Below are 72,089 nucleotides of genomic sequence, written 5' to 3' on the forward strand. Positions count from 1 at the left end.
TTCTTCGAAACTAAAAGTCGCAGAGCAGCGGTAGGGGCCTCAAATGATTGGATTTCTTACGGGTCGTTCTTTTATGGGTCTTAAGCTAGCAGTGTAAGATGTCGACATTAAAAATAAGTGACAAAAATCTGAATAATTAAACCCATTATCTTTCGAAGCAACTTTAACAACTTGAAAAATGTAATTCAAACTCTATTTTTCTTTCAATAAAAGGAGCAAATACCAAATTTAAAAATAATAAAAGGTTTGATGCAATATCGGTTTTCTTTAAAAAAAAAAAGATTTCAAGAAATTCAACGAATTTTAACTTTCTCCAATTATAATAATTGGATCAAGTAAAGGTCAGATACCCCGGTAGCAGACGACAAAGATAAGCGCACATTTCCATTGACACCGGTTGTTCGACCTTGACATTGCCGTTGGTTGGTTGTAAACACATCAAATAGCAGACATGTTTGAATGTTCGCGAGCAAGATTTTCAAGTATTTGAAAAATTATTTTTATGCAATGAATTTTTGTTTCTCAAAACACTAAAAAAAAAAACGCAACATTGACTGAAATAGAAAAGATTAATGTAGATGTTCAATTTTTACAGGACAATATTTTATGAATGTGAGGATTAACTTTAAAAAAAATCAAGGTGTTTTATAAAAAACAAAAAGATTTTAAACTTTTGACTTTACAAGTAAATTTGCACAAAACTATTTTTTTTTGTTGTTTTAAATTAGATTATTTTATTTATTGATCTTTTATCTTCAATTTGTGATATATAAACCTTAGGTGAGAAATTTATTATTTACTTTTTAATAGACATTTAAAAATGGGGGGGGGCGAATTTAAAAAAACGTTTGTCTAGAATATTATATTCGGTTTATTGGGAAGAGCATAAAATTTCACGTTAAACATGAAAATATCTTAAAAATTGAACGAATAGAAAAATTTTGATAGATTTTTAATTTGAGAAAATTGAAAAACAAATTAACTCGTAAAATTCAATTCATTTCATTACGTAGAAAAAATGGCTGCATGAGCGCGCGCCTGCACTTTGTAAACACTGTTTGTTTTTTTAAATAAAAAATAATATTTCTATTATTTTGCAAAAAAATTATTAGTTTAATTTGGAAGTATATTTAAAAAAAAAGATGGAAAAAAATGAAAAAAAGATGAAAAAAATTTTTAAAAAGATGAAAAAAAATGAAAAAATGATAAAAAAAACTGAAAGATGAAAAAATGATGAAAAAAGATGAAAAAAATGAAAAAAGATGAATAAAATGAAAAAAAGATGAAAGAAAAAATGAAAAAATAAATGAAAAAAAATGAAAAAAAAAGATGAAAAAAAGATGAAAAAAAATGAAAAAAAAATGAAAAAAAAAGATGAAAAAAAAATGAAAAATAAAAAATTTTAAAAAATGAAAAAAAAAAGATGTAAAATAAAAAAATTACGGAGAGGTTATCATTTCCATATGTGCACAAAATAAATTTTATTTTTTAAAACAAATTAACTTTTTTATTATTATTAAATTATTAGGTGGAAGCACAAAATAGTTACTAAACACCCTCCCTTCCCCATATTAAGAATGGCTTTCAAAATAGTAATGTTATTTTTTCAGCACGGTACTAAAAAATTATGATTTAGAATTTCATCCTTTGCAGTATGAACACTTTGAAATGTTGCAAAGTCGATTAAAATCATCAGGTGTTTTTAACAAAAGAATATCTAATAAAATAGAAAAATGACCTTTTCAAAGGAAAAATAAAAAATTGGCAATTTTTGATAATTATTAATTTCAAAATTCACGCCATAAAACTAGGCCCTAAACTGGCATCTAAGCTTCAGCCTCTGTCCCATCGACGAAACGTTGCATCCCTCTGTCTGTTCTACAAGTATTTTAATGGTGAATGCTCTGACGAACTGCAAGCACTTGTGCCCCCACGACGTGAACACCCTCGACAAACCGACAGGCTGCAAAATCCCATCCCTACACTGTAGAGATCCCTAGATGTAAAAGATCTTTCTACTCCAGTAGTTTCTTCCCCAGAACCGCTAGACTTTGGAATTCCATTCCAGGTCCCTGCTTCCCCAACTCTACTGACGTGCAGAAGTTCAAGTGCAACGTGAACCGACATATTGCTGCCTAAATCTCTACATAGTACCCCAGTAGTTATTGCTCCTGATAGTAGCCCCCTACACCAAAGTGGCAATGTGCCTTGTTTGGGGTAAAAATGTAATTAAAAAAAAAAGAAACAAACCAAAAAATAATTTAGCGTTAAAAAAAAATTTTAAAATAATATTCTACCCTAATTCGCCATATAATTCACATGACAAATAACACCCTACCTGAGAATTCTTCTTTCAAACTCATTGACTTAACATTCACAGGCAATATGAACTGGAACAAATACATTGACGACATTGCAAAGGCTGCTGCAAAGAATGCAGATTCCCTCTATTGAGATAGAATACTATTCACACCTGAGAGTATCCTGTACCTCTGCAAGGCCACCATTCGTCCATGCATGGAGTATTGTTGCCACATCCGAATTGCTGCATCTGCCACTCGCCTCACTCTCCTGGATAGGATAAAAAAAAAGTATCCAATCTAAGCTCAACCCATTTCCCATTGTTGTAATGTTGCATCTCTGCACCTGTTTTACAAGTATTTTAATGGAATGTGCTTTGATAAACTTATTGCACTTGTTTTCCCTCAACGTACATATCCATGATAAACAAAATAACACCCCTTCACTGTTGAGGTAAATATGTGAAATTCACTTTTAACGGTTCTGAAGACAAAAAAAAATTTAATTTACAATAATTTCATTCTACCTTAACTCGTCAAATAATAAGACGCCTCTCCAACCACCGATATCCATTACAAATAATTTCACCCTACCTTTGTTTCTTCATTTCATTCCGAAAATAATAAATCAAATAATTACATTTTGCAGGTGAAATTCACTTTTAACGGTCCCAAAGGCAAGAAATGAACTTTTAATGTCGCGTAACACACATGTGGTGCGCAGTTTTTTTAAGTTTAAATGGTAATATAACATCTTTCGGATTAACAAAAGTTTTTAAAAATTAGCACTTGTATTGCAATTTCACCCCCATCAAAAAATTGAACATTGTTGCTACATGAGGGCAGGAGCTGTTCGGTGCACCCTATCTTGTCTTGATAAAGTTCAAAACTGACTTCGAAATCTTGTTGGCGATACACTTTCTTTTCCATGCAACCTTTTTTCCACAGAAGAGATATTTCCAGCCCATCTTTGTTCTATCATTATTTTTATGGTAAGTGCTCGTCTGAGCTCCAATCTATGGTCGCCCCTTGCAAAACTTTCACAAAAAACACTTGACTAGCTACAACGACCATCAACAAATTTCCGTACTCCCTATCTGTTCTTTAATCTAAACAAAAATTCCATGAACAAAGTTTCTTTCCTAGAACTGCACGCATGTTGAACACTGTTCCACTGACCTGCTTCCCGGCCGATTACAATATGGTAGCCTTCAAGTCCAATGTAAACAAGTTTTTTGTTGATCCGTCTTCTTAAATAATTCAAATTCTATCCAATCTAAACCATTAACGATTACTAAACGACCACCTTACATCCATTAATCCTTATCCTCGAGTAGCATTCGGTAGCATAAGTGGTGACTCCTTTGTAAAAAGTTAAATTAAATTAAACGGTTCACTTTACAATTAAAATTTTAAGGGGGTAAAAATTGGACGTTGGGTTTATTTTCGGTAAATTTGTGACCCTCACTTCACTTATTTTATTCTTTTGTCCTCGCATTCCATAAACAATATCTCTGACAAATTGCCGTTTTCTGGATTGGAATCTAGACAACTAACTCTTGTTGTTTTCTAGGTTTTTACTTTGAAGTTATATCAACTGGCTTCATTCATTAGAGTGATATACACACACACACACACACACACACACACACACACACACACACACACACATATATATATATATATATATATATATATATATATATATATATGCGCTAAGTTGACTGCATCTAGAATACTCTTGAATACTCTTAGCGCATAAATTAGTAAATTAGTGAAAATGGAAATTTAGACAATTGTAAGTATAAATATCAAGTATAAAGTAAGTATGAAAATTATGGCTACCTTAAAGAATACAATACACATATATAAAAGATTTAGAAATCAAATAGCCGGCATACCTCCCTCAACTATTTAAAATAAAACAAAACGAAAAAGGTTAAAAATAAACAGGATAGATTAATTACCCGCTTAGGATTAACTGACACATGGATTATCTCCCCTTAACTGAAATAAGATAAAGTAATTATCTCCCTTGCACCAGCTAAAATTAACAGAAGGCAGACCAGAAAGCATACAAAAACAGAACAGTACATATTACTAAAATGCATTAAAAAAAAATTTAAAAATTCATATTAGAATAAAATAAAATGTACAGAGACAGAAATAAGCTATAGTTAAATAAAAATGAATATCATTATAAAAAAAAGTCAATGCGGGCCTGAAATTTTTCCTCAGACAGAAACAACATGGCTGACGAGAGCCTAACATCATTTACGTTTTACTATTAATTGGTCCTCTTTATGTAGGGCTTGAAACCGACGGTACCAATGTTTTTCTGAACGTCTGTACATTTTTTAAAATTTTTTATTTTTCATTTTTTTTCATCTTTTTTTTTCATTTTTTTTTCATTTTTTTTCATCTTTTTTTCATCTTTTTTTTTCATTTTTTTTCATTTATTTTTTCATTTTTTCTTTCATCTTTTTTTCATTTTATTCATCTTTTTTCATTTTTTTCATCTTTTTTCATCATTTTTTCATCTTTCAGTTTTTTTTATCATTTTTTCATTTTTTTTCATCTTTTTAAAAATTTTTTTCATCTTTTTTTCATTTTTTTCCATCTTTTTTTTTAAATATACTTCCAAATTAAACTAATAATTTTTTTGCAAAATAATAGAAATATTATTTTTTATTTAAAAAAACAAACAGTGTTTACAAAGTGCAGGCGCGCGCTCATGCAGCCATTTTTTCTACGTAATGAAATGAATTGAATTTTACGAGTTAATTTGTTTTTCAATTTTCTCAAATTAAAAATCTATCAAAATTTTTCTAATAAGTAATATTAAGCTCTTATATCGAAAAAGTTTTTTTTGTAATCGAGCACTTTGTTGGAATTCTTTCCCCCCGAAACAGTAAACATATATATATATATATATATATATATATATATATATATATATATATATATATATATATATAGTATTAATGAAATCAAAAGGATGTAGTGTTTACCTGATATACGCAATGGTAAACTTCAAACTAATATAAATAACAATATTTATATATATAAAATTTAATCTCAACCGAATAAAAAAAGCTCAATACACAATAGAGAGTAGAGCTTATTATAAGAGAAAGAAAATTAAAAACTCTAAGTTGAACTTTACAATCAAAATTTTTTGTTCGACTGAATACTCAAAAAACAATTTACAAGGTCCTTATTCTGTGTGGGGGTGGGATTTAGCTGCCTGTCGGGTTTGTCTAGGGTGTCTACGTCGTGGGGCACAAGTGTCTGCAGTTCGTTAGAGCATTCACCATTAAAATACTTATAGAACAGGCAGAGGGATGCAACGTTTCGTCGATGGGACAGAGACTGAAGCTTAGATGCCAGTTCAGGGCCTATCAGATTGGCGACTCTCTTTTGAACCTTGTCTAGGAGCGAGAGACTAGCAGCAGATGTACCAGCCCAAATGTGACAACAATACTCCATACATGGGCGAATGGTGGCCTTATAGAGGTACATATACTTTCAGGTTTCAATAGTTTCTAGCATGGTAGAGAGAGCCTACTTTTTCCACAGCGACCCTGGCAATGTTTTCAATATAATTATTCCAACTCATGTTTCTCAGACAGGGAGTCACTGGCCATTGCTATTGGTGGCAGAGAAGGTTTCTTGTAATTATTGAAGGAAACCAGTTTAGTCTTGGCAGCATTGAATGTGACGATCCATTTATGTCCCCATTCCACTACAGATGGGAGGTCATCCTCTAGTGTTTTTGCCATTTCTTTAGTTATGTGTTCATTTGTTTTCCTGTCGTGTCTGTTATAGAGTGTGGTGTCATCGGCATATATACCCATCTCAGAGGCAGTTTTGTCATTAATATATATTAGAAACAATAGAGGTCCAAGGATAGACCCCTGAGGCACTCCCGCATTTCTCTTATCTAAGAAGGATTTAATTATGTTAAGTATTCTACCAGTGATACCGTATGATTTAATTTTCCTGAGGAGACCCTCATGCCATACATTGTCAAAAACCTTAGATATATCTAGAGCTACCGCTCTTCCCTCTCCCGCTTTGTCCAGTGAATGGTATATACGTTCAGAGATTACAGTGAGGATGTCTGCTGTGGAACGGGCTTGTCTAAATCCATATTGCTTGTCAGTCAGAAGTTTAGCATCTGTAAGGTGACGGACTAGAGCATGGTTAATTATGGTCTCAAATATTTTGGCGAAAAGTGGGAGGAGGCTAATGGGGCGATAATTTGATGGGTCAGTTCTTTCACCAGAATTCTTGAATACTGGTTTCTGCAAATGAAATGACAAATGACGTCACCACAAAAAGTAGAATCTCCCTTTATTTTTATTTATTTTTTTTTTCTTTACTCACGTTCACCCCTGACAAGACATATCTCCACTTGCACGTAAGAGGATACTATTTGGGAAAGATGAAAAAGATGTTGGTTTACGCTATAATAAAAATTTCCTGCATAAAAGCCAGGGAAGCACATAGCACGAAAGGGAATTCAGTTTTGTTTTTTATTATTTTATGTCAAACAAACACGGACATTTTTTTTTCAGTGATAAAACTAATTTTAATGTGTATAATGCAAACATTTGATTCTTTAAATTGATCTTAAATTCTCCGATTTCAAGGGAGGTAATTCTGCACAGTTTTAGCTGGAGTTATCTCCCTTACAAGGTCAGACGGTATTGTATAAAATAAAATAAAAATGTTTTGTTTTTATTTTGATTTTATTATTTCAAATACTTGAAACAAATCTTTAAATAATCAACATTTCACTGTTGTAAAGATGGACGCAGCAGTTTTTTTTAATTATTCATGTACACACACACATACACACACACACACATACACACACACACACACATATATATATATATATATATATATATATATATATATATATATATATATATATATATATATAGTAAGTTATAAAATATATATGGCGATTAAGCTACACTGAATATTCCGCATTAGTCTGAATGGATGAAACGCGGAATATTCAGTGTAGCTTAATCGCTATGTATATTTTTTTAATTAGTAACTAGCTCTACCTACGTATTGAGCACTTTTGAAGTAAATACTTCAAGTTTACACATAAATTTATACTTTCGTATATTAATTTATGTGAGTAAATGAAGTAGTTATATATATATTCTGAGTGAGTATAAGTTTTTTTTGTTTTTTTTCACTGTTCTTCCAACTGAAACCAAAATTCCCTTCTTCCCTCATTCGTTTCTTAGTTTTTAATTTATCATTCTGACGTTTCCTCTTAGAGGGTCAGACGATAAGGCCTTAAGGAAATTTTAATAATTTCACCTGCCCATTTCTTGTTTTTTTGGTATTTGAATTAGATTATGTTTCCTCTGAAATTTCTCCTTCCATTTTGCTGTACCAAAAATTTACTTACATATTTTCGAGGTCGGTACAGCTCACAATTTATCAAAACGTTAAACAAAGTTATACGTATTGAAAATAAGTTAATCGTTTTGAAGTGTATGATGGAATTTCTTAAATCTTGCCGCCTAAATCATGTTGCTCCCGGTTATATCTGTCATCGTATTTCTAAAATTAAATGTAGAAATACATTGGCAGTTCAACGTGTTTTCCTACAAGATGAAATCCTATTTAATTCCGATACATATAATTCGTTACGTAGTAAACACCTTTTACTTTGGGCCATGGTTTGGAAAGAACTATCTTTCTTTGATAAACTCTAATTAATTACTAAGAAGTTTGGGATTATAACAAATTTGGATAAACATATATTTAATTACTCTTCTCATGTTTTGTCCAATACAGAAGAATTTGTTTTATCTGCTGGCTTACAATTTTGCATTCCTCCCCCTTTTGTTGATAAAATTTCAATATTTAGTGAAATTGAATTATTATATACTCAATTAAAACACCATTCGCCTATCTCTACTGATGAATTAACTAGTGTTAAAATTCAGTTGGGCGAATTAGGTCGGAGGTTTTCTGCCATAAATACTAAATTTAGTGATTTTGTTTGGCAGAAAAATCATTTTGAAGCGGCAAAATTAATTAGGTCTAATCCCAACATTTATCTTTCTCGCCCGGATAAAGGATCGGGTGTTGTTATACTTAACAAAATGGATTATATCTCCAAAATGTTACAAATCTTGGACGATAAAAGTAAATTTCTCCGTTTGGGTGATTTAAGCCATGATGATACTTTTCGTATGGAAATAAAAATCCAGAAAAGATTTCTTCAACTTCATAAAAGCGGATTTATTTCTAAGGAGATTTATGATAGAATCCGACCCATCGGCTCTCAAAGGCCTAGAATGTACGGTTTACCCAAGGTCCATAAACCCAACATTCCTTTGCGACCCATTTTATCTATGTTGGGTTCTGCACAACATGAACTTGGGAAATGGCTGGTTGATCTTCTTAAACCTGTGCTTTCTTTTTATTCGGTCCATTGTATCAGTTCATCATTTTTCCTCAGTATCCTCCCTTTGCTTATTTCTATTGGAGATATGGAAGATACATATAGATCTTGTTCTACAGTGATCCCATTTTCCTGTTGATTAACATTCAGTCCAACATATTTGAATGTTCCACTTTCATGAGATCCCACCTTAAATTTTTCTTTCAATGTTGCAATCACATCCCTTTCAAACTCTGTGTTTCCACAGAAAACAAAATCATCCACGTGCATAGCAAGAATTCCAGTCAAATTTCCTTTAATATCATGCCACAAAAACAATGCATTATCATAAGCACTTGCTACTCCTTTTAATTCAATCAAGGCCTGAGTAACTCTCTTGTACCATGCCCGTGGAGCATCATTCAATCCATAGATGCATCTTTTTAATTTCCACACTTGAGATTTAGGACAAACATCAGATGGTGGCCTCAGGTACACATCTCTCTCTAAAATACCACCTTGCAAAAAGGCTGAGGTAAAATCTATGGTCTGCAGCATCCAATTCTTTATTGATGCGGTTAGCATGACCATTCGCATAGCTTCACGGCTACATGTTGGGGGGTCCGTTTTCAGATTACTATTTTCTTCATAGCCTCGTGCTACAAGGCGAGCTTTCATTGTTTTCTGATTATCCTTGAATTTTTCAGTAATCACCCATCTTGTGGATATTGTTTTTTGACCTGTGTATGGCACACATTCAAATACTTCATAGGTGTTCATGTTTTTTATTTCTTTATGCTTGGCATCCATTACAGCTTTCGACTGCTCTTGTTCAGCGGTGAGCAGGACTACATTTTCCTGTTCAGTATATTGGGGCACTTCTCTCCAATGATCAATATGATTCCAGTTGATACAAACTTGATCCTCGTTTTCATCCTCAGGTTCTATATTGATCCAATGACTATATTTGCCAGTTGATTTAGGCTGTACTGACATAACCTTTTCTTTCTTCCACTCCTCACTTCCATTTATTTTATAAGTTATGGTCTTATTTCGGCCAGGTTTTTCAGTCTTATCTTTTAAACTGGTAGAACTATCAACAACTTCTTCTCTGTCTATATCTTCATTTTCTACCACTTGATTCTGCAACTCCTCCTCCTCAACTGAAAGGTATTCATTCTTCCCTTCTGTAGTGTTTCCCAGCATTTCAGCTTTTTTTGTTCTTTTTTCGTTGTTTTTATTCACTTTCATCAATTGGCACGGATGCATCCTATAAAATGCTCCGCCATGTCTGATTAAGACAAACTGGCCTTCTCTGCCTAACACTTTTGCTGGACCACGCCATCCTTTAAAACCCTGCCTCCGATAATAGATTTGGTCTCCGGTAGCATAATCTTCATCAGCATAAGTTCTGACATTAGACCTGAGAGCTCTCCTAATTCTCTCACTGGACTCAGCTTCCAAAAAGTTTCTCCTTGCACTATGGAGAGCATTTAAATTTTTTCTCACCATGTCACTTGTAGTAGAGGACTCCATAGCAGGTAACTGGTCTGTCAGAATTGAGGGTGTATTTACATTGAAACCGGTCCAGAGTAATTGAGGAGGGCATTTTTTGCACAAATAGCCCATGCCAAGGCAATTTCAGGTTCACACTTCTCATCGTCAATTGTTTTTTTCATTGCCTCAGCAACTATCAAATTATGACGTTCTACAGTACCGTTGCTGAATGGACTTTCTGCGGCAGTAGTACAGGTCTCTATGTTGAGTTTTTCATTCGTCTGTCTATAGTGTTCGTTGTTGAATTCACCCCCATTATCACTCAGATAACGAACAGGAGATCCGAAATAGGTAATCCACATCATAAAGATGTTTTTGATGGTCTCCTCCTTCTTCTTTGTTTTGATCAATGTTGCCGCTGAATACCTGGTAGCGGCATCAATGAGATGTAGTATCCACACCTCATTGTGGATGAACTCTTTCAAATCCATGCAAACTGTGTGATTAAATCTATTGCCAAGAGGCAATCCCACAACCGGTCGCAGTGGAGCTTTTTTAAATCTAAGGCAAATTTGACAGTTTTCACAAACCTCCTCAATCGCCTTTATAAATTCCTTGTCATTGAATTTGCCACTTTTTTTAACCAAGGAAACAAGTTTTTTCCTTCGAGGCATGAGCAAACTGTCGATGAAGTTTTTCTGCTTTTTTTTCTGTGAAAGAACACTGACCAAAATTCTGAACATGTAATACAATGTTCTTAGTACCACTATGATCCAACAACTTATTTGTTAAGGGGAGACAATAGTGCCCTGAAGTTGTGGTCTTTAGTTCAATACATTTATCAAAAATCCAGCACATATCTTTCCGGAAATCTAGCACTATTCCTGCTGTCTTCATTGATTTGTGACTTAATAGAAGAGGCAAGTCGTTTTTCACAATATCTGCTTCGATATAAACTCTTATACCTCCGAGTGTAACCGGAAATTTAGCAACTTTAATTGCTGTGATAGCCACTCCATCACCAAAACAAAAACTCCGGTCTGAGTTCGTATACTTTACTAGTTGCAGGTCACTTTCATTTAAAGTATCTAAATAAACATCAAGCCACACTTCGCCAGCCAGTGTGCGAGTACAAGCAGAATCCAAGACTGCCATTCCAAATGTTTCCTTTACAAGATTTGAGATTTTTTCATTTGTACTGTTCAAATAAATATTTTCTTGAATGAACAACGTAATGTGTATTTGTTCTGTCGCTTCCGTAAACCTGGGCGTATTTCTAGGACACTCTCTAATTAGATGGTTCGGAGACTGACATTTGTAACACAACAACACGTTTCCACTTCGGTCACATGGATTAGATTGTCCTCGACGAAAACGCCTTTTGTTGTTACCCGGTTTAGAATAATTATAGTTGACGATTTCGGGCTCTGATTTCACTGCCGGTACATTTTCATCACGATAAATGTCACCAAATACTTTCTTTATCGATTCCTTCACGTTGTCCGCGCTAATTTTTCGTTCTCTTCCGATATGTTAACCGCGTTCAAAACAAGAAAAGCTTGCACTCCTTCCGGTAGAATAATGTAGAATTTTTTTAATCTTTGGTACAAAAACTCATAACGAACAAGAAAGTCATTTATACTGGTACCTGACGATCTTTTATAAGTGTAAAATTCCTTAAAAGTCATGTAAGCGCGCGTGTGTTCATCCTTTAAATATATGTCATCCAGTTTCTTTATTAAGATCTTCAAGCCATCTCGTCCGCCGATGTCACTTGTTGGCAATTCACGGACACATTCTCTAATATTCGGTGGTAGCGTCAAAAACACTGCTGGCCCTTTTTTTCCTCAGAAAAATCCGTGAACAACGACCACATTTCAACGTCTTGTTTCCAGTTCTCGTAAACATCCTCCCCCTCCAACAATGGAGGTTGTTTGTTCGAAGTTGCCATATCCGATATCCGATCTGTCTAGTGCTACAGACAAGCTGTACAAAAAAAAAAATTTTTTTTTTTTTTTTTTTCGTTTTGTCGCACACAGAGGGATATCTCTGCTACCATTTGTTGAGACACTTGTAGTCTGTCTAAACTGTACGAACGAACTCACTAAACCAAGATGGCCGACTCCTATTTATATCACCACAAGCAAGGGAGGTAACCATGTAACTGAAGCAAGGGAGGTAACCAATGTCTACATTAACATCTGATTCTTTTCAATTCGTATCTCAGATACAAAAATTATCTTTATCTAAAAATACCGAGTTCTTGGCTTCCTTTGACATTAATAGTCTCTTTACTAATATACCTTTGGATGAAACCATTGGTATTTGTGCTGACTATCTATACCGTGGCCCCTCAAAATCTCCACAATTTCCTGAACGAATTTTCGTTGAACTGATGGAACTTGCTACTAAATCAGTCTCCTTTAGTTTCAACAACATTATGTACCGGCAAATTGACGGGATATCTATGGGTAGCCCTCTTGGTCCTTCGCTAGCCAACATTTTCGTTGGATTTTTGGAAAACGAATTATTTTCCAAAATTACTAAGCCAGCATTCTACACACGCTACGTCGATGATACTTTTGCATGCTTTCCCTCACGGAGTGAAGCTGAACAGTTTCTTCGTCTTCTTTGCAACCTGCATCCATCGTTACAATTTACTATGGAGGTTGAGGCTCTCTCCCATTCCTCGACGTTCGTATTTCTAAAGTTGGTACTACGTTTGAGACCTCCGTATATAGAAAACCTACATTTACAGGACTCTATCTTAATTGGTTTTCTTTTGCCCCTCAATCTAGAAAAATAAACCTCATTAGCGCTCTTACGCATCGTGCACTTATGATTTGTTCACCAAACCGTCTTGATACGGAACTTGAGGAAATCACAAATATTTTTCTTAGCAATGGATATCCCATTAATATAATAAAATCTACTATTGAACGTAACATTACTACATTTAATAGTGTTAAACATATTGGTCCATCACGTTGTCCCATTTATTTAAAATTACCATGGTTGGGTCCTGTTAGCCTTCATATTGTTAAAAGGATTTCTTCTGCTACTCAACGTTGTTTTCCAGCTACTATGCTTAGAGTAGTTTACACAACTCGAACCTTTTTCTCTTCTTTTCGGAAAGATGTTTTGCCAACCATTCAAAAGAATTCTGTTGTTTATAAATTTGTTTGTCAGTGTGGAGCTGACTACGTTGGCAAAACATCCCAAAGATTAGAAATGAGAATATCCCAACATATCCCTCGGGATATTCGACTACACCAGGTTTCGAGAACATCCGGGCACTCCCAAGCTCATGAGTCCGCCATTGGTAATCACCTGTTGTAGGTGTTCTGATCAATATTCCGATGGGTGGTTTTCTGTTTTATACAGTGCGAGGTCGAACTATCATCTCAATATTATTGAGGCGTTAGTTATTAACAACTCTCGACCTAGCCTGTGTAGACAAAAGATTCTGAAACATCAGTTGGAGATATTCATTGATTTAAAACCACCTGAACAGTGAGATTTCTTTTTCACTGTTCTTCCAACTGAAACCAAAATTCCCTTCTTCCCTCATTCGTTTCTTAGTTTTTAATTTATCATTCTGACGTTTCCTCTTAGAGTGTCAGACGATAAGGCCTTAAGGAAATTTTAATAATTTCACCTGCCCATTTCTTGTTTTTTTGGTATTTGAATTAAATTATGTTTCCTCTGAAATTTCTCCTTCCATTTTGCTGTACCAAAAATTTACTTATATATATATATATATATATATATATATATATATATATATATATATATATAAGCATAATTATTATTATTATTGTTGTTGTTAATATTATTATTATTATTATTATTATTATTATTATTATTTCTGCTATTGTTGTCGTCATTTTTACTATTATTCAACTCCTCCTTTAAGCATTGCAATACATCTTTCAGCTTCATTTCCAACATTAAACGTTATTAACCTCTGATTTCTCTAACCGGCATATCGAGCTTCCAATTTTTGTGATGGCTTCTAATTTAGAAACAATGCTTTCACTCTGTACCAAGCACTTACTGTATGTATGTATGTATGTATGTATGTATGTATGTATGTATGTATGAGAATCAACGCATGACACACGACCAGCAGAAGCGCAAGAGGAGGAAGGAGAGAGCTGCCGGTTTACAGCCTGCCGATACCGCCTTCACGTGTCCAGAGTGTGGAAGAGTCTGCCGAGCACGGATTGGCCTCATCAGCCATCTCAGGACCCACAAACCCCTGACGCCGAACTGATTGATACCTTGGTCATCGTCGACTTCGACGGACGAGCAAGAAGAAGAAGAAGAAATGTATGTATGTATGTATGTATGTATGTATGTATGTATGTATGTATGTGCATATAGGAGTATGAATGGGTGTGAGAGAAGAAAGAAAAAGAACAATCCGAATACTTAAATAAATTTTAACATGTTTGAACAAGAATAGAAAAAGTTAAGTAAATGGTCAAAAGAATATCGTCCGTTTATTTAGTTATTTTGCTTCATTTTATTTATTTTTTCAACACTAAATGTTTGTATATATCAATTAATGAAATCTACAGTAGCGTTTCAAAAAAATAAATAAACGTGTGTGTGTGTGTGTGTGTGTGTGTGTGTGTGTGTGTGTGTGTGTGTGTGTGTGTGTGTGTGTGTGTGTGTGTGTGTTGGGTGCTTACGTGCAGACAAATCCGGGCACTCTAGGCCCACAATAAATACACAAGTCCAAGCTTTTGGGAAGGAGATTCTAATTCGCACCCAATTTGCTTATCATCTACATCTACTCATCAACCCCCAGCTGTATATGTGAAAGAAAGGTAATTTATATGTCTGGCAATGTTCTAAAATATTTCTGGATATCGAAATTTATCCGATAAATATCGAAAATCGAAAAGAAAATCCGATTTTAAAAAAACTCTTTTCTCTCTTATAGATAAGAAAATAAGAATTTTTACAGGAGAATATTTTACGTTACACCGGCCAAGGGAAATAATAAAATCTCAGCAAATCATTTCTACTTCTAAAACTGATTTATTGTTATCTGGAGATTTAACTAAGTGGTAGAGCATATACATATATATATATATATATATATATATATATATATATATATATATATATATATATCGGGAGACCATTAAGCTGGTCTGCAGTTTAACTTGTTGCTGGCTATCTTGCTCTTGCTTATTGCTGGATCTCAACATTTTGAACCGAGAGAGAGAGACTTAGCTGTCGTACAAAACTAAGACTCTGTGACATCATCTGTGTATAGATACTCCTTCAGGTATTTGTCTATAAAAATGGTCCTGTGGCGATGGAAGTCATTTTTGGGCTCATCGACTTTAAGTGTCTGAGGGAGTGGCACTCGTCTGACAAGACGTTGCAATCATCATATATATATATATATCTATATATACACACACATACATATATATATATATATATATATATATATATATATATATATATAAGAGAAAGAAAATTAAAACTGTAAGTTGAACTTTGCAACCAAAATTTATTGTTCAACTTAATACTCCAAAAAACAATTTACAAAGTCCTTATTCCGCGGAGTTTCAAAGAATGCTATTCTTGTTATTATTCTCATCAGAAGACATGAAGAAATCAACAAATTATACTTGTAGCCATGCTAGAATTTGCTAGTTAAGGCATTAAGTGAAACCGCAATTTATTGTAGTTATAAATTGCCAAATACAAAAATGGAAAAATGTAGGATATATAAATATATATATATATATATATATATATATATATATATATATATATATATATATATATATAAACAAATCGCGCATAACATTTCAGCTTGCATGAAAATTCTCTCAAGTTGATCCGAAATGAACTAAAGAACTATTTTGCATTTCGGGTCAACTTTAATTTTTATGATTACAATATGCGGTGCTCTAGTACACCGGGAGTCGTCCTACTTAAGATTCCCAAATCATATTGTGTGTGTATTTTTTTCTATAAACAATAAAATAAATTTGTAAACATAAAATTTTATAAAAAGTCGTTTGTTTAATTTTATTTCATTGGCTAATCTTGGTCCGAATGCCAAGAAATGTCTTCAGGTAGTATCCTGCATTTCTACAAAGCAACGATTGACCCATGCATAGAATATTGCGTTTAAACCGGTATAAACTCTGTAATAACGACTTGATGATATTTGTTGCCCAGAATTTAAGTTGGGTGTACGTATTCCGAAGTACCTATTTATCCAAATTACTTATAAATAAATAAGATAGCATTAAGAAAAAAAAATTCTGCAGATAATACATTAGTTATTAAACTGATATAAGCCAAAAAGATCAAATACTACCACTAGACATTATTAGATTTAATATAAATCAACACAAAATTTTAAAATAACAACTATTTTATTTATTAAACTAAATACGCTCTATGGAATTGGGGGCGACTAATAATGCCATTTTCTGCATCTTAATCATTTAGAAATATTAGTGAGCAAAATAACAACGACCGCTATAATCACCAATAAAATTAATCACATAAAAATACATAAAATATTAACTACATAAGACTCAATTTTCTGAATTCATAGTAATATATTACAAATACAATATAGAAAATTTAAATGTATTATAAGATAATATTCATTTCAAACTAATTTTAACATGAAAACATACAGATAGTTTTAAAACTTTGTATATAACTTTTTTATATATCTTTTAATAGACTTATTTTCCATGACTCAATTAACTCCATGACGCGCGTATAATCTTCATTTTCTATCCCTCCCCTTCTCTTTCTCTGAGATTCTAGACTAAATTAAACCATATGACAGGCAGCGGATGGTCACTCTCTTCCTTCTTCTTTCTTTCTTCTTCTCTTTCCCTTACGCGCAGCCGATTGTCAGTTTATTTACTTCTCTCTATTCCGTATATTTCTCCCTCTTCTTCCTAGGTTAGTAAACGCGTGTCAAGTCATTTACGTGTAAGAACGTGCATATTTAGGTGTGTGTTGTGTATGTGTGTTGTGTATGTGTGTGTGTGCGTGTGTGTGGGTGTGTGTCTGTTGTTACGTCGGGTTACCGGACAGTCGTTAAGTGTCATAATGTTCTTGTTGTTTTTTTTTTAAATCCCTCCCCTACTAACATAATTCCCACCCTCTCTATAAAATGCATTAAGTGGATTGCTACTACCACCCCCTATGGTTTTTGACGGTCGGGGCCCGATTCTTTTTCTTTCTTCATTTCAGTATCAAAAATGTAATTGTCTAGTTTAGATGCTTGAAAATACCATAAGGTTGAAATAAATTATTGCATCGACAATTATGTAATTTCCGTGTTATATTATATATACATATATATATATATATATATATATATATATATATATATATATATATATATATATTTAAATATGTATGAATAAAAAATCAATACGAAAAATATATGAATGTTTATATCTTTTCTGTATTTATTTCCTGTGTGTTGACGTGTAGGAATACAAAAAGTCTTTTGAGATATATATATATATATATATATATATATATATATATATAATTATTTTTTTACTATAATAATTAAATATATATATATATATATATATATATATATATATATATATATATATATATTGTCATGTTGTAAATAGTGACGTACCCAAAAATTATAGAAAACGATAAGGTAGAAAAATCTTTATTAGTTTATATGAGGAATAAAATTTTGTCCGACATTTTGAATTACGTTCATCACGTGACGTAACAGAGCTTAATTATCTCCCCTGAAAACTTATCTATTTTTTAGTAAGCGTAATATTATAGTGATTTCGCTTCTCTTCCCAATTTTCTTTTTCGTTAATAATTATTTTTTTCTACCCTATTGTTTTTCGTAATTTTTGGATGTGTTAATATTTGAGACCTGACAATTACGTATGCACCATTTGTTTCCCTTGAAATTCAATATTTCTTTTTCATTTCTATAATATAGAAGCGCCTCTTTCCCATTGAATAGAATGTTTCTTTTTCTGAATTAATAATAATAAAAAAAACAATTTCACAAATAAAGCCAACCAAACTCGTCAGTTCGTCAACTTGGATTTGTTTTCAGAGAAAGAAATCCTTAATATTCGAACATTTCACACTTTTTCGACATTGTTTTATCAATGTTCAAATGATAGAAACAATCCTGTGACGTCATCAAGAAACGAAGCAATCTCATTGGTTGAAATAAAAAAAAAACTTATAAAACATCAAGCCACGCCCACCGTCATTTCGGTAAATTTTAAAAAGTTTAAATTTCCAAGTTACAAAAATTATTTTGGTCAAGATCAAAGTGTAGTATCTGTTCCGGCAGATACTGCAAGCAAAGATCATATGTGGGGGCGACCCCACATATAAGACCTTGGTCAATGTAGGGTCAACCCTTCATACCAATTGTCACTATCCAGCTCCCCTACTCCCCGGGGAGTTGGTCCCCATTTCCCCTTCACTCCTCACATTAAAAATCGACCTTGTGCCTAATTTGCTCGGTGGGGGAGCAAATAAATACCATCTGTTCTTCAGATGCTGCACTTCTATTTCTTGTTCTCTTTCGGTGGAGGAGAAATCCTTCACGACTGAGACTGAGAAATGATGCTATTTTTAACACAAAGGGCACAATATTTATCGAATTTTTTTTCTATCGATTCTTCAAAGCATGCCCTGTTTAATAATGGCTCGCTAAAAAAAATTGTTAATTTATTTATCAAAGATTTTAAAATGGCTTTTTTCGTATAAATATTAAAAAAAAATTTGTTGTTTTGCTTAACTTAAATTAATTATTTTACTTAACATATTCACCGAATTTCATACTTCAAAACTCGAAAGCGGGATAATTAAACACAATCGAAGTTCTGATATTCAGACGTGAAAATAAGGTATGCAAACAATTTTTTTTAATCTGTATTTCTGTCCCTTACAACAACACAATATGTTTTGTTTAGTTTCAGATGATTATTTTAAGCATATTTGTTCCCACTTCAAAACAAGGTGGGTTGTAAGCAAAAATATATATATATATATATATATATATATATATATATTTATATATATCGTTTATGAAAACTAAGTACATTGTTATAAAGTTCATTCTTCTCTTAATAATCGCTGAAAATTTCGTATTGATCGGATAATTACCTGATTTTTGGTAGATTTTTAAAAAGACGGTCCGTCAAAAAGTACTTACGCCCCCCCCCCCCCCAGTTTTGGCGGTGCCTAAAAAAAGTAGTATTATGCATTGTATTCTTTGGCGACCATCTTTGTTACATGCGTAGATTTGTTTATGGCGCGCGCACGCGCGTAAAAAAGATGCCCGCCAAAGAATACAATGCATAATAAAAGTTTTTATATCTCGATAACTACATATTTCTGCAAAATTTCAATGCGATTTTCGTATTCAGCATAGTCGAAAACCTATCCAAGTTGTCATTTAGAAGAACATTATGGAGGTGGACCTAATCTAAACATTTACCTCATTGTCACAGGATTTGCATTATTATTCATATCAGCATCTAATCTAAACATTTACCTCATTGTCACAGGATTTGCATTATTATTCATATCAGCATCTAATCTAAACATTTACCTCATTGTCACAGGATTTGCATTATTATTCATATCAGCATCTAATCTAAACATTTACCTCATTGTCACAGGATTTGCATTATTATTCATATCAGCATCTAATCTAAACATTTACCTCATTGTCACAGGATTTGCATTATTATTCATATCAGCATCTAATCTAAACATTTACCTCATTGTCACAGGATTTGCATTATTATTCATATCAGCATCTAATCTAAACATTTACCTCATTGTCACAGGATTTGCATTATTATTCATATCAGCATCTAATCTAAACATTTACCTCATTGTCACAGGATTTGCATTATTATTCATATCAGCATCTAATCTAAACATTTACCTCATTGTCACAGGATTTGCATTATTATTCATATCAGCATCTAATCTAAACATTTACCTCATTGTCACATGATTTGCATTATTATTCATATCAGCATCTAATCTAAACATTTACCTCATTGTCACAGGATTTGCATTATTATTCATATCAGCATCTAATCTAAACATTTACCTCATTGTCACAGGATTTGCATTATTATTCATATCAGCATCTAATCTAAACATTTACCTCATTGTCACATGATTTGCATTATTATTCATATCAGCATCTAATCTAAACATTTACCTCATTGTCACAGGATTTGCATTATTATTCATATCAGCATCTAATCTAAACATTTACCTCATTGTCACAGGATTTGCATTATTATTCATATCAGCATCTAATCTAAACATTTACCTCATTGTCACAGGATTTGCATTATTATTCATATCAGCATCTAATCTAAACATTTACCTCATTGTCACAGGATTTGCATTATTATTCATATCAGCATCTAATCTAAACATTTACCTCATTGTCACATGATTTGCATTATTATTCATATCAGCATCTAATCTAAACATTTACCTCATTGTCACAGGATTTGCATTATTATTCATATCAGCATCTAATCTAAACATTTACCTCATTGTCACATGATTTGCATTATTATTCATATCAGCATCTAATCTAAACATTTACCTCATTGTCACATGATTTGCATTATTATTCATATCAGCATCTAATCTAAACATTTACCTCATTGTCACATGATTTGCATTATTATTCATATCAGCATCTAATCAAAACATTTACCTCATTGTCACATGATTTGCATTATTATTCATATCAGCATCTAATCTAAACATTTACCTCATTGTCACATGATTTGCATTATTATTCATATCAGCATCTAATCTAAACATTTACCTCATTGTCACATGATTTGCATTATTATTCATATCAGCATCTAATCTAAACATTTACCTCATTGTCACATGATTTGCATTATTATTCATATCAGCATCTAATCTAAACATTTACCTCATTGTCACATGATTTGCATTATTATTCATATCAGCATCTAATCTAAACATTTACCTCATTGTCACATGATTTGCATTATTATTCATATCAGCATCTAATCTAAACATTTACCTCATTGTCACATGATTTGCATTATTATTCATATCAGCATCTAATCTAAACATTTACCTCATTGTCACATGATTTGCATTATTATTCATATCAGCATCTAATCTAAACATTTACCTCATTGTCACATGATTTGCATTATTATTCATATCAGCATCTAATCTAAACATTTACCTCATTGTCACATGATTTGCATTATTATTCATATCAGCATCTAATCTAAACATTTACCTCATTGTCACATGATTTGCATTATTATTCATATCAGCATCTAATCTAAACATTTACCTCATTGTCACATGATTTGCATTATTATTCATATCAGCATCTAATCTAAACATTTACCTCATTGTCACATGATTTGCATTATTATTCATGATTAGTTTTTCTCCATTCAGTTATCGTCAGTGTGCGTATTACCCCATGGCCTTTTAATGTTTCGTGTACAACTCATTTTTTACAGTTCGTTTAGCTTGATGTTCCCACGAGTTGCTGCTATATTGAATGTTTTCGCTTTTGTTTTTGAAATTTTACTTCAGTTACTTTCAAAACATCAAGGGAGCTAATTCCTCCTGGAGCTAACATTTGATTTCGTTAAGATTTTCCAAATGCAAATAAATCTTTGTACCACAAAAACTCTTTATTCATATAATCTATCTTTATTTATATATACAAGGACTCAAGTTTGCCCAGCTTTTTTTTTTCTTTGCATTTCCATATACCAAACATGGATATAAATATCACTAAAACGTCCGCTGTTTCATAAGCTTCATTTCGGTACCTTACTTGCCTGGGTGGGTTGCCTGTAGACTGAGATAAACCGCGTCACACACACACATACAGTACGAAAATTTATAAGATAATCTTTATTTATGTATATATATATATATATATATATATATATATATATATGTATATATATATAAAGATATATATGTATATATATATAAAGATATATATGTATATATATATAAAGATATATATGTATATATATAAAGATATATATGTATATTATATATATATATATATATATATAAAGATATATATGTATATATATATAAAGATATATATGTATATTATATATATATAAAGATATATATGTATATATATATAAAGATATATATGTATATATATAAAGATATATATGTATATATATATATAAAGATATATATGTATATATATAAAGATATATGTATATATATATAAAAAGATATATATGTATATATATATAAAGATATATATGTGTATATATATATAAAGATATATATGTGTGTATATATATATGTGTGTACATATACACATACATATATATATATATATATGTGTGTGTGTACATATACACATACATGTATATATATATATATATATATATATATATATGTGTGTACATATACACATACATGTATATATATACATATATATATATATGTGTACATATACACATACATGTATATATATACATATATATATATATATATATATATATATATATATATATATATATATATATATATATATATATATATATATATAAAGATATATATGTGTGTACATATACACATATATGTATATATAAGTGTTTTGGGGAATAATTACAGTAATTCTTTAACAGAAGACTTAGCAGGATAATGCGAAACTCAAAAAATAGATTAAGAAGATAAGAAAAAATGACAAAATAAAAAATATACAAATTCATATAGATTTATTCGTTAATTACATTGTTTTTAAAAATTCACATTTTACTTTTATTTGATGTTTTGCTCTGCTTTTCAAACTTTTAGTAGAAAAACAGCAACACCTTCTTTATGGTTGGGATTTTAAGCCTTTACATTTCCTATTTTTAGCTGCTGAAACTGCTTGAACTAGAGACCTGTAGTATAAAGTCCTGTTATATCCGAATAGACGTAATTTCCTTTATTTCGTTACAGCTTGGTCTTCCAGAGATTATGTCCAATCAACTACAAAAAAGTGTACAACATATTAATTTTTTCTTATTAGGTAAGTTCCTTTAATTATAACTGGTATAATATTAATTTCTTTCAGAGACTACGTTGTTTTGAAATCATTTTTAGGTCCTGATATTTTGTTAAGTTTTCACATTCAGTTCTATTAAGACCAGTCATTTAGGGAAGGTGGGTTACCATATGTCTTTTCAAGTCGTATGCTCTCAAAAATGTTGACCCACACACTTGACCTTCATGTAATTTTTCGACAATGTGTATGAATATATAAGATTTTATGTGTGATTTCCCTGAAAATACATCTATGTGTGAACATATGTCTTAAAAAGTTTTATAGGAAAATGGTGTATCACACACTTGATATGAATAAATCCTCAAGGCTGGTTTTATTGAGAAGTTGGTCCTTTGTACCCAGTTTATTCCTGGTACATCTTTTTCATTCGTTTTCAAAGTACTCGCCATCGGTTATGTGTTGGTAGACTGCATCTGTAATTATTCTTGTAAGCCACTTGTACGTGGTTGAGAGGCAGCTGATGGGGTTCTATTCATTGGACAAGTGAGTCTCTTGGCTCTTGGGTATCAGTTATTTTGCAAACAGTTAGCTACTCTGGTGAACCTTCCCCGCTGCTGACAACACGAGTAAACGCCTGCACATAATGCTCATGAGATTTTTAAGCCAGAAATTTGGAATCTTGTCAATTCCTGAGCTTTTAAAGTTGCTAAATTTAGTGATTTTTCTTTGTACAGCATCTTTTGGGATTTTCAGTGGTGATATATCTGGTCTGCCCTTGACAGCCTATTTAATTGTATTTATCCACTCCTCTCTTGGTGTTGTTTGAGGTCCTCATACAGTGGCCTCCAGAATGACTCCACTTCTTTTTGTGTCAGTGGTGACTTTACTTTGATTTCTTCTTGAATTAAATTTCTGTACACCATCCTTGGGTTCTTGTCAAACAACCTATTCAATGACTTGGACTCAATTTTCTTTGATTTATTTTTAATTTGTGCAGCTAAAGCTTTTATTTCAGCTTGGTTTTCTCCTATCTTAGCTGCACTTGGTTATGAAGAGAATAGTCGGTTTTAAGTTTATCTTCGTTTTTAATTTTTTCCCCTAACAGAAAGGCAGATATGTGGGATGTTTTCTTTCGGAATTTTCTGTTGAAGCCTACTTTTCCAGACTGGTTCTTTTGTTTTGGCCTTAAATTTTCCATATCTTCTCTCTTTATGTTGGGGCAAATTAATGATGCAAAAGTTACATGGTTTATTTCAGTTAACGACACAAAAGTTACATGGTTTATTTCAGTTAACGACACAAAAGTTGCATGGTTTATTTCAGGTAATGACGCAAAAGTTGCATGGTTTATTTCAGTTAACAACACAAAAGTTGCATGGTTTATTTCAGTTAACGACACAAAAGTTGCATGGTTTATTTCAGGTAATGACACAAAAGTTGCATGGTTTATTTCAGTTAACGACACAAAAGTTGCATGGTTTATTTCAGTTAACGACACAAAAGTTGCATGGTTTATTTCAGTTAACAACACAAAAGTTGCATGGTTTATTTCAGGTAATGACGCAAAAGTTGCGACAATTTTTGTGAGAGCATCATTTACTTTTGTAACAAGAATTATTTTCACCAGTCTGGGCCGATCTCCAACAGCCAGGCATCGTGCAATTTCTATTCTGTTAGCAAGTTCTTCCTCCAGCTCCATCTGATCTGCATCCAGTGTCATATTTACTGGTAGGGCATTGCGGTGTTGTTTTTGCCTAGTTTTTAGTTGGGATATTTTCGGGGTTGAACCTTGGGGAGAGTTATTGTTGTTTATTGGGCATTGCCCTTGATAATACGTTTCCTCTGTCAGTGTTAAGTTGGATGAGACCATGTCGGGTAGTTGAGGCGAAGTGGGTTCCAGTGTAATTTCTATGGGGATAGGAATGGGGTTGCTTATTGGGCCATCTTCAATCATCAAGCGAATGTCTCTAATCATACTGGAAATCTGTAGAAAAAGCAATTAAACTTCTGTAAGTTTTTCTCTTGCGATGCCTTTTTTATTCGGGCAATGATACTTGAAGATTTTTTGCCATTCTTGGCATCTTTCTTTGAGTTTTGAGTGCTTAATTTTTGCATACTCCATCGCCCATATAAGCGTCCATTTATCCTTTCTGCCCTATTGAGTTTGCATACATTTAGTTGTATCCCTTTTGGCTAAAGTCCTTCTCTGCCTCAGCAAGAGCCTTTAGCTCTATTGCATTGCTTACCTCTTTGATAAGATATTTATCTGTGACATGATCGAGAGTTAGTTTTTGGTCGTTGTCTCTAATACCTTTAAGAAGATCTTATTTGGGCCTCAATATATTTCTTGAGTATGCAAAAAGTGAAGAATTATTTTCTTCTCCTAAACAGACCACTTGATAAGATTACAGTTCCTTTTTTTGGTGGTCCTTGTTTGGTTTTGCCGAATTCCAAGACTAGAGTTGGTCGGGTCTGGTGGAGTATCCAGCTTAGTGTTGTTACTTGTGATAACATCACTAGGAGAAGGTGCACCGTTGCTTTCCTCATATGACCCAGTGCAAAGCCATGCTGAGGGGATCTTTTTATTCTCGGCGACATCCTGCCAGTTCGTAGATTTAGAATTTTTCATTTTCATTTTTGTTTGAATGTTTGGTCAGGGTTTACTTCAAACTTGAAGCATCCTTATATCAGATTTTCCAACAAACCCCATGACAGAGAGACCAAAGATACCCAAGTATCTAGTAGTCCTCTCATTTTTTTTGTTTTATTTTACTTCAGTCGAAGTTCTCAGAAACAAGGAACCCACTACTTGGAACTAACACTTGAACTCTATATGAGATACATAGATATTCGAATGTTCCATTAAAGTTCTTTATCTCTCAAGCACTGAGTTAGTAAAGAAATTGAGAACATAATTTTCTTCTCCCCAATTAACCATTTTTATAAGTTGCATTATATCTTTCATTTTGGTCTCTTGGTCTTACTGGATTTCAGGACAAGAATTTATCTAGTCTGGTGGAGTATCCAGCTCCGTGCTATTACTTGAGGTAACATCACTTGGAGAAGGTGCACTATTCTTCATAAAAGCTAATATAGGTTAGCCATAGTGATGAGATCTTATTCGGGCAGCGAATATTGTGATTTTGAATATTTGGTCAGGGTTTACTTCTATGGAAAAGTATCCTCATGCCAGGTTGTTTTGACAAACACCTCCTTTTTTCTTCTAGGGGATGGGACATCCAACCAGATGTCTGACATTTACCCCTATTTTAGTGAGCCCAACCAAGAGATCTTTTCAGGATTCTAGCCGTCCCTTTCAGTGCAATCGTTTGTATTTCACTTGCACTTGGTTCACCGGGTATGCTTGCTATGTACTTTTTAAAGTTCTTTTTCATAAGCCCAGTTGCTCCTATGATGACTGGTATAATTGAAACGTCTTTTAATTTCCAATTTCGTTTCATATCATACATAAGTCCTTGATACTTTGTTATCTTTTCCCTCTCAACTCTGTTAAGCCCTGTCTCATTGGGTACACTGACCTCTATTACGGTCGCTTTTTTGTTTGCTCTGTCCCAAATCACTATATCTGGTTTAACAGCTGCGTTTTCAAGATATGTAGCAGTAGGGATTATGTAGTCATAGTGAATAGTGTAGTTGTCATTCCCAACTGTTCGTTCGGGTATATGTTTCCAGGAGTTTTTACTACACTGAATGTTGAGTTTCTTACATATCTTCCAGTGAAGGTATTTGCAAACTCCATTGTGGTGATTTGTATAATAACCGTCTCCAAGTAGGACTTTGCAACCAGAAATCAGGTGGCCCACACTCTCAACCTCAGTGCTACAGAACCTGCATTTATTATTGTTGCTTAGACCACACATCTTTTTGAAGGCATTTGTCATGAGGCCCTGGTCTTGTGCAGCCAATATCAACCTCTCTTGGTCGTAATGGAGGGATCCTCTTTTGAGCCAGTCCAGGGAACCATCCCTATCAATATATTCTTGGGATAGTTCAGTCGGTAGGTATTTTGCCCGTTTATGGTTGGTCCATTCTTCTGTTTTAACACTATGGAACTGGCTAGTGTATTTTTTCCGACTTTTCTGGGCTATGTCAGTGGCAGGCTTGTTTGGGTTCTCAGTATCATTTGTAAGGCAATCTTTTCCAAAATGAGTGGCAAGTTGTGTTATAGATGTTGTACTACTTGCTCGATTCTGATAATGGTCTTTAATTTTCATAAGCTTGTCTCAGAAAGACATAAATTGGCTTGATACAAAGACAAGGAAAATGCTAACCTTGTACTGAGTTATTTATCGAAACCAGTGCATGCCTCGTTTGTACCTACCCAGGCGAGAAGGAGGCATGGGACTCTCGGAAGTCAATCATCAACATAGAGCCACAATCGTCAGCATAGGTCAGTACATAATAAGTTCCTGTAACCCCAAGCTTATGAAAATTAAAGACCATTATCAGAATTTTGACAGTAAGTTTTAAGATATCAAGGGGCTCCCTCCTGGAGTTAACACTTGATTCTGTTATGATTTAAATTTATATTCGAGGGTTCTTTTAAGAATAGATACTGCTCTCTTTATGGCTGCTATTTGTACTTCTTGGTCTTCCAGTGATTGCTTCTAAGTATTTATGAAGATTCTTTTTTATTAATCCAGTCACTCCTATCACAACAACAGGTATAATGTTTATTTCTTTCAGAGACTATGTAGATCATTTTTTTAGGTCCTGATATTTAGTTATCTTTTCCCGTTCAGCTCTGTTAAGGCCGAAATCGTTTGGGACTGTGACATCGATAATGAGTGCAGTTCTTTCAGGCTTGTTCCATATTACTATATCTGGCTTGATGACCTTGTCTTTTATGTATCTGTCTGCCTGTATGTCTTTGTCGTAGAACACTGTCACTTTTCCGTTTGATGTTATCGGTGGTGGTTCATGTTCCCAGATGTTCAACGATCTGTCTAATTGCATCTCTCCACAGATCTTCCAGTGTAAGTATCTACATACTTAGTTGTGGTGGGCAGTGTAATGACCATCGGCTAGAAGGATCTTGCATCTGGATATTAGGTGACTTGGGCTTTCAACAGCCGAGTGACAAAATCTGCTTTTCATCCTTTGTTTCATTTTACTTCAGTTAAAGTTCTCAGAAATCAAAAAGGAATTAATGTTTTTGGCCAATGTTTCCATATTTGTTGTCCAAAGGGTTGAGCTTCGAAATGATAATAATCTTGTTGAGAACATAATGATTCTCTCCCCAATTAACCATTTTTATAAGTTGTAGTATATCTTTCATGTTGGTCTCATGGTCATACTGGATTCCAGGACAAGAATTTATCTAGTCTGTATGTCGTAACAAATTTGACTTACATGCAAAAGAAAAACCACATACTTGTGAAGTATGTGGTTTCTCTCTATTTGGAAGAGTTCATTTAAGTCGGCATCAGAACTGGCATACATCTCCGAGAGCCCCATACCTCCTTTCCCTCTGGGCAAATACATTCTAGACAGACATTGGTTTCTGTATATTACTTTATACATTGTCAGCATTTTACGTGTCTTAGTGTCTAGTCTATTTATGTCTTTTTGTGGCCAGTCGACAATACCAAAACTGTATGTTACCACTGGCATGGCTAGTTGGTTAATGGCAGTTATTTTGTTTCTGGCTGTGAGTTCTGTTTTGCATATCTTCTTGACTCGGCGTATGTACTCACTTCCAATTTTGTTTCTCATCTTGGCATGCTGGATGGTATCATTCTCTTCTATGCCAAGGTATTTGTATCCTTCCTGTCCTTCTAGGTCCTTGATGGTGGTATATTCATCAAGCTGTATATTTTCAGTTTCGATCTTCTTCCCAGATTTGATGGAGTACTTGGCACATTTGTCCAGTCCAAATTTCATGCCAATATCTCTGGAGAAGTTATGTATGACTTGCAAGAGTTCATTTAAGTCGGCATCAGAACTGGCATACAGCTTGAGGTCATCCATGAAGAGCAGGTGGTTAATTCGTTTGTTTGGGTCTTGTCGGCGGTCCTGGCTTAGATTGTAAGCACATTTGTTTTTGTTTAAAAGTTTGCTTAACGGATCTATTGCCAAGCAGAAGAGTAAAGGGGATAAACTATCTCCTTGGAAGAGTCCTCGCCTGATGTTTACGTCCGTGACCCTTATATTTCCTTTTGTGTGGCTTAATGTCATATTTGTTTGCCACATTTTCATTTGTGTAGCTATGGCCTGTTTGATTATCGGGTGTATCTTATATAGCTCTAGACAGCGTAGAAGCCACGTGTGTGGTACACTGTCATAAGCCTTCTGATAATCAATCCAAGCCATACTTAAATTTCGCTGTCTCTTCCTACAGTCTTCCAAGATAGTTTTATTTGTTAAGAGCTGGTCTTTGGTACCTAGACAGTCTCTCCTACAGCCTGCTTCGAAATGATAATAATCTTGTGAAAATCTGTTGCCTCTGTCAAAAGTTTTAGACAAACATAAAAACATACATATATTCATACATAAATTTAGACAGGTGAGATTTATATTACATACTAGCGAGGGGTACCCGGCATTGACCGGGTGTTTTTCGGGGTATGATAAAAAAACCCGAAAATGTGAAAAAAAAAAAACAGGTGCCTGTGAAAAAAAAACGAAGCCTTCACAATGTGCAGTTGGAAAATAGTAAAGTGTTAAAAAAAAACAGATGCGCGTTTTTGATTGACGTGACGGCGATAGGTATTCAGCAGTAAGCATTTTGTGTGGGACAGTTTTGAATGAGGTGAATAAATCGGTTTGTTTGTTTTAAAAAAAACCCTCCCTGTTTATTAGGAGGAGCGAAATGAAAGCTACAGTCTGATATGAGGAAGTCGACATTGAACAAACGTTACTAAGCTTTCTTAAGACAACTGGCTTTCAGCCCGTGATTAGAGTCGAGTTTCACTTTTTTTTATATCGAAAACCAAATGTAACGCGTGCTGATGCGGGAAATGTGGAATAATTAACGTTTGAAAGTCAATAAAATTAAATAGACAGGCGAGCTCCGTGGGTAACTCTGAGATATTACAATTTATAGATGATATAAAAAGTTTTAAGAAGTTGTGAACCGAGTAAGCGCTTCTCTGAAAGAAGCCTTTTGTGGACGTCGAGGAAAAGCGTACATACATACACATATACATTTTCGCTTTTATATATATAGATTATGTCAGCAGCATTTTCAAGGGAGGTGGTTGTAGGGATTCTATGGTTATAATGTATGATTCATTTATAGCAGTTTTTTTAAGCTAATGTCCTTCCAAAAAGCCTTGCAACTTGATACTAGATGGCTCACACTTTCCACTTCCATGGCAGATCATGTGTAAGACCATGAGTAAGATCATGTGTAAGATCATCCGGCAGATCATGTGTAAGATCACCCATGAAGAGTAGATGGTTCACTCTTTTGCTTGGCTCTCAACAGTGACCTTGACTCATCAGTGTGAGTAGATATGTGCTTTTAAACTCATTTTATAGATAAATTTGGAAGTTATGGTTGTTTACACATATTTTGTGGGAAAATGTTAAAACAAAAATTTAAAGTTCTTCTTCTGTGCTATGATTGATATCTTCCTAAGATTCCAGTTTCTCTCTTTTTTTTTTTTAAATTTTTTATTACATTTTCACCCCAAACATTGCCACTTTGGTGTAGGGGGCTACTATCAGGAGCAACAACTCTTCATATCATATATGAGATCTTGATACCAAGTGGTTCACATTTCCACTTCCATGGCATCCATGAAGTGTAGATGGTTGTTTAAACATATATTGAACTAATGGTTGTTCACATTTTCACTTCCATGGCACAAGATCATCAATAAGAAGTAGAAGGCTCTCAACAACAACGAACTCACTAGTGTGTTTTTCAACTCATTTTATGGCTAAATGATGAACTTGTGGTAGTTTAAACTATTTTTACATAGGCATCACCACTTATCAAGGCCAAGAGGTCACTCAAGGATAAAGGTTAAAGAGTATACAGTAGACAATTGGACAATATTGTACTCGTTAGTAATGGAAATTTGGTAAATTTTTTAACTTATATGGAACGGCTCATCAAAAACTTGTTTACGTTGGACTTGAAGACAACCATATTGTAGTCGGCTGGAAAGCAGGAAAACGGAAGACAATTCCATAGGCGTGCAGTTCTAAGAAAGAAGCTTTGTTCATGGAATCTACGTTTAGGTTTAGGCACAGATAAAGAGTGGGGAAAATTATTGATAGTGTTTGCTGTTAGATGAGTGTTTCTTGTGAAAGTTTGGCGAGGGGGGGGACCATAGATTGAAGCTCAGTCGAGCACTTGCCATGAAAATAATGATAAATCAGAGACAAACTCGCAACATCTCTTCTGTAAGAAAAAGGTTGCAGGGAAGAGAAAAGGACATCTCCTACAAGGCTACGAAGTCTATTTTGAACTCTATCAAGGCAGGATAAGTCCTTTCTGGCAGCTCTTGCCCAAATATGGCAACAGTACTTCATCCTTGGACGTACCTGGCTCTTATATAGATAGAGAATTGCATCAGCAGTGAGATATCTACTGAATCGATAGGAGGATCTGACCATTTTCCCAGCGGCCGTGGCAACGGATTTAATGTATGTGTTCCATTTCAGAGGAAAATGTTGAAACACAAATTTAGAGTTCTTTTTCATAAGGTAAGAGTTCAGGTTCTTCTTCTTAAGCCCTGTGGTAGCTATAATCACTGGAATGGCAAAAATCCTCCTAAAATTCCAGTTTCTCTTCATATCATACATGAGATCTTGATATTTGTTCTGTTTCTTATTACTATGTCAGGTTTTACAGCAGCATTTTCAAGGAAGGTGGCTGTAGGGATAACATGGTTGTAATGTATGGTATATAAGTCCTTTCCAACTTTTCTTTCCGGTTGATGTTCCCAGGATTTGTTGCTATATTGGATGTTTAATGTTTTACAGATAGTCCAGTGGATGTACTTACATACTCCATCATGTCTCGCTGTGTAGTAGCCATCTCCCAAAAGAATCTTGCAACTTGATACAAGATGACTCACACTTTCCAATTCCCTGGGGAAAAATCTGCATTTGTTGTGATTAGTGAGACCTGCCATCTTATTGAATGCATTGGTCATCGATCCCTGGTCTTGAGCAGTGGTGGAGGGCTCCCCTCTTGAGCCAGTTCAAGGAACCTTCTTTGTCCATGTATTCCTGGGAGAGTTCCCCCAGAAAATACTTTGCTCGCTAATGTTGGTCCTCAATCTGGAAAGATTGCCATTCTCTGTCTTATTGCAGGTGGTTGTAATATATGGTGCCTGCCTCATTTTCAACAGTTCTCTCAGGTTGATCACTTGCTGCTACATTGGATGTCTAGTCTTTTAAAGATGGTCCAGTGGAGGTACTTACACACACCATCATGTCTCAGGTTGCCATTCTCTAAGTTTTATTCCAGATGGTTGTAGGTATTACATAGTCATAATGTATGGTGTATGGCTCATTTCCAATAGTTCTTTCATGTTGATGTTCCCAGGACTTGCTGCTATATTGGAGTATTAGTTTTTTATAGACGGTTCATGTCTCACTATGTAGCAGCCGTCCCCCAAAATAACTTTTCCATTTGATACCAGGTGGCTCACACTTTCCATTTCTATGACAGAACCTGCATCTGTTGTCGTTACTAAGACCTGATATCTTGAAGATATTCATCATCAATCCCTGACCTTGAACAGCTATTATAAACCTCTTCTGATCGTGGGCCAGTCCTAGCAAATTTCTCTGTCTACGTATTCCTAGGAGAGTTCCTCCAGAAAATACTTTGCATGTTGATATTGGCCTCACTCATCAAGGTTCCTCTTTTGGAAAGTCTTGGTATATTTCTGCTAGCTCTTTCTTCTTATTTTCGTGACAGGTTTGTTTAGTGTTTTCATCAGTGTGTGTAGACCTATGCGCTGTTAAACTCATTTCATGGCTAAATGTTAATCCACATTTTTCACAAGAATAAGGAGTTTTGCCCGTGTGTTTGAACATATGGTATTTTAAACTTATTTTATGAGAAAATGTTGAACCACACACTTGACATGAATGAGGTTTTTCACCAGTGTGTGTTATCATATGGGTTTTTAAATTTGATTTTTGGGAAAATTCTGAACCACAAACTTCACAAGAAAATGGTTTTTCCCCAATGTGTTTCGACATATGCCTTTTTAAATGTGAATTATTGAGAAAAGCTAAACCACAAACGTCACACGAATAAGGCTTTTCACCAGTGTGTTTGAACATATGATATTGTAAACTTGTTTTGTGAGAAAATGATGACGAGCAAACTTCACACGAATAAGGTGTTTCGCCCGTGTGTTTGAACATGTGATATTTTAAACTTGTTTTGTGGGAAAAAATTTTATTGCACACGTTACATGAATGAGGCTTTTCACCAGTGTGTGTTAACATGTGACTTTTTACTTGCGCTTTCGTTGAATATTCAAGACCACACACTTCACATGAATAAGGCTTTTCACCAGAGTGTGTAAACATGTGACGTTTTAGGTGGGCTTTCTGGGAAAATGACGAACCACACACTTGACATGAATGTGGCTTTTCACCAGTGTGAATAAACATATGTTTTTTTAAAAGTGATTTCAGGGGAAAAGTTGAACCACACACATCACATGAATAGGGATTCTCGCCAGTGTGTTTGGTCATATGCCTTTTTAATATTGAATTATGTGAAAATGATAAGCCACATACATTACATGAATATGGTGTTTCGCCAGTGTGTTTGAACGTATGATATTTTAAACTTGTCTTTTGCGAAAAGATTTTGCCACAAACTTGACAGGAATAAGGCTTCTCACCAGTGTGTGTGAACATATGATTGTTTACTTGTGATTTCGATGTAAATCCTGAACCACAAAACTGACATGAATAAGGCTTTTCACCAGTGTGTGTAGACATATGACTTTCTACTTGTGCTTTCCTGAAAAATCCCGAACCACAAACTTGACATGAGTAAGGCTTTTCACCAGTATGAGTTACCATATGACGTTTTACATGTGCTTTCCTAGAAAATGCTAAACCACAAATTTCACAGGAATAAGGCTTTTCACCAGAGTGAGTAAACTGATGAGTTTTCAAATGTGCATTCTGGGAAAATGCTAAACCACAGACTTGACATGAATAAGGTTTTTCTCCAGTGTGTGTGAATATATGCCTTTCTAAATTTCTTTTTGTTGAAAATTCAGAACCACACACTTTACATGTATGTGGCTCTTTAGTGTGTGTTGGCAACTTTGTATCCATTGTTTTCATGGAGATTATATATGCAACTTTGTGGCAACGGGACATGCGTTGAAGCTTAATTGACAAATTGAGACATATTAGATTGAGGTACTAGTGGTAAAGGAACTAGTCTAAACGTTACAACAATACTCCCTACATGGGCGAATGGTTGCTTTGTAGATGTGTCGGATACTCTAACATGTGAGTAGTCTTCTAGAGAGGACGCATGGTCTTTGCAGCAGCCTTGGCAATGTCTTTAATATATATTAGGAATTTACTTTAAAACTTATGAAGAATCAATTTCTTAATTTCTTTTTGTTTGAATTTTGTATATGCCTCATTTTGTAAAATTTAAATCTATAGTATCTTTATATTGTATACATTTGTATTCATGTCCTGGTCAGCAAAGTACTGAGGTATATTTAGGAATTCAAAGAAGTGTTTCATATTGAATTAATTCATTCAGGTTTTTCTTTATAATTCATGATATACCAAGTAAAAGGAAGCCATTAGGTTCCACAGTTGAAACCTGAAAATAAAAATCACACATTATTATTCTTCAAAGTAATTCATAAGAGAAACTAAATAGTTGAATGGATCAACCTGAAAAATGAAGTAACATTTCATTACTTTTTGGGATATCTTGTTGCAAGGTAATCAATATAACTACAATAACTTTCCCTTTAATAGTGTTTACCCTTTTTACATCTTTTTCAAGAGTTGTATGCTTTTATGTTATATCGTCAACCATATATATATATATATATATATATATATATATATATATATATATATGTACATATATATATATACCCGTTCACATACACTTTTTCATGATAAAGCTAGAACCCAGAATTAGATGGAATCGAGCAATTGCATTGACAACGAACAATGCCAGATCCAAAGTGGGTTTCAATGTACTGAATCTCATCAGTAACATACTCCGACATAGGCGCGAACCCAGGTCATCACACATATGAAGTGTACAATACTGATGGCGCAATCTATTGGCTATGCCTCGATTTTAATTTTTATATTTTATTTAGTTCTACATTCTACTATGTGACAAGTCATGTGTCCTATATAACTAAGATAGTTACTGCTGGTATGCAGGCAGTCGACATCACATCTACAAACATTAACTAAAATTAGGTATTTATATATATCTACTTATAATCTCCTCTGAATGTCTAATATATATATATATATATATATATAGAGAGAGAGAGGGGGGGAGAAAGAGAGAGAGATAGCATTTGTAAATATCTTCTATTATATATAAGCTTATTTACGATAGCAAAAAGAGAATAACAAAAAGGAAACCTTTCAATAAAAACTGTTGAAATCAATTATATATATATATATATATATATATATATATATATATATATATATATATATATATATATATATATACATCATCAGGAATTCCAATGGTCTTAAATGGTAAAAAATCAGAAAGATAATGAATTCAGAAGAATTGGTTGAAAAGTGGAAAACCGTTAATTTTTTAGATGTAACATTAGATTTAAAGAATAAAAGGTATGCATCCTACAAAAAAGATAACACTGACCCCATATACGTAAATCCACACCCAAACCTTCCCAAATCCATAAAACACATCCCAAATTCTATCAGTAAAAGAATAAGCAATAATAATGTAAATATGTTTAACACTTACAAACTGTTCTATGGTAAAGTACTTAAAGACAGTCGTTACAAAAATACAAAACAAGAATATATCTAATATTCAAAATCCCAGAAATAAGAGAAGGAAAATTATATGGTTCATACCTCCTTTTAATTTAAATGTCAAAACTAACTTAGGAAAAACTTTCTTAACTTTCCACCTAATAATATTCTCAATAAAATGTCCAATAAACAGTAATATTAAGCTGCAGCTGCATTGATAATTTAGAAAAAATAATAAAGAAAAAAAGCACTACTACTGATATATATATGAAAAGATCAACCAAAATTCATAATTCACTATCAAATCCTAAATCAAATTGTCTGACATAGTTTTTCGACCTTCCTATACCCCTTCTCATTTATATTCATTTGTATACCTTCCCTTTTCTTTTTTCTTCTCTAACTGGTTACATGAACCCCTGCTTAAACTTTCTCTCTCAATCCCTTTAACCTCTATATCCCTGCCAACAAATTTTTGTAAGCCCCTCTTTTTATTAACAGAAAAATGTAAACTATTTGTTTTCAACTTCATATCATAAGATTTTTAAACCATGCTACATGTTAGAACTGGGAAATATGCCACATGTTAGGACTGGAAAATATTTCATCCACTAAAATTTAAAAAATGTTTTTCAACTTTTTTTAATTTTTAATTTCCAAATTTTTTTCTTACCTGACGAGATCAATAATGATCGAAACGGTCTGCACATCGTAAAGAAAATAAATTTGCTCTCCTTAATTAAGCACTAACAACGACCTTTGTTGGAATTCATATGAATTATAGCTTATATCTTTTGAATATTTCCAACCTGGATTATATATATATATATAAAATTATACAATAAATAAATATTATATAAAATTATTATCAACCTGAATTACATATATATATATATATATATATATATATATATATATATATATATATATAATTCAAAATTAAAAAAAACTTAGATTGCACCTCAACAAAACGTGGTCTATGTAAAATAAAATGTGCAGCATGCGATAAATCCTACATAGACGCCACAAAAAAACCTTACACCGATCCAACATCAAAATCGTGGAAAATAGACACCTGCATGTATCACAACATATACACACATGCAGTGGAGGCAGATTCGAGATAATGCCCATCTTCCAAACTGACAACTACTTCTACTTAATAACACAGGAAAAAAACTTCATAGCAAAGTTCAACCCCGCCTTAAACATCTCTCAATAATTATACACATAAATAGGCAAAACACAAAATACACTTGCACGCATGCATACTTGGGTAAATGTGCACCCTCACACACAAAACAAAAGAAGCACAATAAAGCACGCACACACTTTCACAGGTGTGCACATCCATATCCAGTATAATACCATTTCCCTAAACTAAACAAACAATTAGAAATTATATGTATGTATGTGTATGTGTATGTACACACATGTGCGTGTATATATATGTGTCTATGTGTATGTATCCGTGTATGTGTGTGATTGCGTATACGTGTTTGTGTATATATATCATCTGTTAATGTATACACATCTGTATATGTGTGTGTGTATATATATCTATGCATATATATCGGTGGGTAAATGTATTCGTGTGTGTATGTGTGTATATTGATGTATGTGTATGTGTGAGCTCCTGCATATGTCTCTCTATATATGCATGTGCGTGTATGTATGTGTGTGTGCCTGCATAGTATGCAGATGTATGTGAGTGTGTATGTGCATACATGCATGTATATATATGTGTGTGTACATGTATATGTATATATGTGCATGTGTGTATATATATCTTCTACCTATTCTCCATTTTGTGTGTGTGTGCATGTACTTATGTTTGAATGATTAAGTACATGTATGCATGCGTGTTTTGATTGGGGGAAAAAAAATTAACCAATATGCGTGTGATATGTTAGTGGGTGGATGTGTGTGAGTACGTGTGTGAGTGTGTAGGTGGGTATGTATATATGTATGCTCCTACATATATTTCTATGTATGTGCATGTGTATATGTGTATATGCCTGCGTGTGCATGTGTATATGTACATGTATGTATATGTGTGTGTGATTGTGTGTGAGTGTGTGCTATACATGGGGAAAGAAAGTCATAAAAAACCACAAAAACCTTCACCAAATGGACCAAAAGTGTGTGTGTATGTGTATGAGTGTGTGTGTGTGTGTGTGTGTGAAGAAAGTTTAAGAAGTCGGCTGATGTATTTGTGCTGACTCTTTCCAACCTCTTATGGTTGATCTAGCGCAATGAAACCACTTGTACATCCTTTAAATATGTATATTGTCGTAATAAATATTGTATCTTCAGCTATCACATCCACGACTAAGCACTTTATTGGATTTTTTTCATCGCCTCTTGACACACACACACATATATATATATATATATATATATAATATAAAACTGAATGTCTGTGTGTGTGTGTGTGTGTGTGTGTGTGTGTGTGTCTGGTCACGAATAGGCTCCTATATGGGTGACTATTTTAAAAAAATGATTACATATAATGATAGGAATGGGTATGTTTGATCTGGTAGAACGGTGGTTCATTAAAATTGTGGGCTCTGCGTTCGCACCTGGTCCACAAAGTATGAAAATAAAAAATTTAAAAATTAAAAAAAAACGCTTACAAGTGTTTTTGATATAGATGTACATAATAATACTTTGATAAGTATGTTTTAACTTAAATAGGGATGGTATAATAAAATTGTGGGGTCTGTGTTAGTAACTAGTCTCCATAGAATGGAAATAGGCACAAACTTTAATAAAGACTTTTCATATCTATCTGCGTAAGTATACTTTGATAATTATGTTTTAGTTTGAAGAAATATGGTATAATAAAATTATGGGTGTTCGTTCGTGCCTGACCTCCATAGAATGGAAATATGTCACAAAGTTTAACAAGGTTTTTTAATATAGATCCACAGAATATTGTGATAAGTGTTTCAGTGTGAACAGGTATGGTACAATAAATTATGGGGTTTATCTATTTTATTTTTACTTTCATCATATTTTGCTTTGGTTTTGATACCCCCAAATTCGAAGCTATCTCTTTACAAGCCTTCCTTTTCATAAACTATCATACTTTTTTATTTCCATACTTTGTGGACCAGGCGCGAATGCAGACCCCACAATTTTAATGAACCATCGTTCTGCCAGATCAAACATACCCATCCCTGTGTCTTGATACATCTTCTATCATTATATGTGATCAGTTTTCTAGAATAGTTAACCATATAGGAGCCTGTTCATGACTAGACACACACACATACAGACGTTCAGGTTTATATTATAGATTAGAGGAAATATATCTTTTTTAAACAAAAAATACATTTACTAAAGGTATGGTTTTTAGTAGGAAAAAATGCATGAACTTATTTTTGCTTTTCTTATGAAATTTTGATTATAAATATATGGCTTATTCCTCCCAAACACCACCCAACCACCCAAAGAGAACCCACTCTGATGTCTCTGACATCAGTAGCTCTGAGGAAGAGACGATAAAACCGAGGAACTCAACATTCGTAGTAATAGAATCAATGGAGGAAACTCCTTTGAGCAAACTATCACCGTTTAAAATTGAAAGAAATTTTAAAACTTTAAAACCAAAGTCTATTAAAAAACAATTTAATGGCAGCCTACTAATAGAAACCCATAACGAAGAACAAACTAAAGAAATATTGAAACTAAAATTATTTGTAAACATCAAAGTCAAATGCTACAGACATCCAACCCCAAATATCTGCAAAGGAGTTGTGAAAAGCCACGAACTTGCACTTTGTCCCTCGGAGGAAATCAAGACAAACTTACAGAAACAGAATGTGTTAGATGTTCGTAGAGTCCAAATAAAAAAGAAACAGGGAGAAAATCGATACCAACACATATATACTAACTTCTGATTCCCTCACCATACCCAAAGAAGTGAAAGTTGGATATATGAAAATAAATGTAGAAATTTATATTCCAAACCCCCTCCAATGCTTCAAGTGCCAGAAGTTTGGACACCATCAAGATCGGTGCACACGATTACCAGTGTGTGGAAGATGTGGAGAAAGCGGCCCATACATTGACTGCAGAAGATTTCAAGTGTGCCAACTGCCTAGGAAATCATGGCGCTGGCTCTAGATACTGTGAAATATGGAAAAGAGAAAAAGAAGTGACCAAACTAAAACATACAAAGAATATATCCTACCCAGAGGCCAGGAAAATCATTGAAACTAAAACATATGCAGATGCAACTAAAAAAACTACTCCAATCAACAATCAAAATGGTCATATACATGTAACGGATACAACTGACAAGAAAATTGATGTCTTAAGCAAACTAATAAAGGAAATGAAAGAACTATTAGAAGAAATGAGGAAAATGAATAGTGCAATGTTTGCTACCAATCCAAGGATAATATTAAGTAAAGACACTACTGAACCACAAAAAGAAACAAAACCACAAACCATTTCTACAAAAACAACCGAACAACCATCAAACACATTACAAGCCAGAAAAGAATCAAAAATCCCCCCAGACAAAAAAAAACAAACAAACAAAAACAGGAAAAGAAACAATTATAACAATTAAAAAATGTATTTAAATTTTATAGGAGCATTATAAAAAAGCCCCTAAAATCCTTACTAATAAATTCGATACAACTCGAAGAAAAATTAATTTCTCAAACTACCAATATTATCACCAAATTAAGCCATTGTTTATTTAATATTTTCAAACAAAAAATTATAATTACAAAAAATATTTCTACATTTTTTAAATTACATGTTTCCCATGATTCTTAGAGGTAAGATTCTATTATATTCCCTGCGCTTGAATGAATGTGAAACTTTCAGCATAATATAATTTGTATATAATGTTGAAAAATAAATATTTGTTGTTTTTTTATTATTTAAAAGCAGGAACATAAAAAAAATAATTAAGTCAAAAAAATGGAAAAATGATACAAACATTTGCGATGGAAATGTATGGGTGCACAGCTAGGGAAAAAAAAGAAAACCAGCACTCCTACCTTCTTTTACCTACCTGATGTCATTTTTAGACAGCCTCTCCACTGTCTGACATTTGAGCTTCTGTATAATACATGTTTACAAAACTTCTGTTTGTTGTGATTCTGCAAAGGGCTTTGGGGGGCTAATTAAGCTATTTTTGTACAAACAAAATGTGTTTTTATTTAATTCAATATCTTAGTAATATCTAATATTTATCTGGGTTTATATTACTGTACACATAGATTCGAAAAAGTTGTCAAAAAACAAATATATAACAAATAAATGTTATCAAAGGCAAGATAAGTTACTTTTCTACCTAACTGGATATATTTTTCATGTTTTTATTCAATGTAACATGTTTATTCAGCTCGAAAAGCATACAGTGTTTACCGATGTATTGGAAAATTCAAGATGGCGCCCGACTTTCTCTTTAACACGGTAAGTTCAGGAAAAGATGTTATAAATAATAAACTAGAAAAAATACTGTTAGAAACTCGCTCAATATAAGTTACCGTGACATAAGTTGATATATATTCGGTGTTTTTTCAATAGTATTTTGTCTAGTTTATTATTTATAAGACCTTTTCCCAAACTTACCATGTTAAAGAGAGTGTCGGGCGCCATTTTGAATTTTCAATACAAAAAATGTATCCTGTTTGGTAGAAAAGTAACTTATCTTGCCTTTGATAATGTTTATTTGTTATATATTTTTTTTTGACAACTTTTTCGAATCTATGTGTACAGTAATACAAATCCATTTATCTTTCAAGGATTTTTACAATGAATTTATTTAGCTTCAAAATTTAGCTAAAATTATCAACCGTGAAAACATTTTCTCATAACTTTTTTTTCTTTTGCGAATCTTTTGAATACAAATACGTAAAATGTAAAGCTACAAAAGAATCTATTTCTTATGTATTTTTGGCCAATTTTCTATGATTTAACATTAAAATTAAGATACAATTGAAACATTGCAAAAACTGAAATTTCTCATGTGTGCGGACATGTCAGAGGGTTCTTATTAAGCTGTTTAACTACATTTCCTTTAGAATACTATTTAAATTTTATTTCATTTTTTGCAATCTTTCAATTTTATCTTAATTGTATTCTAAAGTAAATGTAGTAAAGAAACAAAACAAGAATACTCTTTAATAGGCCAAATCTGACAGGTCCGCATACATGAGAAATTTCAATTTTTGCAATGTTACTATTTTGACTTAATTTTAATGTTAAATCATAGAAAATTAGCCTTTCGCATAGAAAAGTATCCTTTCACAGCAAAATTGGCCCTACATCCATTGTCTTAATTCAGATGCTGTAGATCTAAAAAAATAAAAAAGGGGTAATATAACCATCCGATTGTCTAGCCCAGGTAAGAGCTAAAACGGTGTGTTGGGAAGTGGGGGTACTAAACCCTGACCCCCAAGTCCTTCAATCACTGGGATCCTGTCCTGAGAATTTACAAAAATAATACAAACAAAAGTACAGTTAGTGATAAAAAAAAATAATTTACCTTGGATTTTGAATCAAGTGGATCTGGTATTCCTTTGTTAAAAGCAAATTGTTCATCATCTTCATCTGTGTCTAAAAATAAAAAAATATTTTTTGTTTACTGAAGTAACAAGGAATCGCTTTTATTAAAATCCCAATTTAGGATAATGAATTTCATCTTCATGATATATATATATATATATATATATATATATATATATATATATATATATATATACATATATATATATATATTTTTTTTTTTTTCATTATTATATGGCAACTCCATCGTCACCCCAACAAAAATTTCGAAAATAAAAGAACGAATAAAAACATAAAGATGTAACCCCCACCCCTCAAAAAACTATGTCTTTCCACCGTTTTTGCCTGTACCTATAAAATGTTGTTGCCAAATATTATTAATTTATTTATCGAAAAAAAAAGAAACATCTTCCTGAAATTGGTATGGGAAGACTGATAGTTGATGTAGGAGGCTACTATCAGGGACATAAGCTACAGGGGTACTATGTGGGGAGTTGGGCAGCAAGATGTCGGTTCACGTTACACTTGACCTTCTGCATGTCAGTACAGTTGGGGAAGCAGGAACCCGGAAGGGAATTCCAAAGTCTAGCGGTTCTGGGGAAGAAACTACTGGAGTAGAAGGCTCTCTTACATCTAGGGATCTCAATTGTAAAGGGGTGGGATTTTGCTGCTTGTTAGGGGTATTTAAGTCGAGGGGGTATAAGTGCTTGCAGTTTGTCAGAGCATTCACTGTTAAAGTACTTGTAGAACAGGCAGAGGGATGCAACATTTCATCGATAGGACAGAGGCTGAAGCTTAGATGCCAGTTCAGGCCCTATCAGGTTGATGACTCTCTTCTGAGCCTTGATACTGTATGATCAGATTTTCCTGAGAAGACCTTCATGCCATACCCTGTCAAAAGCCTTAGATATATCAGGCAGGAAAGCAAGATTCATTAAGGCATTTGTTGTAAAGTTTGGAGAGAACTAGAGCAGATTTTTATTAGCACAGACGGGATGAGATCAGGTCCACATGCTTTTGAAGTAACAAGATTTTTTATGGTAGAATGCACCTGAGAATGGCTGATTTGCAGATCGTTTAGTGTGGCATCTGTCCGCAAAGGAAAGTCAAGGAAGGGGTGATTAGCAGGGTCCAGTGTGGAGTTGTAGGCAAACCGACTGGCAAGCATGTTAGCCTTCTTGGTTGCGGAGCAAACAAGCTCCTGATTGTTAGATAGTGGGGGAATTGTTGATTGCCCATTATTTACTACACTGTTGTAGATTTTCCAGAAGTCACGGGTTCGTAATTTCTGTGCTTCGGTGCATTTTTAGCTGCGTTTTTAGCTGCCACTATTTATTTCTTACGGTTATTTCTGGCTTCTATATACTTTTGTCTGTTTGAACTGGACTTATGTCGGTTAAATCTCTGGTATGCATGCTGCCTTTGCGCAATAGCAGCTGCACAAATAGAAGTAAACCATTGGGGAGACTGGGGCGGGCTTGCTATAAAATTTCTGCGTGGGAACATGTTCTTCAATTGCCATTTTGAACCATTCAGTGGTCTCTTTTGTGCACTGTTTAGCAGGAATTAAAAAGATATTCCACCATGGGGCATCTCTGATGAGATCCCTGATGGCTTCCCAGTCAGCCTTTTTATAATATCTCATTGTTTTGAGCAATGGCTCTTCTGCTGTGGCTCTTGAGTTTAGGGCGATTTCAACTATTATCACTACATCATCAGCATTCCCAAGTGGGCTGTGGGCATTCATAACACAATCATCGGGAACTGTGGTCAGAAACAGATCTAAAAGTGATGCGTGTTGTTCTTGCTGATCAGGGAAATGGTTTGTAAACGTAATCATTTGTGATAGGGAGTGAGATATAGAGAAGCTATGTGTTGTGCTACCAGCTGCATCTGTGTAAGTAGAAAATCCAAGCCAGTTGTTGTGGTTTGGAAACGTAATCATTTGTGATAGGGAGTGGGATATAGAGAAGCTATGTGTTGTGCTACCAGATGTGTCTGTGTAAGTAGAAAATCCAAGCCAGTTGTTGTGGTTTGGAAACGTAATCATTTGTGAAAATCCAAGCTAGTTTCTGTGGTGGACATTAAAGTCTCCAAATACATGTACTTGTATGCTAGTGTTGAGGGAAACTGCTGTATCTATGCTGTCAGAGACTTTGTTTATTAGGGCACAGTCCTAGGTCGAGGGAGAGCGGTAGAGAAAATAAAAGTAACTAATGTCATGTTGCATGTTAAGTCTAAAGCACTTAAAGGCTTGATTGTCCGTTTCTAGGTTTGTTTCTCTAGTCAAGGGGAGGATGTTTCGAATATAGACTCCAAGCCCATGCATATGTCTGTCAGAGTCCTTATGGCAGAGTGGGAGATATCCGGGCATGTTAAAGTAGTTAGAGGTGATGGAGGAGTGTAGGTTAGTCTCACTTAGTGCTAAGATATCTGGGGGTGTTTGTTAGGAGAAATGCTTCAACATCATTTAAATTAGTTCTAAGCCCACGAATGCTCATAAATGCAAGCCTCAAGGGAGGAGGCAATTTGGTTTTGTTTGAGGTTTGTCCTGGTTTAAGCGTAATTTTAAAGTGTACTGTCATTATTTTTAAGAGTTTCAGTGTAGGTAAGAGGTGCTAAACAAGTGGTTATGCAGAATACCAGGCATGCAACACAAATAGACCACCGGAGATAAGTAATATTTTGTTTTTACATCGTTTTCTCATTTTGCCTTCCAATCGTCAATTATTTTCAACTTTTTATGAAAACTTTCTAGCAGCATGTTATACACTAACGACGAACTGATACAATTTCGCTTTGTTTTAAAATCAAAATAAATCATTTGTTGTTTTACAATTTTCAATCTATTACAAGCAAAACATTTGGGAAAACATGCATACATGCAAATTACATGGGGGTTTATGTAATAATTTGAAAATTTTAAAAAAACAAAAACGAAACAATTCTCTAATTAAATATTTATAAATTTTCAAAGAATCCGAATCAGGAATTGTATCGGAATCAAAAATTTAGAACAGAATTGGTAATTCTATCAGAATCGGGAAAAATTTTGGAATTGTCTCACCACTAATTAATATGTAATTTTAAAGAACCATACAAAATATATTAATATATAATTTTAAAGAATCATACAAAATATATTAATATGTAATTTTAAAGAACCATACAAAATATATTAATATGTAATTTTAAAGAATCATACAAAATATATTAATATGTAATTTTAAAGAACCATACAAAATATATTAATATGTAATTTTAAAGAATCATACAAAATATATTAATATGTAATTTTAAAGAATCATACAAAATATATTAATATGTAATTTTAAAGAATCATACAAAATATATTAATATGTAATTTTAAAGAACCATACAAAATATATTAATATGTAATTTTAAAGAATCATACAAAATATATTAATATGTAATTTTAAAGAACCATACAAAATATATTAATATGTAATTTTAAAGAATCATACAAAATATATTAATATGTAATTTTAAAGAATCATAAAAATATATTAATATGTAATTTTAAAGAACCATACAAAATATATTAATATGTAATTTTAAAGAATCATACAAAATATATTAATATGTAATTTTAAAGAATCATACAAAATATATTAATATGTAATTTTAAAGAATCATACAAAATATATAATTATGTAATTTTAAAGAATCATACAAAATATATTAATATGTAATTTTAAAGAATCATACAAAATATATTAATATGTAATTTTAAAGAATTATACAAAATATATAATTATGTAATTTTAAAGAATCATACAAAATATATAATTATGTAATTTTAAAGAATCATACAAAATATATAATTATGTAATTTTAAAGAACCATACAAAATATATTAATATGTAATTTTAAAGAACCATACAAAATATATTAATATGTAATTTTAAAGAATCATACAAAATATATTAATATGTAATTTTAAAGAATCATACAAAATATATTAATATGTAATTTTAAAGAATCATACAAAATATATTAATATGGAATTTTAAAGAATCATACAAAATATATTAATATGTAATTTTAAAGAATCATACAAAATATATTATTATGTAATTTTAAAGAACCATACAAAATATATTAATACGTAATTTAAAGAACCATACAAAATATATTAATATGTAATTTTAAAGAATCATACAAAATATATTAATATGTAATTTTAAAGAATCATACAAAATATATTATTATGTAATTTTAAAGAATCATACAAAATATATTAATATGTAATTTTAAAGAACCATACAAAATATATTAATATGTAATTTTAAAGAATCATACAAAATATATTAATATGTAATTTTAAAGAATCATAAAAATATATTAATATGTAATTTTAAAGAACCATACAAAATATATTAATATGTAATTTTAAAGAATCATACAAAATATATTAATATGTAATTTTAAAGAATCATACAAAATATATTATTATGTAATTTTAAAGAATCATACAAAATATATTAATATGTAATTTTAAAGAACCATACAAAATATATTAATATGTAATTTTAAAGAATCACAGCCGAACGGCGATCAAATGTGACGTCAGCATTCTGACATCATTTTTAATAAAGAAAAAGAAATACATTCACTAGAATTATTATCGCCCGGGTAATTAAAATAACAATTAAAAAAAAAAAGAGTAACTTTAAAAACAATTTAAAAGTTTGTTTTTTTTTTGGTTTTTTTTTTGTTTGTTTTTTTTTTTTGTTATTTCATTAGATTTCGAAATGTATTCGATGTTCGGTTATCTTTCAGATGCAAGGTTCATTGTTTACTTGCGGTTTTAACGATGTAAGATTCCGTTGTACGGAAGACCAAATCGGCCAAAATGTCTATCATGTTTTTATTGGCGCTTTTCTTCGTATTTTTAATAACATTTTTTTGCACCATTTACAAGTTCTTTTTACAAATAATTTTTTTAATACTGTAATAGTAAAATAAAGATACATTTATTAATTATACGGAAAAAGTATCTCGTAATGTTTTCACACGAGATTTTTTTCCTGTTGATTTCTCTTTTTTTTTTTTTTTAATATTAAAATTGATTTAAAGTGATTTTCAAGCCTTTAACATGACGGAGTTTATAATGAAAACCAAATTACCGTTAAAATTAAAATAATCTTTATTAGAAATTTGTAACAAAATAACAAAATTATAAAACTATTAGATTAAAATTGAGAACTTTTAATTAAACAACGTCAACATTTTATAATGAGTTTTTTCATGAATTTTCATGAATTTTAATAATAAAAAAGTGAACTTTTTTTACTTAAACTTCATAAAAAAAACGTATCCAATATAGAATTTTACTAAAATAATTTTACTATTACAGTATTAAAAAAATTATTTGTAAAAAAAAACTTGTAAATGGTGCGAAAAAATGTTATTAAAAAATACGAAGAAAAGCGCCAATAAAAACATCGTAGACGTATATTATCATTTAAACAGTATATCAATTTAAATATTTAAATTCAGTAAATAAATTTAAATATTTAAATTATGGCCGATTCGGTCTTCCGTACAACGGAATCTTACATCGTTACAATCGCAAGTAAACAAGGAACCTTGCATCTGAAAGATAACCCGATGTTCATTTCTATATTAAATTAAATTTCTGACTATTTTGATGCATTTTGCACGCGCCCCTGTTAAAACAAAAAATGCTCCGCCTCCTTACAAAAGCAAATTAAGACTTACTTTTTGTGTAACAAACTGCTTTCAAGTGGGTTATCTGATTTAAAGAAAGACATTTGCTTTTTAACTAAAACTAACCAATAAACGTCAACATTCAAAATGGCGACCGGAACTGCAAGTTCGCAGAAAATTTTAAATTAAGAAATTTAGATAAACAATTTTCAATACTTTTATGAATATTATTATTAGTTTTATTTTTATTGAAATATTTTAATAATAAAAAGTCGATAGTCTTGCAGTTAAGTCCCAGCAAAGTTCGACAACTCTCGAAGGCTCACATGAGTATTTTACACCGTCAAATCACGAATTATTACGAATTATTAGTTTTAAAATAAAAAAAATATTAAAGTTTTAAAAAATATGTAATTAATATAAAAAATATTTCACTTGAAGGCACTTGATTAAATAAAGTAAACGAACAAAATATACATTTTTATATATTTATAATTTAACAGAAAAATGAAACAATTTTTAGAAAGTATCAACTGTCATTGTCTTAACAGAAAAACGAACAAAATAAAATCTGAAGTAATGAACCACGTAACAAAATATAAATTTATACAAAATAAAATCTGAAGTAATGAACCACGTAACAAAATATAAATTTATACAAAATAAAATCTGAAGTAATGAACCACGTAACAAAATATAAATTTATACAAAATAAAATCTGAAGTAATGAACCACGTAACAAAATATAAATTTATACAAAATAAAATCTGAAGTAATGAACCACGTAACAAAATATAAATTTATACAAAATAAAATCTGAAGTAATGAACCACGTAACAAAATATAAATTTATACAAATCAAAAACAACTGTGAACATTAAACATTTCTTAAAAAGTGTATTGTTGTCTTATTTTTTTATTTATTTTTTTTTTTCTGGCTTTTAATAATTCGTGGAAATGCGTGTCCTTTCTCACGCCGTCTCCACAACTCTTCCATTAGATGGGAATGGAACAAATTTTCATATTTTTTATATTAATTAATGGATCAAGTAAAGATTACATACTCCATATCAGACGACAAAAATAAGCGAACAATTCAAGAGGCACCGTTTGTTCGACCTTGACATTGCCGTTAGTTGTTTCTAAACTTGTAAACAGGTCAAATAGCAGACATATTCGAATGTTGCGAGCAAGATTCTTTGAAAATATATTTACAAAACTTTTAAACATTTAAAAGAAAAAATGGGTTTGTATCACTGTACACATAGATTCGAAAAAGTTGTCAAAAAACAAATATATAACAAATAAATATTATCAAAGGCAAGATATGTTACTTTTCTACCAAACTGGATACATTTTTTTTTGTTTGTTTTTATTCAATGTAACATGTTTATTCAGCTCGAAAAACATACAGTGTTTACCGATGTATTGGAAAATTCAAAATGGCGCCCGACACTCTCTTTAACATGGAAAGTTTGGCAAAAGGTGTTATAAATAATAAACTAGATAAAATACTATTAAAAAAACACCGAATATATGTCAACTTATGTCACGGTAACATATAATGAGCGAATTTCTAACAGTATTGTGTCTAGTTTATTATTTATAACATCTTTTCCTGAACTTACCGTTGTTACGTGTATAAACAATACCCCCCCCTTTAGGTGTAACTCTCCTAGTAGATGTACACTTCCCCTACTTACCTCCCTTGGCGGGCATAACTGACTCCTGTCACGAAGCTGTAATTTTTGCTTCAAATGCTATGAGTCGATGCTCAGAGACCAGCTTGTGGGAGGCATCCGGAATCAAAACACAAAGCAGGACCTTCTAAAACTCCAAAACCTTACCCTGCAGAAAAGTGTAGACATTTGCAGGGCAGCTGAAAAGGCCTCTATACAAAGTCAAAATATGGGAACAGAGGATGCTACTGCCCGGATAATGAGGGTCAGTGAAACCAGTAAAGCTTGGGAACCAGCTCAAAAGAAGAAATGCATCTTCTGTGGTTACTTGCATGCAGCAAAGCGCAGCAGATGTCCAGCTTTTGGTAAACGATGTAACACATGTATGGAGAAAGGCCATTTTGAGTCAAGGTGCCCCAACAAGTCCAGTAAAGCTATGGGACAATGGAGCAACACATCAAAGAATAAAAAGTACAGTAGGCCACGACCACATGTGCACCATGTCGACACTTCATCAGAGGATGGTGAGGGAGAATATACCCACTGGGTGAATGCAGTGAAGTCAAATAGGAAGCATAGGAAAGATGCCAAGTGTCTCATGCTCCTCGACAACCAGGAAATTGTCTTCCAGATTGACACAGGGGCAACCATCAACACACTTCCTGCAAAGTTTGCAAATGAATTAACACCATACAATGGGGTTCTGACAATGTGGAACAAATCTCTTTTGAAACCACTCGGAATATGTCACAAAAATGTTAAAAACCCTAAGACGAACAAAACATATTCAGTGGAGTTTGTCGTATTCAGAGACGAATACGACTGTCAACCCTTATTGGGCCTACCTACAAGTACGCATATGGGCCTGGTTGAAATAAAACAACAGAATTTCCACCGTGTTGCAGCAGTTAACATGGACAATAGCTACCAGGAGGTGTTTGATGGAAAATTGGGAAGGCTACCAGGAGTTGTAACCCTACAACTTAAGCCAGATGCTATTCCAGCTGTGATGCCGAACAGGAGGACACCTGTGGCGGTACGACCAGAACTAAAGAAGGAACTAGACAGATTGACAAAAATGGGAGTCATCGAGCCGGTATATAAGCCAACTAGTCCTCACAAGGAAGAAGAATGGAACCTTAAGAATATGCCTGGACCCGCATGAGCTCAACAAAGCACTCATGCGGGAACACTACATCATGCCTATCCTCGAGGATACCCTCCACGATATGAGGGATGCAAAGATATTCAGCAAGGCGGATCTATCTTCAGGATATTGGCATGTCGAACTTGATGAAGCCTCCAGCAACTTGACCACATTCCAAACATGTTTCGGCCGATACCGTTGGCGTCGACTACCTTTTGGTCTAAACTCGGCAGCCGAAATATTTCAAAGGAAGCTGGTAGAGCAATTCCAGGGCATGAAAGGAGTCATTATCATTGCTGATGACCTGGTGGTTTATGGAACTAACCAGGAGGAACATTACAGACGACTTCACAGCCTTCTAAAAAAATGCAAGACAATAGGGATAAAGTTAAACCCTGAAAAGTTAAAAATAGGCCTAGACGCTATCGTTTTCATGGGGCATCGCATAACCAAGGAAGGTATAATGGCTGACCCAGAAAAAATCAGGGCCATTACTGACATGCCAGCACCAAAAACTATTGGAGACCTACGTAGATTTCTTGGCATGGTAAATTATGTTGGGAAATTTATCCCCAACCTGACGACAATCTTAAAGCCCCTCCAAGACCTAACAAAAAAAGATGTCACATGGACGTGGTCAGAGGCACAGCAATCGGCTTTCAAGACAGTCAAAGATATGATATGCAAAGCACCAGTGCTCTCTTACTACAACCCACTTAAAGAACTCACACTTGAGAATGATGCATGTGAGTATGGGTTGGGAGCAGCCCTGATCCAAGAAGGGCAACCAGTTGCCTATGCAAGCCGTTCCCTACCGAACACCGAAGGAAGATACGCCCAAATTGAAAAAGAGATGCTTGCAGTGGTATATGGTCTGGAAAAATTTCACCATTACACGCATGGAAGGAAAGTGAATGTCCTCACTGACCATAAACCACTTGTGGCGATCTGCCAGAAGCCACTAGCGAAAGCACCTAAACGACTCCAAAACTTGCTGCTACGGGCGCAACAGTATGATTTCTCTATCAGATACAAGCCAAGGAAAGAAATCCCATTAGCAGACACTCTCTCACGTGCGCCCATAGACAAACCAAAATCAGAAGAGCTCATGACTGTAAATAATTTGACGATGCATCCCATCAAAGACCGCAGACTTTCTGAGATCAGATTCAAGACACTGGAGGATCCTATCATGAAGCTGAGGTTATTGCGACAGGCTGGCCCAGTGACAAAAAACTGTTACCCGACTCAGTAAAACTTTTTTTTGACTACAGGGACGAGTTGACAGCACAAGATGGACTAATACTAAGAGGACAAAGAATAGTCGTACCTCAATCTATGAGAGTGGAAATGAAACAAAAATGTCATGCGGGCCACCTAGGCATAAACTCTTGTCTCAGAAGAGCGAGAGAGCTATTGTTTTGGCCAGGTATGTCTGCTGAAATACGCCAATATGTCAAAGCCTGTGCCACATGTGCAACATATGCAGACCGTCAACCAGCGGAGCCCCTCATAATCACAGAAGTACCAAAGAGACCCTAGCAACGAGTTGCTACCGACATTTTCTCATGGGGTGGAAATGAATATTTGGTCACGGTGGATCAGCATAGCAGTTTTTTTGAGGTGGACAAGTTGAATGGCTCAACGTCAGATGCAGTGATCAGTCGTCTTAGAGGCCATTTTGCTAGATATGGTATACCAGACATCCTCATTTCTGATAATGGACCCCAATTCTCATCTAGCATGTTTCGGAAGTTCGTAAAAGATTGGGCGTTTACTCACGAAACAATATCCCCTGGGAACAGTCAAGCAAATGGTGCTGCTGAGGCAGCTGTGAAAATTATGAAGCGTCTAATGCGAAAGTGCAAAGCTTCGGGAGAGGACCTATTACTTGGGCTACTGAACATGCGAAATATACCCACTGAAGGTCTCAATACTAGTCCAGTACAGAGACTGCTAGGCCGACGGACAAAGGCAACAGTACCAACCACCGAGGCCCTACTGAGGCCCAGCTACACTTACTCACATTACGAGGCACAAAAGAAAGAAGATAAGAAGCTGAGGCAGCAGGGCAAAGGCAGAAAACTGAGCCAACTTCATGTGGGCAGCAATGTCTGGATCCAGCCTCTAAGACCTCACGCAAGAGAGTGGGAGGAAGCCACGGTAAGAAAAAGGTTGACTGGTCGGTCGTACGAAGTTGAAAATGCAAGCGGACAACGATACCGCCGCAACCGTCGTTTCATACGCCAAACAATACAACCAAAAAACTCTTTCCCCATACACCAACCAAGAGGCACCATCTACAACCACTCTGAGATAGAAAGACTCACCCCAGACAATGCAACAAATAGACAAAATGAGATGGAAACAGCAGCAGATCAACAAGACCCAAACGAGAGAACAATATCACCAATACAGACAAGATCGGGCAGAGTCATAAGAAAGCCTGTCAGATATTGTGAATGATCTACCTGAATTTTGAAAAGGACACACTTTCTCTCTTCCCCTGTAAGGAGGGAGATGTTACGTGTATAAACAATACCCCCCCTTTAGGTGTAACTTTCCTAGTAGAGGTACACTTCCCCTACTTACCTCCCTTGGCGGGCATAACTCACCTTGGTGTGGGGTGTCTGTAAGATAGCCATTATGGAGAATAAACTACGATATGAATCTTGTCCCTAGCATCCGTGTTTGTTGTCCATATTATATGCATGTCTACACACATAACAACCGTGTTAAAGAGAGTGTCGGGCGCCATTTTGAATTTTCCAATACATCGGTAAACACTGCATGTTTTTCGAGCTGAATAAACATGTTACATTGAATAAAAACACGAAAAATATATCCAGTTAGGTAGAAAAGTAACTTATCTTGCCTTTGATAACATTTATTTGTTATATATTTGTTTTTTGACAACTTTTTCGAATCTATGTGTACAGTAATACAAACCCGAAAAACATATATATTTACGAAACATTTTCTTTAATATTAAATATTTACAAAACTTTTAAGGATTAAAAAAACAAACTTTTTTCTATTTACGCAAAACTTTTTAATGTAAGTAATAAAACGAACATATTTAAACAAAATATATTTAAATAAATGGGTGTCTTTCTGAGTACGTTCTTTTTATATATTTACAGAACTTTTAATTAAACTATGAATAATAATAATTATAATAATAATATAAATAAATGGTAAATTTTTACAACGTACCCCAGCACATTATAAACTCTCCAACCTCCCTATGTAAAGAACAGCTTTCGGAAAAAAACACTGCTAACCTCAAAAGTCGTTCTTAACATGGGGAGGTTGGGAGGTGTTTATTCCGAAAGCCGTTCTTAACATGGGGAGGTTGGGAGGTGTTTATTCCAAAAGCCGTTCTTAACATGGGGTGGTTGGTGTAGAGGACTAGGATATATAAATCCTAATCCCGTTACAAAAGAAAATAATGAAACGAATGGAATGAAGGAAACAAAAATTCAATTGCTGGATAAGATAAACGTGTCATTTATTTACTGTTGAAAGAATGAATGTTTTAGATATAACACGTATTCATGTCCGCGTTCAGGTGTAGCCATCGTTTGTTGCGGGACTGGTGGTGTAGAAAGAAAAGGAAATGTGTGTTCATCTCACATTCGGGTCGCTATCGTTTGTTCGCGCATGGGAAGAGAAGTGAGTGATGTAGTGGAAAATGGGAATAATAGTCCAGCGTGTAGACAAAGACAAAAATAGAAGGTTGACATCAGTCAGCTATGCGAAGGTATTCTCAGGCACAAGTTGTATATATAGAGAGAGAAAGAGTGAGAATGTCAATCCAGTTCATGGAGAGAGAAAGCGTATAAAGTGTACGTACGGTTTGTTAGCTTTCTGTCGCAGCAAAGTAGTAGTAGTAGTTTTGTCGCAGCAGTAGTAGCAAGTGGCGTGAGGGACGCCCATGAGCGCGCCTGCCGAAAAGGCATGCTGTCGGTCCGTAGACCGCCCAGCTTGGAAGCTAGTCTGAAAAGGAAGATGCTGCTTATTGCTCTTACTTTTAGACTTGTTTCCGGTGGTCTTTTGCGCAGGTATCGATTTTCTTTGAAAGGGGAAATGACGTTGTCCATGTGTACGCGTATGTGAGTACATGTGTGTACGTTAGTGTGTGTGTGTATACGCGTTAATGTGAGTGTATATACGCGAACGTGAATATATGTACATGTGTGGACGTGTGCGCGTATGTTTGTGTGGATAATATAGCTTGAGATGTGAATGCGTGTTTTTGTGTGAGACTATATATAAAAAATTATGTTATGCCAAAAGTTTCATTCAAGCAAGGAAAATATTAGAATTTTACATATAAAAATTACCCAAAACATAAAAAAAAAAGGTAGAAATATTTTTTGCAATTATTTTTTTGTGTGAAAATATTAAATAAACAATGCTTAATTCAATGATAATATCGATAGTTTGAGAAATTCATTTTCTTCGAGTTCTATTGAATTCATAAATACAAACGTTCGGGGTGTTTTTTGTAATGTTCCTGAAAAAATTAATTTTTCTTTTTTTTTTATTGTCCCAATTTACAATGCTTTATTTTTCATAAAAAAAGAAAAATAAATTCATTCCATTTTTTTTTTTACTACTGAAAACCATAACTTAACGTAAAGGTGTTTTTTGTTTAAACAGAATAATACATTTTCACTAAGATTCAAATAATAATAATGGGTTCATTATATTCTGATTTGATAAATATTAAAAATTTCATTAAAATTAGTTAATTTCCTGATTTTGGGGGAATTTTTAAGTAAAGGGAAGGATCAAAGTGTTCATACATTTTGAGCTATTCATTTTGAACATATTTTTATATATGTTACACGTTATTCAATCAGAGTGGGGTCGGGTTAGAGAATGGACAGGAGTTGATTCAGGAGATTTTGCCTCTTAAGGTCTGTTGAAGCTAATGGATGCATTATAGGAAGATGTAGTGACCAAGAAAGCATGCAACTCCAAGATGGAGGAACATCAGGAGATAAAGTTGTATAAAATATAACCCAAGTGTCGATTGTCATTCCTTAAGATGGAAGAAATCTTCATTGAATCATTGAAAGGCTGTTAATCAAAACCAACTGATGGAAGAAGGTATGTTCCCCTTTTTGGCCTGATGTACCCCCACAGAAAGAGGTTATTGGTCATCTTTATTAAAAAGAACTGTCCTTGTACATTATTGTCAGTGTTTGATGAATTGTTTATTGAATGTATAGGAAAAAAAATATATATGCATCAAACTTTTCTGTACAACTAATAACATAGTGATCATTCTTTTGATCTATTCGTGTGGATGGCTTTATTTTGTGGCGTCTAGTGATAAAATTCATATACTCTATTCTTGAACAATGAAGAAGAAATCCGGAGCTTTTTTAACTGCACAGTACCGTATTGAATAATGAATTAAAGATGCTGAAATGCATACAATTGAATAATGACTTGAAATGTACGACCCACCTATTATTTTCTCATGTAAAAAATTGAATATATCATTACAATCAACGAAAAATTCTACTGTATATTTTATATCATTAATTTAATTAAAATTAAATTCGACAATATTAATATAATATATTGAATAATGAATTAGAGGTGCTGAAATGCATACAATTGAATAATTATTTCAAATATACGGCCTACATATTATTTTCTCATGTAAAAAAAATGATTATCTCATTGCAATCGACGAAAGATTCTACTGTATATTATAGCTTTTTTAACTGCACAGTACCGTATTGAATAATGAATTAAAGATGCTGAAATGCATACAATTGAATAATGACTTGAAATGTACGACCCACCTATTATTTTCTCATGTAAAAAAAAATGATTATCTCATTGCAATCGACGAAAGATTCTACTGTATATTTGATATAATTGATTTAATTAAAATCAAACTTGACGATATAAATATATTTGTTGGTGTGGTTGTTTGAATAAACGGAGTGTGTTTGTAAAAAAAAGTATTTACTTACGCGTGGAAAAAAGCGTTTACTCTTTTTTTTAGGGTGATATTTGTTTGATTGTTTTTTGTATGCTGACATGTGCAACGAGTTGCTTAGAGAGTGAAGTGAATTGTTCGTTTGGAAGGAAATTTTTTTGTGTTGACGGTGTCTCCGCAAGTGATTCTGCGGTAGTGTGTACATTGTCTGTACGGGCACTTGTTGTGCATTCATGAGTGTGGTTGCCTGCTGTCAACGAAACTTCCAAGTTGTGAGTTTATCAGCATGCGTGGTGCATCTCAACTCGTATTCTTAATTCAGCTTCTTCCTATGTGTTGATAGGGATGTCCTGTAATTGTTTCTTTGTTGTTGCGTCTGCTGTGCGGGAGAGAATGTTCATAGGCCTATGTGATTTTGCTCCTCGCGTTTGTTGCAGGGTAATGTCAGGAAACCGTGAAAAATGTTTGTCAAGCTCAATTTTTTTTTTTAATTCGGTATGAAGTCGACAGCTCCGTGTTTATTTTTCTGACGAGTCTGACGAGGGGTTTTGTCATTGTTGTTTGTAGTAGTTATTCCTGTCGGTAGTAGGTCACTTGTTTTTCTTTGTTGAAATGTTCGTTTTTTTCTTTATCAAATAAAACGCGCATCTCGCTCAAAACAATTAATTTAAAAAAGATAGGGTCACCATGCTTGTTCGTTTCACATCGGTCGATCGCCAGTTTGTTGTGGACTTGTGGCATAGGAGGAAATGTTCGTTCCTCTCGCGTTCAAGTGTCACCATTTTGTAGCGGTCTGGGGTATAGAAGGAAATGGGTGTTCATCTCACGTTCAGGTGTCACCAATTTGTTAAGGTGGTGCAAATTAGGAAAAATGAATTGAATTGAGAAAGAGACGAACGTGTTAAATTGAATTAAACGAACAGGAATTTATTTTGGGAAGAAACAAGTGAAAGAAAAGGGTACCACACGTGTTTAGTTTGGCGTGCGTCTCTCGCTGTTAACTGGTGAGAAGGAAAGTTTATTGTTGTAGAGAGAGAGAGTCTGTGTGTATGAGTGCTTCGTTCAAACGCATCCATTTCATTTTAAAATAACAGGGTCAACATCTTCCTGTAGACAGAATGGATGTTTTAGATATAACGCGTGTTCATGTCCACGCTCGGGTGTAGCCACCGTTTGTTGCGGGACTGGTGGTGTAGAAAGAAAAGGAAATGTGTGTTCATCTCACATTCGGGTCGCTATCGTTTGTTCGCGCGTGGGAAGAGAAGTGAGTGATGTAGTGGAAAATGGGAATAATAGTCCAGCGTGTAGACAAAGACAAAAATAGAAGGTTTACATCAGTAAAGCTGTGCGCCATGTTAGCAGTCAGCTATGCGAAGTTATTCTCAGGCACAAGTTGTATATATAGAGAGAGAAAGAGTGAGAATATCAATCCAGTTCATGGAGAGAGAAAGCGTATAAAGTGTACGTACAGTCTGTTAGCTTTTTGTCGCAGCAAAGTAGTAGTAGTAGTTTTGTCGCAGCAGTAGTAGCAAGTGGCATGAGGGATGCCCATGAGCGCGCCTGCCGAAAAGGCATGCTGTCGGTCCGTAGACTGCCCAGCTTGGAAGCTGGTCTGAAAAGAAAGATGCTTATTGCTTTTGCTTTTAGACTTGTTTCCGATGGTCTTTTGCGCATGTGTCGATTTTCTTTGTAAGGGGAAATGACGTTGTCCATGTGTGCGCGTATGTGAGTACATGTGTGTACATTAGCGTGTGTGTGTGTGTGTGTGTGTGTATACACGTGAATGTGAGTGTATATACGCGAACGTGAATATATGTACGTGTGTGGATGTGCGCACGTATGTTTGTGGGCGCGTATGTATATGACAAGTAATATAGCTTGAGATGTGAACACGTGTTTTTGTGTGTGACTAGAAAAGGCTCGCGCATTGGGGGTGTTTATACTACGCTGGAGTAGGTCGTAAAATAATACCAAATAAATAAATAAACCGAGGTTATAACTGAGAATTTCGGATGATGTCAAGTATAAAATAACTGACTTGTGCGGATTTTTGCGACCAAGATTAATTTTATATACAGTGTGTGTGTGTGTGTGTGTGTGTGTGTGTGTGTGTGTGTGTGTGTGTGTGTGTGTGTGTGTGTTTATCTTTCTTCGTGCGTCTTTAATACAATTCAATATTTATTTAAAGTGCAATGTATGTAGCCTAGGTGGTCAGTGGAGGAGAAATCCTTCTAGACCGAGGCAATATTTATGCATAATAAAATCACAAGTATAAAGAATATCTTTTATAACTTTTATTTTTATAAAGATGAAGGGTAGCATCAGTAAGATGCAAATCTTTTTATAATTTTTATTTTTATTAAAAAAAAAACAAAAAAAATATTGCTATTTGCTTACTTCTCTATAAAGGCAAATTAAGTGAAAGTAAGTTTAGCGTCCAAAATTTTCAGTTTCCAATGTTTTGTAATTGATATAGGTCATTCATTTTATTTTTTTTATTTTTATTATTATTATTATTATTATTATTATTATTATTATTATTATTAGTTTTAAAAGAACGTATTCAGAAAGACACCCATTTATTTATATTATTATTATAATTATTATTATTCATAGTTTAATTAAAAGTTCTGTAAATATATAAAAAGAACGTACTCAGAAAGACACCCATTTATTTAAATATATTTTGTTTAAATATGTTCGTTTTATTACTTACATTAAAAAGTTTTGCGTAAATAGAAAAAAGTTTTGTTTTTTTTAATTCTTAAAAGTTTTGTAAATATTTAATATTAAAGAAAATGTTTTGTAAATATATATTTTTACTTTTAAATGTTTAAAAGTTTTGTAAATATATTTTTAAAAAATCTTGCTCGCGAACATTCGAATATGTCTGCTATTTGACCTGTTTACAGCTAACGGCAATGTCAAGGTCGAACAAACGGTGCCTCTTGAATTGTTCGCTTATTCTTGTCGTCTGCTATGGGGTATCTAATCTTTACTTGATCCATTAATTATATAATATTTTTTTTATATTAATTACATTTTTTTATTTTAAATTTTAATTGTTTTTATTTTTATTTTAAAAGTAATAATTCGTAATATCCGTGATTTGACGGTGTAAAATACTGATATGACCCTCCTAAAGTTGTCGATCTTTGCCGGGATTTAACTGCAAGACTGCCAAAAAATCGAAACAGAAAACCTAAACAAATGTCAAAATTATATTAATAAGTAATTTCGGTAAAACTATACAAAGACCGTGACAGCGAATTAACCCTAACCCTAAACCTAACCCTAACCCCTAACCCTAACCCTAAACCTAACCCTAACCCTAACCCTAACCCTAAACCCTAACCCTAACCCTAACCCTAATCCTAACCCTAATCCTAACCCTAACCCTAACGCTGTCACGGTGTTTGTATAATAATACCGTAATTTCGTAGAGGCAATAGAATACCACCGAGACACAATCACCGGTTAACTGAAAAATGGCGTCACGCGAAATAGGCAAAGCAAACAAGATCTTTCGAACAGTCAGACTGGTGTTAATGTAGGTGTATCAGAAATTTGGAGGAAATTTTGACACCCCTAACAGAAACTTGCGAATAAAATATTTAAAAACAAACTCGTAATTTCTCTTTTAAAAGTGGGTTGTTTATTTTCTGTATGGAATATACTTCCAAAATAAACTATTAAAGTTGTTTAAAAAATAATAGAAATTTTTTTTTTTTTTTTTTTTAAACAGCGTTTACAAAATGCCGGCGTGCCTTCAGCCAGCCATTTTTTACGTAATAAAATCAATAGAAGTTTACGAGTTAAATATTTTTCAATTTTTAAACTTTAAAAATCTATCAAAATTTTTCTATTGGTTCAATTTTTAAGATATTTTCAAGGTCAATGTGAAATTTTATGCTCTTTCCAATAAACAAAATATGATATTTTAGAGAAACGTTTTTTTTTCAAATTCAACCCCCCCCCTATTTTTAAATGTCTATTAAAATTTAATAATTAATTTGTGCCAAAGTTTTATATATCACAAATTGAAGATAAAAGATCAATAAAGAAAATATTCTAATTTAAAACAAAAAATAGTTTTTTGAAAATTTACTTGTAAAGTCCAAAGTGTAAAACCTTTTTTTAAAAAAAACACTTTGATTTTTTTTTTTTTTTTAATGAAAGCTCATGTTATGCTTACATCGTCAAGTAAATACCAGACGCTGACGGAAAATATTTCTATTTCATTGAATGTTTTCTTTTTGTAAATATTTAAAAAAAAAAAAAAAAAAAAGTATTAAAATATATAAATCAAAAACTCGTGTATTTCATTAAAAGAATTAAAAAACAAAATCGACGAAGCAGATTATTTGTTCTAAGGGAAAAACTTATAAGTGAATGTGCGTTTGCTTGTTAAATACGGAGGATGAAAAATACTAATTTAGTTAACACACGCAATAAAAAAGAGACATTATTTATATCCCTTGGACTCATCCGTATTTCATAAATTTCATTTTAGCAGGAGCAGCTTCGCGCAAAACACGTTGTGAAAATGCAATTTTCTACAACCCTCACTTTAAAAAATCCTTTTATTTAAAAAATACATGGAATTTAAAATATCAATATGGATAAATTCTTAACAATTAAGGATGGAACTACCCATTTAATAGTATCATTTTTAAGTAAATGATTTTTTGGCATTTATATATATACATTAGGTGTGTCAGAAATTTCGTGAAAATAGTGAATAATTCCACCCCATCTTTCCAAGCTTATAACTCCTCGAAAAATGTAATTCAAGCCCTAATTTTTTTTTTCAATTAAAGGAGCAAGGACCAAGGTTTCATAAAAAAAAAAAAAAACAACGTGGTTTTTTTTTAAAAAAAGGTTTTAAACTTCGGACTTTTCAGGTAAATTTCTAAAAAACAGTTCTTTTTTTTTGTTTTAAATTTGAATATATTATTTATTGACCTTTTATCTTCAATTTGTGATACATACGACTTTGGTACATAAATTAATTATTTACTTTTAATAGACATTTCAAAATGGGGGGGCGTGAATTATTCCACCCCCTGTCTTTCCAAGCTTATAACTCCTCGAAAAATGTAAGTCAAGCCCTAATTTTTTTTTCAATGAAAGGAGCAAGGACCAAGGTTCCATTTAAAAAAAAAGAAAAAACAAATAACAAATATTGAGAAAGATAACGAACACGATTTATATTTAAATCTAACTTCATTAATTTAAAAAACATGAAAAACAAGGATTTTTTGTTGTTTTTTAACCGAGGGCAGACAAAAGGTCGGTTTTTTAATGCGGGGGGGGTGCTCCCCAAAAAGAGGCACTCTGGATAGTAACAAACATAAAAATTTATCAGTTATGAAGGATTCCTCCTCTATTAACCATTTATAATATATTTTAAAAAAACGTGATAATATATTAAAAAAAAACATTTCATAATATATTAAGAAAACATTTCATAATATATTAAAAAGAAAAAGTTCATAATATATTTTTAAAAAATCATTTAGAGTATATAAAAATCATTTCATAATATATAAAAAAATTTCATAATATATTTTTAAAAAAGAAGCATTTCATAATATATTAAAAAAATTTAATTAAACCTGTTACTATGCTGGTATTAACTGTTAAGCATTATTTGGTGCCCGGGCAGCGGTGGGTAACCTGGCTGAAAGGAAAAGTTAGGTTATGAATTTATTGTGTTTTGTGAATAACAGACATATACTTGTATTGTTGGGGAAAATTAACAACTTCGATGGCGTTTTGAAATCATCACAGATATGATTTCGATTCGGGGGCAGACGAAGGGTCAAGGGATTGACCTCTCTGTTCATGGGAACTGAAACTAGTGAGCATTCGCAGGTTCACCAGCACACACATATTAGATCGGGAGTTCCCCGGAATGATGTATTGATTGGTGATTGGTCTAGTAAGCGACCCTACCTACCCTATCACCTCCCAATATAAACGAATGCACGCACCAGAAAATCATAAAGTTGAGCTGGATCTTGAAAGAGTTTAACACTAATCCCAAGAAACGCCATCACATGCCCCCTTCTTCGACCACCGCCACAGCAAAATACGGAGAATAAGATTCAATAGTGTGTTTTGTAAGAAAAGTAACCTTGGAAATTGTATATAATTTATATTATATTCTGTAAATTTGAATGAATTAAGTTGTAGAATAAAGACATCTGAGTTTGTCTTTCTTTACAGTGTGATATGGCATATTAACCCGAAGGTGAAATCAACGCTGAAACCGACCAACCAGATCTCGCTGCGCCTAGAGAACTCACAAAGAGTTCCTGCGAAAGATGATCACGATGCGTGTGTGAGGGTTCATACCTGTTATCAGTGACCCTGAAAGGTCACGGTTGGTGACCTGGAACAAGGGACCATTTACAGTTGTCTCCAAAATTCGTATTTTTAGGGAAATTTAAGGTAATTCAACTCACGTAAAAAGGGAGAAAGAACAAATGCGAGATCTTGAGATTATATTTCTTTAGGGCAAGGTTTAGTATCAACTAGCCCCCTATTTAGGGTCACAAAAATCTAAGCCTGGTGAACGATGCTCTTGGCAGATGAGGAAGGAATCCCAATGGCTTGTGCAGCAGATGAACCAGCACCGCCGTGCCGACGCGGCCAACAAGACAACTTGACTCGGGTTTGCTTCAGCCATTGTGTGCAGACTGTCCTTGCCTCTGTACTTTGGCTTTCAGCGGAGAGGGTGCTAGCAGTACTGGGCAAGCTGCTTATTCCTTCTTTGCCTAGGCTGGGAGAGAGATGAAAGTCCTGTGACGATGGAGTGAGTGCGTACCGGCAGGTTTGATGGACTGGAAGCCGCAGCGTGATCTCAGGCAATTGGAGTATGATGGTCGTGCTCTTGCTGAAGATCTTCTGATTGGACTCCCATCGCACCTTCAACATGGACACTAACCGACATCCGCATCATCATCGAAATGCCCGAGAGAGCGATATGTGTAAAGAACAAGTTGGATTTCAAATACAATAAAAACATGTTACAGACGGGGAAGGACAAATGCAGTGATACCATGAAGTCTCGAATGGAGAGACTTCTTCCAAAAAAAGGTAAAAATTAGGAGAGAACTTTTTTGACGGAAAAAAGACAAGTTCCTACTTGTGAAAACGTTCAGAGGACACAACGATAATAAAAAGTTTTTTCTTTTTCTTAGTTCTTAGTTAAACAAATTAGAAGGACCTCTTCGGCAAACTGAGTTTAAAGGTGGTGCAGCCTTAACATAAAAAGTTCTTTTAGACTAGCTGATGACCTTTTCTTGGAACCTTAGCGACGAATTCCATTTTTTTTTTTTTTAAGGCGCCCTTCTCTATAAACCTTCGACTTTTTTCTGGTATATTCTAGGATTTTCTCACTCTAGAGTTTTCTTGGGGGTTTAAGAAAAACTTTCTTTAAAGTGATGTCTCTCAGAAATACTAACTCCTTTAATATGGTTCTCTTTAAAAGGTTTAAGAGTTGAGCTCTCTCTCTCTCCTATCTCTCTCTCTCTCTCTCTCTCTCGCCTGAAGAATGGAGTCTGAATCAACATTCCTTTTCTCTAAAAAGAGTGTCAGGCTTCTTCTTCTTCTTCTTCTTCTTCTTCTTCTTCTTCTTCTTCTTCTTCTTCTTCTTCTTTGGAATATCCTATGATTTTCTTGTCCTATTGTTTTTCTTGGGGTGTAAGAAAAACTGTCTTGAAAGTGATGTTTCTCAGAAACACTTCAATTTCTTACGCCTTTAAAATGGTTCTCTAACATTAAATAAAGGAGACGAAGTACAAAATACATTGACGGACAAATATACGGAGCACACGGTTTGGAGGTTTGAACTGTTCAAAAGAATCCTGGCTACTGACGTCAAAATGGTCAAAATCCACAGCAGGGCTAAGCCGGTAAAAGGGAATCTATATACAATTCAACAGTGTCAGCGAGTACCAATCACCAATCGAATAGCTGAAAAGGCCCCTTCCCCCAAAAAAAATTAACGAAAAAGATATACAACTAAAAAAAACGAAAAAGATATACAACTAAAAAAAACGAAAAAGCTATACAACGAAAAAAAACGAAAAAGATACAAAACTAAAAAAAGAAAAAATATACAACTAAAAACAACGAACATGATATACAACTACAAAAAGAAAAACATGTACAACTAAAAAAAGCGAAAAAGATATACATCTAAAAAAAGAAAAAGATATACAACTAAAAAAAAGAAAAAAATATACAACTAAAAAAAGAAAAAAAAATACAACTAAAAAAAGGAAATAATATAAAACTAAAACAACAAAAAATACAACTAAAAAAGAAAAAATATGCAACTAAAAAAAAAGATATACAACTAAAAAAAACGAAAAAATATACAACTAAAAAAAAGAAAAAATATACAACTAAAACAAAAGAAACAGATATACAACGAAAACAAATATACAAATAAAACAAAAAATACAGATATACAACCAAAAAAAAGAAAAAATATACAAATAAAAAAAGAAAAAATATACAACTAAAACAAAAGAAAAAGATATACAACTAAAAAAAGAAAAAGATATACAACTAAAAAAAGAAAAAAATATACAACTAAAAAAATATATACAACTAAAAACAGAAAAAAATGTACAACTAAAAAAACGAAAAAGACATACAATTAAAAAAACTAAAAAGATATACAGCTAAAAAAAACGAAAAAATATACAACTAAAAAAAAGAAAAAATGTACAACTAAAACAAAAGAAACAGATATACAACGAAAAAAATATACAAATAAAACAAAAGAAACAGATATACAACTAAAAAAAAGAAAAAATATACAAATAAAAAAAGAAAAAATATACAACTAAAACAAAAAAAGATATACAACTAAAAAAAGAAAAAGCTATACAACTAAAAAAGAAAAAGATATACAACTAAAAAAAGATAGAAATATACAACTAAAAAAGAAAAAAATATACAACTAAAAAAGAAAAAAATATACAACTAAAAAAAGATAGAAATATACAACTAAAAAAGAAGAAATATACAACTAAAAAAGAAAACATATACAACTAAAACAAGAAAAATATACAACTAAAAAAGAAAAAAATATACAACTAAAAAAGAAAAAGATATACAACTACAAAAGTAAAAAATATACAACTAAAAAAGAAAAAGATATACAACTAAAAAAGAAAAAATATACAATAAAAAAAGAAAAATGTACAACTAAAAAAAAGAAAAAGATATACAACTATAAAAAGAAAAAAATATACAACTAAAAAAAGAAAAAAATATACGACTATAAAAAGAAAAAAATATACAACTAAAAAAAGAAAAAATATACAACTAAAAAAAGAAAAAATATACAACTAAAAAAAGAAAAAATATACAACTAAAAAAGAAAAAGATATACAACTTAAAAAGAAAAAAATGTACAACTAAAAATAGATAGAAATATACAACTTAAAAAGAAGAAAAACATATACAACTAAAAAAGAAAAAATATACAACTAAAAAAAGAAAAAAATATACAACTAATAGAAAGAATTAAATGATCCTAATTATGATATAATAAAATTATTAATTTGTATGTAAATTATAAAATTATTAATTCCATCTACTAACTTACTAACTAATGAATTAATTTTATTCAAACAATTTTCCCTACATAAATATATGCAAATGATGGGGGTGGGAAATAAGTTCAATCCAGCGACTGACACTCTTTCTAACTCAACAATAAACAACAACATATGCAAATAATAAATAAAATATTTATCAATATTCAAATTTTATTTTTAGCTGCAATATTTTAAGTCTAAAAAATTCTTATTTTTTACTTTACTAGAATATCTTGTTCTTTACTTTTCCTGGTTGAATTTCTTGTCCTTTACCTTTCCAGGTTTAATAAAATCTTAAGAATATTAGTTTCCATGCGCGCATTTTTCCATATAATATATATATATATATATATATATATATATATATATATATATATATATATATATATATATATATATATATATATATATATATATATATATATATATTCTCTGTACAGTAATAACTCATAATTGTCATTCTTTTCAGTCAGACGTCTCTTTATGCAGTAAGTCGGACTCATCCTTGCAGATAATCCAGCCACCTTACCTCACTCTTGATGAACTCCCCTGACGTTAAATAAATAAATAAATAAATAAATAAATTTTTAAGCATAGTAATTTCCCGTCATAAACATTACGTTAATAAAAGGGAGATAATCGAATGGCAGAGTTACGGCCCCTGGACGATCCGGGTTTTGAAGCACTCAATATTTTTAGCTTGAGATACGTGTTTTTTTTTTCTTCTCCTAACCTACATTCATATCGACATGCCCTTTTGTGATAATAATCGATACTTAGTTAATATCAATTACCTATATGCTAAACACCACACATGTAATCTAAGACAGTCCCCCCGCCGCCTTGCGCGGTACGGGCAACAAGATCAAAGTGTAGTATCTGTTCCGGCAGATGCTGCAAGCTATGACTAGCAAAGACCAGATGTGGGCCGTGGGGGCAACCCCACATGCCTGACCTTTAACCAGCTCCCATTTCCCACCTCTCGGGAGCTGGTCCCCTTTTTCCCTTCCCCCTCCCTTCACTCCTCACATTAAAAATTGGCCTTGTGCCTAATTTGCTCAGTGGGGGAGCAAATAAATACCATCTGTTCCGGCAGATACTGCAAGCTATGACTAGCAAAGACCAGATGTGGGGGCAACCCCACATGCCTGACCATTAACCAGCTCCCATTTCCCACCTCTCGGGAGCTGGTCCCCTTTTTCCCTTCCCCCTCCCTTCACTCCTCACATTAAAAATCGGCCTTGTGCCTAATTTGCTCGGTGGGGGAGCAAATAAATACTAGCTATGACTACCAAAGACCAGATGTGGGGGCCACCCCACATGCCTGATCTTTAACCAGCTCCCATTTCCCACCTCTCGGGAGCTGGTCCCCATTTTCCCTTCCCCCTCCCTTCACTCCTCACATTAAAAATCGGCCTTGTGCCTAATTTGATCGGTGGGGGAGCAAATAAATACCATCTGTTCCGGCAGATGCTGCAAAGCTAAGACTAGCAAAGACCAGCTATGACTAGCAAAGACCATATGTGGGGTAACCCCACATATCTGACTTTGTTCACTGAAATTGCCAACCCTTCATACCAACAGTTTCTAATCCAGCTCCCACTTCCCACCTCTCGGGAGCTGGAGAGGGCTGCCGTAAGCCATGGTGAACGCAACATTTCTCGGAGAAGAAAATCTCTGATTTAAAAAAACATACAGCGGGAGACCAGTACCCGCATTAAGCTGGTCTGCAGTTTAACTTGTTGCTGGTTATCTTGCTCTTGCTTGTTGCTGAATCTCAACATTTTGGACCGAGAGAAAGAGACTTAGCTGTCGTACAAAGCTAAAACATTGTAACATCATCTTTGTATAGATTCTCCCTCAGGCATTTGGGCTCATGGACTTTAAGTGTCTGAGGGAGTGGCACCCGTCTGACAAGCCGTTGCAATCATTATGTATGTGGTGGTCAAGGTCTGGTGTGGACTTGTGTTAAAAGGACACAGATGTCTTTTTTTTTTTACATAGGAATCACCACATTTCCAAGGCCAAGAGGCCACACAAGGATAAAGGTTAAAGAGTGTACAGTAGAAATTGGACAATATAGTAATCATTAGTAATGAAAATTTGGTAAATTTGATAATTTATATGGAACGGCTCATCAAGAACTTATTTACGTTAGACTTGAAGACAACCATATTGTAGTCAGCCGGAAAGCAGGAAAACGGAAGACAATTCCACAGGCGTGCAGTTCTAAGAAAGAAGCTTTGTTCATGGAATCTACGTTTAGGTTTAGGCACAGATAAAGAGTGAGGGGAATTATTGATAGTGTTTACAGCTAGACGAGTGTTTCTTGTGAAAGTTAGGCGAGGGGGGGATCATAGACTGAAGCTCAGTCGAACACTTTTCATGAAAATAACGATACATCAGAGACAAACTCGCAACATCTCTTCTGTGAGATAAAGGTTGCAAGGAGGAGAAAAGGACATCTCCTACGAGGCTACGAAGTCTATTTTGAACTCTATCAAGGCAGGCCAAGTCCTTTCTGGCAGCTCCTTCCCAGATGTGGCAACAGTATTCCATCCTTGGACGTATCTGGCTCTTATATAGATAGAGAATTGCATCAGCAGTGAGATATCTACCGGATCGATAGAAAGATCCCACCATTTTTCCAGCGGTCTTGGCAACAGATTTGATGTACGTGTTCCATTTAAGATCAGGAGTAATGGTCAAGCCCAGAAGCTTGTCAAAACTTGAGGCCTCCTGAAGACGAGAGCCATTCATTTCAATTGATGCCAGATGTGGATCAGAATGTTGATGATGTAAAGAGAGAAGCTTGGTTTTAGATGCATTAAAAGTAACCAGCCACTCCTTTCCTCATTGTACTACGTGCTCAAGATCAGAGGAGAGAGAATCAGAGAGAACTTGGTCGTTTACGGTCTTAGATGTGCTACCATAAATGTCTACAAATGATGTAAGGATGTGATTTGAAAGATCATTAATGTAGATCAGGAAAAGAGTTGGGCCCTTGAGGGACACCCACATTAATACTGTGAGCTTCTGATTATTGCCCCTCAACTACTACTCTTATGAACCTATCAGAAAGAAATGATTTAATAACTGAGAAGACATTTATGAAGTAAACCTTTATGCCATACCCTATCAAAGGCCTTAGATATGTCAAGAGCAATTGCTCTAGAAAGGTTGCCTCCGTCGAGAGATTTGCTAATCCTATGAGATATAACTGTAAGCACATCTGCTGTAGATCTAGCAGAACGGAAACCATATTGAGTGTCACTAAGAAGGTTATTTTTGCTGAGATGGTTGATTACTTCTGTATTTAACACAGATTCCAGCAACTTACTCATGATGCACAGGAGACTTATTGGCCTGTACTGAGAGGCGGATGAGCGATCACCTGAATTCTTAAATACAGGGCATACTGATGAAATATTCCAGTGAGATGGGAAACTATTTTCCTTAAGACAACGCTTAAACAGTTTTGTAAGTATGGGCGCTAGTTCAGGTTGAAGTTTTTTGAGTACTATAATTGGAATACCGTCAGGGCCAGTTGCTTTACTGGAATCAAGGTTTTTGATTAGCTTGGCAACATCACATAGCCTGTTTTCTGACACAGGAGGAAATATTGGGGGTTGGCGACCTTGGTCGCAAAGGGTAGAATTAGCTGCAAAGTTCTTGACAAAGAGTTTGGCTTTGTCTGATGCTGACGAGATTACCTCAGGTCCATTGATAATAGTTGGGTTGGAGCACACGCTTCTGTTCAGGATTCTGTTTGCTATTTGCCAAAACTGGTGGGAACCAAGCCGCTGCTCAGCTACTTTGGACTTAACGGATTGAGCATACAATTCTCTTGCGTTCTTTATTACTTTCTTACAATGGTTGCTGGCAGGCCTGAAAGCGGCTTTAGTTTCCATACATCTATTACGTTGGAAGCAGTGGAAAAAGTGATTTCTGTGCGCAATGGCAGCAGCACATTCTGGAGAGAACCATGGATGGCTGTTAGGTTTTTGCTGAAACTTTTTCGAGGGTATGAAACGGTTTATACCTACAATTAACCATTCCGTCAGGTCTGTTACTATAGAGGACACATCCTTTTTAAACATGGAATGCAGAGGTAGATCAGATATAAATGTACGGAAGCTATCCAAGTCAGCCTTAGTGTATCGATATACTGTACGATGGAGAGGTACAGCGTCATTCTGTTCTTCTCCCAGACAAGTCAACCCCATGTGCACGTCATGACCACTGCCACGCAGACAGGGCTCCGATGAACGGCAAATATCCTGCACCGTATAACTGGACCTCCACTGCATTGTGGGCCTAAGTTCTTTTAATCAAAGGCTATGGGTGAGGTAACCCTGACAGAAACCTCCAGAGGAGCTTAGGCCCTGTAAGCTGCGGCATGCATGACCCATCGGCGTGTGGAATATTCTGTGGTGCCCAGCAACCTAAGTCCCAGTCAAGGATCAAATGGCATGATGGGTGGAGAGGGTTCCGTAAGCCGTGGTGAAGGCAATCGTGGTGAAGGCAACCTCTCTAGAAGAAGGAAAACCCTGATATAAAACCTGCAGCAACTGCTGCATCCAATGATGTTGCTCTTCTTTTTGGTTCAATGTGGCAGTTGTTCAGAGAGTGGGATTATCTTGGTGCAAAGTCTTTCCTCACTATAAAAAGCTTCAAGCACAGGCATTGCTTGATATGCAATGGAATACACATTTTACCATCAGTATCTCGATAACAAAAAGGCTGGCTGTAGCCTAAAACAGCAAACGGACACTCAATGAGGACTGATGCGGATATGGGTGTTAATGGAAATAAAGGCCCTGGAACATCCAAAGTCTGGTCCGGCAGGTGTTCAGGACACCACAGCCTGGACCCGGTCATCGGCAGATGTACAGGCCTGCAGAAGGTTCATAGAAGTGACTGTCTGGCACGTGCTGTTAGTGGCGCTCATGTCTGCCTCATTTGAGCCAATTAAGTAATTGCAATACCCGACAACGAGTTTGCTGCCATCATGTATGTATGTTTCGCAAAAACTTTCGACAGAAGCGACAGATCCTTACAATATTGGTATCATTTTGAAGTTCAACATCTCGGACAACAAATATCGAAAAAGTGATTAATAACATTAATTCCTTCACCTTAAACTGTCCAGTTTTCTACAAGGAGGGTCGATTTTTTGCGAGTCACTTTT

The 72,089-nt window shown here is 33.7% G+C and overlaps 1 protein-coding gene across 2 annotated transcripts; it reads right to left on the reverse strand.

Annotated features, from left to right (window-relative positions):
* Nucleotides 1-23,011: 23,011 nt before the first annotated feature.
* On the reverse strand, nt 23,012-48,632 carry LOC145271156 (uncharacterized). 2 transcript variants are annotated; one of them, XR_013865715.1, is made up of 3 exons: nt 48,536-48,632; nt 42,771-42,841; nt 23,012-23,277 (listed from the first exon to the last, which is right to left on the reverse strand). XR_013865715.1 is itself a non-coding variant. In XM_080126692.1 (3 exons), exon 3 carries the CDS (start codon nt 34,628-34,630, stop codon nt 33,131-33,133), a length of 1,500 nt encoding a protein of 499 aa, XP_079982818.1. In that variant the 5' UTR covers nt 34,631-35,093; nt 42,771-42,841; nt 48,536-48,632; the 3' UTR covers nt 25,415-33,130. The 2 variants fall into 2 exon arrangements, 1 of the variants encoding a protein (XP_079982818.1); XM_080126692.1 differs by lacking the exon at nt 23,012-23,277 and adding an exon at nt 25,415-35,093.
* Nucleotides 48,633-72,089: the final 23,457 nt, after the last annotated feature.

This window comes from Euprymna scolopes, chromosome 46, assembly GCF_053919585.1.
Source record: "Euprymna scolopes isolate OS-2025 chromosome 46, ASM5391958v1, whole genome shotgun sequence".
NCBI lineage: Eukaryota > Metazoa > Mollusca > Cephalopoda > Sepiida > Sepiolidae > Euprymna > Euprymna scolopes.

Coding starts and splice junctions, on each gene's coding strand:
- LOC145271156 (XM_080126692.1), bottom strand. CDS start 34,630: ATGTCCCGTTGCCACAAAGTTGCATATATAATCTCCATGAAAACAATG.